Genomic DNA, 72,089 nt, shown 5'->3' on the forward strand with positions numbered 1-72,089 from the left:
GACTGTTAGTGCTTAAATATTTTACATCTCCAGTTAGGCTAGAATGACCAAAACCCAGCAAAACACTTCTCTTGTAACATCAACATGAATGATTTAACATGAATAAATCGACTGATTGTCTTTTTCAGAGTTGAAGCTGTAAAGATTATTGCCTACACATGGTTAAAAATGTGCCATAACTCTGCAGCATCTGTGGCACAGCCAACTATTGCTCTTTCATCCCATTTCTTTTTTACTGTCCTCTGAAACAGGCAAAATAAGATCACAGTATCTGAAACAGCCCCCTTATATCTCATGTCTCTCTTCCACACTCTTATAACGGTCCATGATCCTAAGAACATCCTCCAAAATGGATGGTCCCAGATCCAGGTCCAAACCCATTAGCGACTCCGAGCGTGACATGCTAGGTGAGATAGCCGGAGATTCACAGTGTTCGCTCCGCAGGTCCTCATTACTGAGCCCTGTGTCAGAGTCCAGACTCAAGCCCCGTTTTGGATCCAGCGGCCCGCAGCTTTCCAACATGGAGTCATCCGAGGAAGCCTCGGATAAGGAGCCCGTGGAAGGCACCATGTGCGGCAGGACAGGGATCGAGGCGGAGAGAGTGAGGTCATGGCTATGCTTCCCAATCCCTTCCTCACAAACAGACATTGAGCGCTGCTGCGTTGGACTGTGATGGTGATTCTGCCGCTGGTGAACAGGGGACGACTGCTCATCTAAATGCAGACGTGGGGGTTTGGGAGGAGGCTGCACAGGTGCAATGAACACTGGCATGGAGATGGTGGTTTTGAGAAGAGAACTGTGATTAGAATTATGACTGCGATGGTAAGTGTGGCTCTTGCTGTTCACACTGAAGATCTCATCCATTCTTCTGTCAATGCTGTGAGAACGAGCGCTTGGTGCTTGATTGAGAGCTGGAAGCATGTCGAGTTTGCCTTGCAAAAATCCCACATCACCAAACATGTCCCCTTCTCCCTCCGGCCCGACGTGGGCACTATGGCGCACATCACCCAGCGGCGGGCTTATCATGTCTCCTGAAAGAACGTCTCGTATTTTCTGCTTCTTGCCTCGCTTTGGCGTGGATGTCTTTAAGTACATGGGTGTCTTGGCTGGCATTCTGTTTCCCAGTATTTTGTGTCAAACGTTTGATGATGTTCGTCGCAGAAATGAAGAGGAACCTAGTCCTCAGTCTGATATTAACTCTTTCATACGTTTGGGTTGGTTTGTCTTCTTTATTTCACTAAGAAATGTCCCAACGGGGCTGAAGCTCTTCAGAAGCTCCTGGAATGTTTCATCACAACAGCAGATCTGAGGAAAAAACAAGGAGAAGAAAGATTTACAACCTGTGAAACTCAAGAGTGCACACAGAAAAGCACATCAATCTGAAAGACAAAGAAAACAACTTTGTTTTTCTTCTCCCCTGGGTGGAAATTTGGAGATTTACTCTCCAGTCTTTGCAGCTACTTACCTATAAATTACAAAGCCTCAAAAATCTCAGTCTTTCCACAACATTTGTTGGATTTTCATGAGATGTAATAGCAAGGATGTTATTTGCGTGCATGCTTTTATGAGTACATTATGAAACTGCCCTAGAACAATATTGGCAGTAGAGAACGAGATTACTAATCCCCACTTTTGTTCTCCTTTGATCTCCAGCCATTATATTACATCCATGTTATTGTATTCAACATTTTAATGTAGTGTGAAGATTGCACAACCTTTGGAAACTTTCACTAAACAAAACAGAATAACAACAAAGTTTTACTATTTACTTCAAGTGTCTCTGAGATATATAAACATTTATCACTTTTAATTAATGACATCTTTTCTCGGTATTGCAACCCAGCACAACTGTGAAATCTATTTACTTTTTACTTTATTTTGTACATTAGACAGACAGACAAGGAGAGGACAACATCGACAGCATCAAATGCGTTTACCCAGAAGACGTAAGTTAATTATGTTGTCATTGGCACAGTGTGCATTAAAACTAGCACATTTCCACTATTGTTTCTCTATGAGAGCCATTATGTTTTTAGCATTTTGACTGTTCACAGCTTGTTGCTGTGATTTATTGGCCTGTGACGCAACTGTGAAATTGTTTTTGTAAAAAGAAAGACAAATACATAATGAATGTTTAAAAGATGTGTGTTCTATCAATGTTGAGAAAAAGTGATGTACATGTCTTATATATATCTGTCCTTGTGACCTTCAGAAAATCACTTGGACGAGTTACACTAACACACTCCTGTTATGTAATGGTTAAACACTGCTAGTCCTTGAGATCAGCCAATTCCCGGATTTCCCTAGTAAACCACATGGTGTCATTGCTTTAACATAGCTCAGACTTTAGTCTACACCCACCATAGTGTTTAGAAAGTGAGAGGCTTGGTTATTTATCAGGTTATTATTATTTGTTTATATGTTTATATAAAATTCCATAGCTTTTTGTATTTATATTACCTAAAATGAGAGAATAACGACTAAAGCTTTGAACAAAAATAATAAAAAAGGGCTTTCACGGTCACCAAAACCCTGATTTGAGCAATGAAAAAGCCATATGACAATTCAATTTTAGATATACTGAACTTTTTCTTAAACTGTAAACAATCTTCTCATCATTATGAACTAATATTTTAGTTACATCCATTTAACTTACAATGTCTGTCACTTTAAAAAAAAAAAAAATTATAAGTTCTGAGTTTCCGTCAACAGAAATTAAATTAACAGCTGTCGAAAAGTGTAATGAATTCTTTACTTCAACATTTAAGCCAGCAAAGTTTTCAATGTTATTTTTTGTATTATTCAACAAGTAATCACTACATGACGATAAATCTCAGCACGGACGTAGAGTTTAATAAGTTGAGTTTTAAATTATAATAGGTGAAAGTATCTGTACTTGCCTTTGATATCTGCGTTGAAATCACTCGTTTGTCCTGCTAGGTTATTCCGGGGTGTTAGTGGATAAGCTGTTCTGTGTGCGCGTTCTCGGTAGGGTAGTTATAAACCTCTTAAGCGCGCTCAAGCTGAGGTGACGAACTGCAGAAGGGAGGGACGGGGGCGTGCGCGCATGATGCTCGTGAATGAGGAAATATTTGGCAGGAGGAGGGCAGGAGGACGCCTGAAGCGGTTCACACACATTTTACAGTGTTTATCTCCTTTAAGTGTTAAAGTGCGCACTTATAGGCGCAGACACCGTTTGTACTTACTTCCTCCCTCCTCGGTTATTCAACTAAAGGGACAGTTCATCCAAAAAAAGTTTTTTTTTCATGTACTTATCTCTGTTTCTTTGAAACTCATGACTTTTTGTCATCTGTTGAGCACAAAAGCGTACATTAGCGTATATGTGACCCTGGACCACAAAACCAGTCATAAGTGTACATTTCCTGAAATTGAGATTTTTACATAATCTGAAAGATGAACAAATATGCTTTCCGTCGATGTATGGTTTGTTAGGAAAGGACAATATTTGGCCGAGATGCATCTATGTGAGTCTGAGGGTGCAAAAAAATCAAAATATTGAGAAAATCACCTTTAAAGTTGTCCAAATGAAGTTCATAGCAATGCATATTACTAATCAAAAATTAGGTTTTAATATATTTAAGTTGGGAAATTGGTGTATATGTAGCAGACCATTTTATGACATTTTACAGTGTTTTGTTGTCCTATTTAAAGCTTGACAGCCCCAATCCACATCCACTTCCATTATATGGAAGAGAGCAGCTCAAACATTCTGATAAATTTCTTCTTTGTGTTCTATGGAAGAACCAAAGTTGGCTAGATTTGGAATGACTTGACAATGACTAAATGATGACCAAATTTTAATTTAGTGGTAAACTATTCCTCAAGCTTCAGATCACCCAGCATAGCAAGTGCTTAGCAATGTATTTTCCCATGCTGATGCTGCATTGACTCATGGGATAGACAAGCCTCACCCTGTTGTAGCTCTGTCTCATAAAGTCTGAAAAAAGTCTGCGTGACCACAGACACAATGTTGTAATATCCCTTTACTAGTAGCACTTGCTTGGTAGACATAAAAGATTTTATGGATTTTGAAGTTAAATGTGTTTATTTAATATGGCTGATAATAGTTTTAAAAGTGGCATAATTGTGTGTCATCTTTCCATAGAAGTAGACGAATGAATGTGACATGATGAGACAGCCAGAACATCAGTATACCCGAAGATAAAAATGCAGACGTGAGCACCTATAAAGATGTTGAAAACAGCCTACTTTTATTAAATTAATTTTCTCTAAATTAGAAACATTTGTTTGACAAAGTCACTAGGACTGAGCCAAGTTGATCTCAGACTGCAAATATGCATACAAGGCCCTCTCCAACCATCCTTTAAAACTGGTCTCTGTTTTATGGCTCTGTGGGTTTAAGCTCTAGTTAATGTTAAAAATCAACGACTACCTCTGGAATTATTATGAGACTTCCAACATTCACAGACCTGACATTTATAACTTTAACGCACATACCGCAGTCTAACCCATTTTTCACTTTCAGCATTCAGTGTTGGATTAAGCTTTCCAAGCCTTTCCTGTAAATTTCAACATGATTTCACTTTATGTATCATAGTGATGACCCACTTGACTGAATACTATTCCATAATGCCTCATTATCTGTGTGAAAATGTTTTTTAGACTATGATTCAGTGACCTAGAAATTCCCCTTAGACAAAACTTCAATGGCATAAATACTTCTGTGACATTTTGTGCAACTTGGGAGTCTTCAATAAGGTCACATGTATTCGTTACAACACCCAATTCACAGATTACTGCAAAAACCTTCTGAGGATTAAGACTGTCCTCCTCTACATATCAATTCTTGGAAGATCTAATGTCTCTTCTGGTTGATTTAATCAGTGGTTTAGCACTGGAGGGTTCAGCTGCTGGTCAGCTCTGACGCAAAGGGCCAGAATGAACCCTCGGGTCAAGCAGCACCCCCTTCTGAGAAGCCCTCTCAAGTCGTCAATCCATCAAAGATGTTACTGTGTGTATTGTATGAATGGGCAATAAATGGGGAATGCTGAACCAGAGACCAATTTTGCAGGACAATTGACTAGCTAAGTGACCTTACTAGTGGGAATTCTGGGAATTTTGGGATATGACGTGGTTTGCATTAGAGCTCGGAGTGTTTTCACAGTCTTCAGAGCACTGGCCTGTCAGAAGGCATTCTGGGAGGATGACACACTAAGCTGAGATGGAAAAAGAGCTGTGATTCCACCATGAAATCACAGAGGACTCAGACATTTGTGACTTTTACTGATGTGTGGCACATTTGAACATTCCAGTTGGACTTTTTTTTGTATATAACAGCCCTTATGTTAAGCAAGCTATAGAATAAATGACAATGCTTTATAGATTGAGCTATTTTTTTCTCAGAATTTTGATACAAAGTCTTAATTCAGAATTTTTTTCTCAGAAATGTAAGATATAAACTTGCAATTCTGACTTTTTTTCTCAGAATTGCGAAATATACTCACAGTTGTGACTTTTCTTGCAATTCCTTATGAGTTTATAACTCGCAATTGCGTTCATATCTCACAGTTCTTGAAGAAAAATTGTCATTTCAAGATATAAACTGAATTGCGAGAAAAAAGTCAGAATTGCAAGATACGAACTCGCATTTTCGAGAAAAAACGTCAGAATTGTGACTTTATATCTGGCATTTCTGACTTTATAACTCGTAATTGGAAGTTCATATCTCAATTCTGAGAAAAAAAGTCAGAATTGTGAGATAAAAGTTGCAATATGGACCAATTCGTAGTAGACGTCACAGTTGTCACTTGCAGCTTCGTGTGCATGCTGGTGGCAGGAATTGTGCCTTTCGATGCCAGAACCAGAATGCAAATTATTTTTATAGAATACTGTCATCAAAGATTGCATTTTAAGTTAAATGCAGACGTTTAAATGGACAGATTATGGATTAAAACTGCTATGATTACTTTTAAAGCATTCATTTGATTTAAACAATAGGTTTACATAATATTCAGATATGCTGTTGGTATGGGACGCAATGTATTAGGCCTACAGTTACAGCATGACGTAATATTTAAACCTATTACTATTAACATATTACGTAACATTTATTTATTTTATCTCACAGTTCGGACTTTATAACTAGATTTAACTCCTCAATAGTGTGTTTGTCAATTCTCAGGGGAAAAAAGCCAGAGCTGAGGGGAAAAGAGAGAATGACCAGTTGGTTTTTCTTATCAGATTTAATATCGAAATTGCGAGAATAAAGTCAGAATTCTGAAATATAAACTCAAATTTACCTTTTTTATTCTTTTATTCCATGGCTCCATAGACTGCTACTTGAAAACCATAATTTTCTGCAACCAGTTAAGCTCCGCCTACAAAAAATGTCATCAATGTTTGCAAACACTGAACTGGTCTGTAACATTTACAAAAAAAAAAATTCAGTGATGGAAACAGGTTTCCATTGAATGTTGTTAAAGGGAACATCGATGCAAAAATCACTTGTACATGGTGTTTGCATATAAATGTGTCTTACAAGTGTGTGGACACAACTACCCTACAATGATCCAAATCTATTCACTCCCTCAAAAAAACCAAAACAGTCTCAATTATTTCAAGATGTTTAGATTTTCTGAGCAGTCTTCATACTGCTCAGGCCCCGCCCACAACCGCTGACAGATTGTCCTGTATTAGCATATTTCCCTCAGCCAGTTGTCTGCTGTCTGCTATTTTCTCCACGCTTGAGCAGCTGTAGCGAAATCATCTAGTAAGCAATGTCTGTGTTTTGTAGTTGGATGTAATAATGAACATAAGAGTCTTCCTTTTGTCCCGACATTACAGCCACTGAGGACACAGTGGATTTATTTTGTTTTTAATTGTAACGCACCACCAAATACAAAAACAACGAAAGAGAGGGGTGGAGCCAGCAGTAGCTCATTATCATTTAAAGAGATATGCACCGAAACGGCTCGCTGTGAACAGAGCTGTTTTTGATAGGGTAAAAAGGTGCTGTTTTACATGACCATTGAGGAATTTTAACCAAAGCATGTTTTTAGACATTTCATGAACACCCTAAAGAATCATAGCGACTTGTGGAAAATGGGCATCCGATGTTCCCTTTAAAGCCTCTATGCCGTAAATATAAATGAACCGAATTTACACTAGTTTAGTTACACTATGTTTTCATTCATGGACTATTTAGTCTGTGCTTCCCACAAGGACACATTGCTGCCAGTGTGGGCAGTGATTACTATATAAGATAAGAAAACAATACAAAGGACTGAAATAGAACAAAAAGTGACAAATAAAATATTCATAAATTTATCTTTAGCACAGTCTGAAATAGCTTAGTTCAGTTTCATTGACGTGTCACAAAATCAGTGTGATTTACTACAGCATTTTAATGAGAGCAGACTTGGGAAAAGGCACAGCTCAGCAGGAAAAGAAATAAACAGACCGTATGACCCATTTAGTGCAGATAGTTCCCAGAGGGCCAAGGGGCTGCTGTGGGAACTCAGTAGACTATGTTTGAATTGACCACAGTAATTATCATTAAGCAGCACTTTCACACAAAGACACACGTAATGCACGTTGAGTTGAGATTGAAATTTGCTTACTTAGGTATACATAAATTTATGATTTTATGCTATTCAAAATGCATTACAAATACAGACAATGACAATAATTTCTGAATAAAAAACAACTTTAGTACATTTTACTTGCTTAAAAGACTATACATTAATCAACCACATTTTTTTTTCCTTTTACAGTTTAGAATAATACCACAATTTTGCTGTGAAGCATAAATGCACATCTACATGGCTTGGTTAAAAAAACCATGAAAATGACTGCAGATAAACAGTATTTCATAATTGTAGTATTTTGGTATTTAACCAAAGGACTTTGAAAATTCCAGACTATTTCTGTCACAACCTGATAAAATATTTTACATAACAATCTATTTTGATATGTTATTTCCACACCAGTGGAATAGGAAGAAAGTGTTTTGAGTGAAGAGGAAGGCTCCACTCTTTGACTCAATGAATTTCCCTGTCTGTTTTTTCCAAAGGAAGCAAGTTTTGTTTTTGAGGTCTCTTAAGCAGACATCTCGTTCCCGCTCCAGTGCCTGGCTCAGATCTGTCTTCCCAAGAAAAATGAGTGCTGGGTTGGAATTCCTCAAAGAGGGCAGGAAATAGGGTGGAGGGACCAAAGAGAAGGTTGTAGTTCTGTCCACATGGGAATCACAAACATCATGGCTGTAGAAACTTGGCATGACGTTTAGCACAACTTAATCTCCTAAACAGTTGTAGATTGAGAACAGGGCTTTCAGTTAAAGTAAAACTAAAAATAGGCTGACAGTAAAAGGCTTTTATTAGCAGTATTCTCTAACATTTTGTTTTCCACATAAATACACATAAAAAATAATTGTTTAAGGTATTCGCAACGAATTAAATGTCCTATAAAATGCATTTTAAAACAACTATGATATTTTTTAGGTTAATAACATGAACACTATATGTACTCAAGCCTTAAAATTTCATTCTTATGCAGTTTTAGCTAGTGCTGACGGTACATATCCGTGACAGGCAGCTGTAGTTTTGTTCTGAGAACAGCTTTGCATACAGTTTAAAACAAAGGGATCTGGGCTAAAATAAGCTACTTTATAAGAACATTACGCAAATTTAGCCTCCGTTTAATCAAGGCCAGTTTCCCCTGCCAAAGAAAATCAACACTCTTGCCACTCCAGTTATAAAAACAGCAGGGTGTGGCGGTACCCTGTATAGAAACTGTTTACAACAGACTAAATGTAAAACAAATATGATCTTTTTTGTGGTTTCTCATTTTAGGGAGGTTCAGCCTAACAACAAATGACACCGCTGAGCACTGTGATAAATGGACACAATTTTAACTTAAAGGAACACTCCACTTTTTTTGAAAATAGGCTCATTCTCCCCTAGACAGTTGGAGTTGAATGTTACCGTTTTCGAATCCATTCAGCCGATCTTCGGGTCTGGTGGTTGCACTTTTAGCATAGCTTAGCATAGATCATTGAATCCGAATAGACGTTACCATCTCGCTCAAAAATGACCAAAGACTTTACATATTTGTCCTATTTAAAACTTGACCCTTCTGTAGTTACATCATGTACAAAGACGGATGAAAGTGAAAAGTGGTGATTTTCTAGGTCGATATGGCTAGGAACTATACTCTAATTTCAGCGTAATAATGAAGGAACTTTACTGCCATACCAAGGGTGCAGCAGCAGGCGCAATGATATTAATATCATACGTAATATCATTGCGCATGCTGCACCCTTGGTATGGCAGTAGTTAAGGATAGTTTGTCCAAAAATGAAAATTCGCTCACGAATTACTCACCATCAAGTTGTTCCAAACCCGTAAGACCTTTGTTCACCTTCAGAACAAAAATGAAGATATTTTTGAGAGCTTTCTGACCCTGCATAGACAGCAATGCCACCGAAATGTTCCTAGGTTCAGAAACATGGGAAGAACATCAATAAAATAGTCAATGTGACATCAGTGGTTCAACTGGAATTTTATAAAACTACAATAATATTTTTTGTTCCCAAATCTTCTTTTCCAAGTCACATCCTTCGGCATTATCGAGGACGTAGAACATGCATTCACTGCACCTTGTTTACAAGCACATGTCGTGGTACTCAAAAACTGGCGGAGAACAGTAACGTTGAGGAGACAACCCAATCTCATGGCAATTCATGCATATTTCACGAGGTGGCTTTGCTAAATTGTATGCATTTTCTGAGTTTCCCATTTCGGATGAATTCTTATGAATAACCTAACCCTAAACCTACTCATCACTAGGGTCTAGACAAGTGTTTTACAAAATCATACAGGTGAGGTCATACAAATTAGCCACCTTGTAAAATGCGTACAAATAGGTTGTGAGATTAAAGCGTCGAGTAAAGTCATTATTATAAATATCTTTTCTATAATTTGTGTTCTGAAGATGAATGAAGGTCTTACGGGTTTGGACAACATAAGGGAGAGTAAGGATTACTCCACTTAGAGAAAAATGTCCTGATAATGTACTCACCCCCATGTCATCCAAGATACTCTTTTCTCTTTCTTCGGTAGCAAAGAAAAAGTTTTTTGAGGAGAACGTCCCAGGATTTTTCTCCATATAGTGGACTTCAATGGTGTTCAATGGATTGAAAGTTAAAAATGCAGTTTCATTGCAGCTTCAAAGGGCTCAAAATGATCCCAGTTGAGGAATAAGGTTCTTATCTAGTGAAACGATCGGTTATTTTCTAAAAAACCAAAGGAAAATGTATACCACAAATGCTTGTCTTGTCTAGCTCTGCGATGCATATGCGTACTCTGTGAACTCCGGTTCTAAACAGGGCACAGGTAAAAAAAAAAAAAAAAAAAGTTTTTTTTTTTTTTTTTTTTTTGAAATGGCATTTGAACTTCTTTGCACATTCACTTTGTAAAAAAAAAAAAAAAGTTTTTTGGAGTTGGGAGAAGAAAATGAGATGGGAGTTTTTAGACCTACCCTAACTGTCTTGAACCGGAGGTTCACAGACTACGCATACACATCGCAGAGCTAGACAAGACGAGCATTTGTGGTTAAAAAGTATCTAAATTGTAATTAAAAAAAAATTTAAAATAAACCTCATTACTCGGCTGGGATCGTGTAGAGTCCTTTGAAGACGCATGCTTTTTTAACCTTCAGCACCATTAAAAACCTCAAAAAAATTAATTTCTTCTCGACTGAAGAAAGAAAAACATCTTGGATGACATGGGAGTGAGTAAATTATCAGGAAATTTTTATTTTTGAAGTGGAGTAATCCTTTAATAACAGAATTTTCTTTTATGGGTGAATGATCCCTTTAACTGAGATTTCTCCTCGGATGACATTAAGGATGTATGATGTGCCAAAAAGGTAACCTACGTTGCACTTAAAGGGATAAATTGTCATGTCATTACAAACCAGATATGTGGAAATCCAAAGTCGACATTTCGACATACGTGTTTTTTTTCAATGGAGATCAAAGGTCACCAAAACTGGCTACCAATGTTGTTCTTTTGTGTTCTTCAAAAGAAACAAATTCAGGTTTGGAACGGTGTGAGGGTGAGTAAATGATGACAGAATCTTCATCGCCCTTGCCATACCTTAGTAAAAGCATACTAACAGTAAAGCTTAAGGAATGCTGTAGACCTGGAATCTAGAGGAAATTACTCACATCATGCTCTTACACAGATGGACAGAACACTCATGATACAAACCAGCACCACTGATTGTTTGAGGTCCTGCTCGTTTTCAATCTGGTATTGCCTTTATTAAATAATTCACAACTTCACCTACAATGAATGGTTACAAAATGTTACCTTTTGTCAAATATGGACACTTTTCAATTTACAAAGCCGTCATTTTTGCAGAGGCAACCCAAAAAAAAAAAAACAACAAGATGTTTTAGAGCAGTCATTGTGACATGCCACCTGTTTCGGGGAAAGCGTGACAGAGCTGTGAGAAAACAAAAGAATGACATGATATATTGTCCATCAACAATATAGCTGTAGCACAATTCAAGTTAATTTACAAACCAGATGGGAAGAATATGTACTATACACATGTATATATATATTTATATTTTTATATATATATATACACACATTCATAAAATGGTTCAATCTGACAGCCACATTACAAAGAGGACAAAAAAAAAAAAAAAGAGCAGACCGCTTAAGTATAAAAAAATAAATTAAAATGATCTCACATTTGACAAACACATACAATGGTAGGTCTCATCTGTGGAGTGGTATCAACAGACAAAACACAAATTTGAAGCAATAGGAATATAAGGGGCATCCATACAGACATGAAAAATGAGCTAACTAGTCTAAGCAGAGCTAAAACATCTTAAAAGGATCTAAGCAAATGAAAAGTGCCGGTGAACAACATGAACTAGTTCAGCTCCACCGCAGGAGGCAAAGGGAGTGGCAGTAAATAAAGTCTCCCTGAAGCCAGGTGGAAAGAAAAAGTCAGCCGGCAAACTCAAGCGGGATGATATGGTGGGGGAAATGGGTCGTAATCCAATGAACCTGTTTGGTATAGGCTGACGCCAAAATTAATTCAGTGTTTCTTGATGTACACACCCATAGAGGTCCTTAAAATGAACATTTTATTTAAACGTTTCTCATTTGGTTTTAAAATAGACATTTACTTTTTATCTTTCTCTCACTAGTACAGATTTACTCCCTCCAGATCCCAACCGTCCAATAGAAATCTATATGCGAATACTGTGGTGTGTAACCTGTCTGGGGTGAATATTTTATATATCAGCTATCTGTGAAGCTGCACACCTACAATTCCTAGAGTTCACTGGCAAAACGGTGATGCTGTAGGGTCAAAGCCTTTGAAAACGTCTTTTAGAGAGGCATTGTCCTGTTCAGCCACCTCAGGCTGTGCGGGGCTATTGCCGCCAAACGGGCTGCCAGTGCCGCTCGGTTTGTTGACCTGCTTTACCATGGTGAACAGAGTGGATACAGGAAGGTTGTGGACTCCTGCTGGCTGCTCCGCAGAACCAGCAGGGCCCTGACCAGCTACGGATGGACTGCCTGTGGCAGGGGCCCCTGCAGCAGTCCCTGCATTGGGTGAAGGTGAAGGTTTGGGTCGAGGGCGGTTGTAGCTGTTGTAGCGATCCGTAGTCTGCTCCGTTGAGCTCTTTTCTGGTTCCGGCTGGTCTAGCGCAGACTTGCGCACAAACAGCGGCTCTTTAGATTTGGGTTTAGATGAAGCTGCTGTACTTTCGCTTGGCTTGGGTTCAGGGGGCGGACTAGTGTTTCTAGTGGTCCCCGAACCCTCGGCTTTGTCTGAGCCCTGAGTCCGAGGGTCGTATAGACTGATGCCGCTCAGCACGCTACTACTGCTGCCGCTGCTTCCTACACCACCAGCTCCTACACCTCGAACTGACCCTCCTGCTGAAAGCAGCCGTGGGTCATAGGGTGCGATGGTGGAGCTGGAGGAAGGTGGCGATAAGGAGGCAGCTGGAGGAGATCCTTGAGGAGCCGATGGCTCCAAAGTAGACTTAAGGGCAGATTTTTGCGGCTGGAGTCGGGGGTCAGCAGGGGCTTTTCTTGACATGCGAGGGTCAACGGGCTTCTCGGCAGAGACGGACGGAGGTGAGGAGATTCCCGTTGAAGCGCCTTGAGAAGGACTTGATGAAGAGGCGTTGACAGTTTTCAGGATGCGAGAGAGCAGCTCAAAGTCTGGTAGGGAAGTAGAGGATTGATTCGGCTGCTCAGAAGCAGGAGCAGGAGGAGGGAGAGAAACAGAGTGGTGCTGGGGCTGTGCGCGGGACAGACGAGGATCCATGGCGGTAACTGGAGGGATGCCAGGGGGCAGTGGGAGCAAGTCTTGTTTAGGAATGGGAATAGGGATGAGGTCTTCAGGACTCCACAGCACTGCCTTGGAAAATGAAGGCTTGTTCAGTACTACATCCTTTTTGATGTGGCTGAACTGCTGCAGTTGGGAACGGGGATCGCGCAAAGCCATTCCCATTAAAGGATCAAGTGGGATGGGCACGGGCTTGTCCCTTAGCATCCTCTCACCCTCCTCTTCCTCATTACTAGCTGGGGCGGTCAACGGTGGGGGTTTGTACACAAGAGGGGGCTCGGGTTTAGGGGCATGGGCGGCTGCATGCCGGGCAAGACGGGGGTCTGAAGGGGTAGGAGATAGAGAGGACGAAGCAGTGGCTTCAGGTGCCTGAGAGGAGTCTGAGTTGCGGGATAGCCGTGGGTCTCGTGCCAGTCGGGGGTCTGCTGGTCGGCTGGGTGCCTGTGCAGGCTGAGACTTTTGTAGACGAGGATCACTGGGAGCTCCATCCGGCTTGGCGGGACCTTGGGTCTGGGTTTGTTGCCGCAAGGTTTTGAGGATGGAAGTGACACTGCCACCACCGTCCTCATCTTCACTGGAATACCAGTTAGCTGAATCTCCTGAAAGTATTAAAAGAGATTAATGTGATTTTCTTTTACTGGCAGTCTCATCTGCAGTGGTGTAGCAACCGGGGAAACAGGGGGAGAAGCCCCTCTCACTGAACATAAATTTGGGGCAGCCCCATAACAAATTCTGTGCAACATGCCCAGAATCCCTAGAAACTCCACTGCTGATCTAAGCCTCTGTAAGTTTCACTCTGTGCAAGAAAGCACCATCTAGTGGAGGGACAAGATTTTTTTCGTGGTAAGATTGCACAACCCTAGGCCAGAGGATGTTTACAGTATTATGAGGTCCTGGGCAGGGTCAAGCTTTGAGCAGAGCCCTTGAGATGTTTCCTTCCCAGAAATAGCCTTGGCAACATATACATTTGAAGTTAGCGCTTTGAAAACCTCAGCTATTTGTATGGCAAAAATGTTCTGTAAATCAAAAAGGCCAGCTTCCTTGTGAATTACTGTGCTAAAAAGTGAACATTCTTGTCTAAAAGCTATGCATGTTGTTTTTGCAGAAAATATGCAGTTACAAAGTTTACAAGTCACAAAGTTACATACAGTACTGTGCAAAAGTCTTAGGCCACTAGTATTTTCACCAGCTAAAAAATGGTTTAAAGTAAGTTTTCTTCCTTTTGCTGTAGTGTCAGTAGGAAACATCAGTTTACATTTCCAAACATTCTGTTTGCCATTAATTGTAATAATCTAGTGAGATTTTTGTTTGCATAAGGAGTCTGACAACAGCCAGTGCTCCACACAGACATCTGATCTCACCATCATCCAGTCTGTCTCTGGAATGACATGAAGAAACAGAATAACTGAAACAGACTAAATCCAGAAGAACTGTTTCAACATCTTCGAGATGTTTCAAGTAACCTACCTGCAAAGCTACCTGAAAAACTATGCACAAGTGCACCTAGAACAAAAGCTGCTTTAAATGCAAAGGATGGTCATATCAAATGCTGATTTATTTTAGTTAATAGAAGTTCATTGATAAAGAAAATCTATTTATGACATTATTTTTGACAGCATCCTCATTTTATGTGCCCAACTGCCTAAAAATTTTAACAGTACTGTAGCTTTGTAGGTATAGGTCTGCTAAAGCACCTTGGAGATGTTGCCACAGTTCTTCTGGATTTAGTCTGTCTCAGTTTTTGCTGTTTCTTAAGACAGACTGGATTGAATGATGGAGAGATCAGATCTCTGTTTGCACAAGGAGTCTGACAACAGCCTGTGGTCCATACAAAATCTCACTGGATTATTATAATTAATGGCAAAATGAATGTTTAGAAATGTAAACTGATATTTCTTACTGACACACTACAGCAACAGACTGACTTTAACTGACTTCAAACCATTTTTAGCTGATGAAAATACTAGTGGCCTAAGACTTTTGCACATTACTGTACATCCTGCAGAATCTGCAAAGTGTTAATTGTTTTACCAAAATAAGAGGGATCATTCGAAATGTATATAGTCCAAAAGAGAAAATAACAGTTTAATTTATAAAAATGACCTAATTCAAAAAATGACATACACTTGATTCTTAATATTGTGTTGTTACCTGAATGATCCACAGCTGTTTTTTTTTGTTTAGTGATAGTTGTTCATGAGTCCCTTGTTGTCCTGAACAGTTAAGTGTATTTGAACCCTTTCCAACAATAACTATGATTTTGAGATCCATCTTTTCACACTGAGGACAACTGAGGGACTCATATGCAACTATTACAGAAGTTCATATGTTCACTGATGCTCCAGAAGGCAAATCAATGCATTAAGAGCCAGGGGTGTAAACTTCTGAACAGAATAAAGATGTGTATATTTTTCTTATTTTGCCTAAATATCATTTCAGCCCTTCAGAAACTACTTACATGTTTCGCAGAAGACAAAATAAGTTAAATTTACCCTGATTTTCAAATTCAAAAAAGTTTTTACCCCCCGGTTCTTAATGCATTTTTTTTCCTTCTGGACCATCAGTGAGCGTTCAAACCTTATGTAATAGTTGCATATGAGTCCCTCAGTTGTCCTCAGTGTGAAAAGATGGATCTCAAAATCATAGTGTCATTTTTGGAAAGGGTTCAAATACACAAACATGCTGAAAAACCGAAGAATTTGCGGGACCTGAGGGGTTTTTCTGAAGAACAGCGAGCAGTTGAACTGTTCAGGACAAACAAGGGATTCATGAACAACTAACACACACAAAAAAAAAAACAGCTGTATATAATTTTCATAACAACACAGTATTAAGAATCAAGTGTACATAAACTTTTAAATAGGGTAATTTTTATGAATTTACTTTTTCTTGTGGACTACATGTAAATGTCTTTTAGATTCTGCAAGGTGTATGTAAACTTTTGACCTCAACTGTATGTTATATGACATTACATTAAATGCCGCAAGCACAGGTAACGTTCTGCATTAGTACCTTCATTCTCCCTCTCAGTTCCTCCTCCTTCAGCCAGCCTCCTGGCTCTCTCCTCGTCCTCCTGTTGTTTCTGTTGGAGTCTCATAAACAGCACACGCTGCGCTGGGGGCAAGAAATCTGGCACTGCTATCCCAGGCTGATTAGTTGGGCCTACATTAGCTGCACCCTCTATGCTTCCAGAGTTCTGGTTCCCAGGTGACTGATCACTGAAGTTTCCACCACCCACACCTTGAAAGTTATCACCTGTACCAGTAGACAAAGAATGGGACTGAATACTAATCTCATGTTTCAGATGTAGAACAGCATAGGATAAAGCAGCTCACATCAGCTCAAACTGTAGAGCATGGTGCGAGCAAAAACAAGGTAAATACATGTACTGATAAAATCAATTTGGGTATAGACTTCTAACAAATGCTTACATGCAACTGTGCTTTGCTCTGAATTTACAGAACTGAAGTTAAAATATAACATGAACTCACCATCTCTTCCAACTCCATCTGTAGACATGGCTTGCTGCTGCTGGTAGAAGTTATCATAGAAATTGCTACCAGATGTTCCACCTCCTGGAGGCATCATGCCTGGGTTTGGTGGTCCATCTCCTGCGCCAAAGTTCTGCATCATTGGTGGTCCTGTGCCCATTGACGGAGGGCCTTGATTCATGTTAGCTGGGCCCATCGGAGGCATATCATGAGGACCGCCTGGACCCATGTGTCCTGGAGGTGGGGCACCAGGAAAGCGAGGTGGAGGTGCACCTGGGGGACCCGCAGGAGGTCCCTGAGGTCCTGCAGCACCTGCAGCAGCATTGCCAGGTCCTGGTCCTCTGTAAAAAAAAAAAAAAAAAAAAAAATGCATCTATGTCAGCATATTGTGTATGCAGCTAGAAAGTAAACCAGGATGACTTCAGAGAAAGAAAAAGAGAGCTAACCTGACGCCCAATTTTTGTGCAAGTTGTCCTGTGGGCTTCACCACAATCTCAAACAAGGATGGTATCTTCTTTCCAGCATTTCCTCCACAAGCAGGTGGTGGACCCATAGGTGGTGGAGGACCTCCATTGGGGTTTGGTGGCCCTTGGAAGGTGCCTCCATCTGGGCAAGGAGGAGGAGGACCTGGGCATGGCCCAACTCCAGGACCAGGAACAGGGCCAGCACCAGGGCCTGGAGCTGGTGGACCACTTGGAGGGATATTACCATGTGGGGCACCAGGCATTCCGAAGTCCATGGGTGCAGATGAGTCCCCTGGAGTAGGTCTTGGTGGAGTTGGGAGAAGACCAACACCAGGGGGTGGTTTTGGAAGAGGGTTAATGCCTTGCTTTTTAAGTTCCTCAACCTCTTTTTCATCTTCTGCACCAGCTTCAGCATCCTCTGCCAGCATCTTCAATGAAAAAATAGGAGCAGTGTTACTCAAAGTGCACAGAAACAATGAAAGAACTACATCTTAATTTAAAATATCTGTGAAAGTCACCTTATCCAGAAGCTCTTGAGTATCTTCTGTTAGGGCCTCATGGGAGAACATACACTCCTCGCCATTCACACAGTTCCCTGTGGTATGGAACAGCTTGCAAGGGAAATCACGTGCAGTGGAGTCAAGGAGTTATTTCGACACTAGAGTGCAAGACTTTGATCTATGCCATTGCAATGTCTTTATATAGATAATAAGTGCTAATGATAATACAAGGCAGCAAAATGACCAAAGGATATCATGCATGTAGGGACAGTTTTCTGCTCGTGCACAGAAGCCAGTGATGTAGAACTTGCAGAGCTCTTTCTTCTTAGGCAGCTCAATGTCATGACTGAAGTTACAGTGGTCACCCTGATGACACATTTGAAAGCATTTAGTATGGAAATTACTCATGTTGTCCACAAACTCATATGTAATTATTAGTCAGATATGATTGATTTAAACATACAAAAGGTTCTTTCAATACTCTCAAAAAACAAAGACAACTGTGTTGTTTCTCAGTTTTTCCATTTGGTTTACTGTGCTTACCCATGTACAGCGGCCCTCAATATAGTATTTACAGATGGCTTTCCCCTTCTTGTCCGGACCATGTTTCTCCTGATCATTCCTCCTCGGGCCTCCAGATCCATCCTAAAACAAATAATTCAGATGCTAATTTATATTCTGCTGATTAGTTATGAACCAAGCGGACAATCTGAGGAACTGTCTTACCCCCATGTCCATATCTCCGCTGTTATCTTCATCAGGACCTTGATCGCCTCCACGGCCCCTTCCTCGATTTCTCCCTCTGCCCCGGTTCATTCCTCGACCTCCTTTGCCTCTCCCACGACCTCGGCCACCTTTTCCACCTAAAGATAAAAAAAGGTTATAGATTACAAACAATCAAACAAAAAATACTTTGTGGTGATCTAAGATTTAGGTGTTTTGTGTTGCCACATCTATTATTCAAGCAGAACTCACCCCGTCCTCTGTCCTTTGACTTCCTGTACTGATTTAGTTCTTTTGAGTAGTCATCATAGTCATCATCTCCCATGTTGTCATAGTCATCATCTCCATACTGTCAAAAAAACACATGCATGTCTCAAAATTTAGTAAGAGAGAAACTGACTAATTTAATCTGTATAATTTGCCAGCTAATACAGATAGACATGATAATCTCAGGCATGAGATAAACAGGATATCTGATGAATCATGTCTATTTTTACAAAACAATTCAACAATTTGCTTCAATTTCGTAGTAAAGCTATATTCCCTATAAAAAATTCTATGGTGCTTTCTCAAGATTTTCATAATTTCCTTTTGGTTTTGTTTTTGGAAATCAAAATATTCCCTGAAAATGACTTGATAAAGTTGTTCAATTGTGAATTATGACCCACCTCCATCTCATCGTACATGCCATCACCGTCATCATTCTCTCCTCCCATTTTGCCCCGTCCTCTCCCTCTGCCTCCTCCTCTCCCACTACGTCCCCTCATTCCTCCTCTGCCTCGACCTCTCTGGTTCTTCATGCGGTTTTTGCCACCTGTGTGACAGTAATAAAGGTCACCAAATGTAATCACACAAATGCTGACACACTGGTGTGAATTCACACACTTCTTTTAATCAGTCAAACGTTTCTGAACAGTAAGATCTCTTCTGCTCACAAAGCCTGCATTTTTTTGATCCAAATAAATGTATTTGATACAGCAAAAATCTGTAACATCATTTAGCATTTTTACTTTTTAAAATAACACTTTTTTTTATTTGAACATATTTTAAAATGTAAGTTATTCCTGTGATTTCAAAGCAGAATTTTTAGCATTATTACTCCAGTCACATGATCCTACAAAAATCATTCTAATATTTTAATTTGCTGCTCTAATGTTAAACAGTAATAACAGAAAGTTATTATACAGCATTTATCTGAAATAGAAATCTTTTGTAACATTATAAATGTATTTATCACCACTTTTGATCAATTTAAAGCATCCTTGCTAAATAAAAATATTCATTTCTATAAAGTTTCACAATTCACAAATATTCTAGATCAAATAAATGCAGGTTTGGTGAGCGGAAGCAGCTTCTATCCACATTATTTTTCAATGCAGAAGTAAGCTGTTTTCTGGTAATGTGTTAGACGTCAGGTTCACCACCATAGGGAAATAACGAGAAGAATATCGAAGTGCAGTAAATGGTAAAACAGTGTGCATTACAAACTGTTCATAATTAAGATAATACATTAAAATAATATGGTATGACACACCAGTTTGCAATATTAAACAGCAAAACAAGCTTTTTGTGCAGCTAAAAATAGCTGCAAGTGGATGAGACCGGAAGCCAGACACAAAAAAAAATTTACAAATGGCTGCACCCACACCCACCAATAAGGTGGATAAAAAACAAAAAAATCTTACTGTTCAAAAACTTTTGACTGGTAGCATACCTATTGATTATTAGAAATTAAGTATACCACTTTTGTTAATAAATTTGAAATTAACATTCACCTCTACCACGTGGACCACCTCCAACCTCTTTGGCCTTGCGGTACTGGTTCAGTTCCTTGGTGAAATCATCATAGTCATCATCACCCATGTCTTCATCCTCTTCACCTTCATACGTTTCCTCCTCATAGTCATCATAGCCACCATACCCCTGCTTGTCCATCTTCATATAGCCACCTTTCTTTGGCATGGGACCTCCATGACCAGAGGGAGCAGAAGGGTAACCTCCTTGAGACTTAAAAATACAGACTGGAATTAAAACCTAACCTGATTGGCTGACTAGGAAGATGTTGTGTTGTGAGTGTTACTTGAAATAAACCAGGAGCTGAACAAAAATAATGTGTTACTCACAGTGGGAGGATACTGAGGGCTGTATTCCCTATACTTCCTCTTTTCACTGGGACTGTAATCCGATTCGTCACTGTAGTCTGAGTGGTCATCGCTGGAGGATGCGTGACGCTGCATTACACAAAAATACATTTGAGAACATAATACACACTATCGTTCAAAGTTCTGTGGTCAGTAAGATTTTTTGTAAAGAAATGAATACTTTTATTTAGCAAGGACACATTAAATTGATCAAATGTGACAGTAAAGACATTTCAGGAACAGTTACTTAAATTCAGCTTTGCTATCACAGGAATATATTGCATTTTAAAATATAATAAAATATATAAATAAATTACAATATTAACTGCTTTTACTGTATTTCAATCAAATAAATGCAGCCCTGGTGAGCATGAGACTTGTTTCATAAACATATCAACCTTGTGCTTTGATTTACGCTTCTTCTTGGCCCTCCTTTTCTCTTTTTCACGCTCTCTCTCCCTCTTCCTCTTTCTCCTCCGTCGATGTGACTTTTCATCATCGGATTCACTGGCATGGTGCTCCTTGCTTCGGCGAGGTTTATCCTGGGGTTCAGCTCCCTCACCGCTGGGCATCTCTGCCTCTCCGCCATCATCCTCCAGCTCGCCTTCTTCCAGTTCCCCATCTTCCTGCCTGTTTGACAAAACACAAAAAGAATGTCACAACTCGGAACAGAACTACACAGGAAATTACAAATTAATTCTTCTGACTCACTGCCACTGCAGAACTCTTATTAGCTTCTAGCCTATGACAACTAGTTAGTTGCACAAGTGATATTCTGTTGTCATAAACTGTGCAGAACAGAACATTCACTCTATTAATTGCTTTTCAGGTGAGCCTTCATTCCTAACTCTGACACAATGATTTCCGCTGGGTTGGCTTTTAACAATTCACTTGTCATGACAGTGTAGAGAGCTAAACAAACTGAGATGTCTTAACTGATCCTCAAACATTCAGAGTACAGACAGAGCGGGTAGAGCTGAAGGGCAAGCGAGATCTCTTTATAAACAGGACTGCCAATCTACAGACGCAATACTGTAATTTAGTTGCTTCAGCCATCACACTATGGGTGTAAAATGTTCAATGCTCAATTGAGCAAAGCTGAGAACAACTCAGTTTGTAAAACTGTTTATAGAAGATCCAACATATAAGTATATACAGGATAAACATGCATTATATTTAGGCAGGGCAGCCCTTTAAAACTCCTATCCAGTGATAAAGAGTTGCCACGTAAGACAAGACGCAAAACATTGTGCATTGACAAAACATTATCACCTAACCCCTCAACTTTGGCCTATAAAAAAAACAGGTCATTGCAATGCAACTTCTGACAAGAGCACATGTGCTACTAGATGAACTGCAATGCAAAGCTGTGGGTGAGATATAATTCAAACGATACAAGATACATTATCACAGAAGGTAAATCAGCTGACATTTATGCTTAAAATGTATCTTAGTCTCTTTAACTAGTACAGAAAGTCTATCAGCAAATGATGAAAATTCAATACCCCCAGACACGTCAGTCCAAAGTCAGCATGAGGGTCTTAATCCACACATTTCTATAAACGTTACTAAGAGACAAAACTTATTTTACTTAACTTTAACTCACATGGATATTTTTCAAAGTTCTCCCAAAGCTGTTTACAGTTACAATAAAAATATAACATTCTGTTTCAACTGACTGTGAATCAGATCTTTCTTTTAATGAGGCTAAACTCATGTCATCTGCTTCTACAAACAGTGATGTCCTAAAAGTATTACAGAGGGAATGAATTTATTATCACTGCATTAATTACAAATCCCTTCATCTCCATTTATCACAAGAATTTATCACACTGTGAAAAAAAATCTACAAGCTTTAGCAATTATACAAGAGACCTGAAGGTTTTCAACAACCACAACTTCACTTGCATGCATAATCTTTCACTCCTGCCTGTTATAGAACATACTTAAGTATAAAAAAATAAAATAAAAAAAACATGGTCAGACACAGACCAGGCCAAATATTATAAGGGCCACACTTGTATTATTTACTTACATTATTAACATACTGCTAAAAACAATAGATTGCTTAGTTATATAAAGTGTTGGCAGATTGACAGCTACCTCCAGTAAAAAAAAAAGTTAAATTTTGTTTACGCCAAGTATCCAAGTAACAAAGCACATTTCATGCAAAGAGCAATCAAATGTGATTACAAAATGTTGGCCTTCAAATTTCTGATAATGAACTGAAAATACTTACTGTGAAATACTAAGTTATGCCTAAATGATTTTTAAGGGAGGTGAGAGGTTGCATTTTTGGGCATTTGCAGACAATGGTGGTATGGTTAAGCACCTTTGTGTTTTGCTTTTGTGAATGCTTTTGAGACATTGGAGAAAGCACTGGCTCATGAGGGATGTATGTGCACATAAAACTAACTAGAATATGAAAAAACAGGGGATCCTATTGCGAAACACGTAACAAATTCTGAACATACATTAAATTAACTTCTACTGTCAACAAATTAATTAAATGGACTTGAGAAACAGTATTTAGTAAGCCAAAACAGCTTTAAAATAAGGGAACAAATAAGTTCCATTATTAATTTCTTATTAAAACGTCGTACAGTTAATGAAATTTCGTAACATAAATTAATGAGACGTTAAAATGTGATTTACAGTGATTTTAAATATTTTTAAAGTTAACATAAAACTCCAATAACTTACGTTATTTGAAAACAAAACGGTATGTAGTGTATATTAACGTTAAAATTTAAACATGCAAACCCTAAAGGAATAAGCATATATATTTAAGCTATTTTAATGACGTCTCCAATAAATCTAAGTGCGTAGCTCCTGACACTTAGCACATGGGCTAAGTGCTAAACTGTTACAAATTAACATCGCCTACTGTAAATAATGATGCTACGCAAAGATAAACTAAACCGTACAATAGTCGATGACTGTTTAAATTAAATAAAAGAATGATTAATCAAGCGGAGACGTTATAAACCATGCTAGTCCGTCGCTATGCGTTAGCTTCCGTTAGCCGTGTTATTGTTGTATTTCAATTGTAAGTCGCCTGCTAACTGTTAGCACTGCTAGCTTTAGCGTTGTCCAGGCCTCGCGATGGTTAAAGATACAAATTCCTTAATGCGTTAACCAGGGATGTATTTTACCATTTATCCGCGACATTACATACAGTCTGCTTTTGGCATGAAGTCGAATTTGAGTTTTATATTCATAACCAAAAACGTGTTTTTCTTTTGTCCGTCTGTTCTGTATCTGTGATGAAAACATTGAGTTACTGGAGCAATGTTTTGGCGTAGTGGTGGCCCCTTGGTCTTCGATCGCTTAAAAAGCTTCGAAAAGTGACTGAAAATATCAATTTGATCCTATTCTGAATGTTTTCCTGATTCGCTTATGACCTTCCAGATTGCGCTGTGTAACGTTTCAAGATGGCGTTTCGTTACCTCTGTACGTTTCCCAGAAAAGGCGACTTTAATCCCTTTGAAAGAAAAAAAAGCAAATGCCCGTGCTTTTTGTTTTTGGAAAAAAAAGCAAAGGACAAATCAATAGTTGGATAGAAATATGATGATATTACTCGACCTTTCGTCAGTGAGAAGACTGTTGTGTTCGTGGTTGGCTGTTGGGGAGTTTGGATGGACAGTCATGCTTTCCACAGCCATTTCCTCTAACGTACTACATTCAGTGCAAAAAATCAACTGTCTTATGCGTTACTTGACTTTGATCTACTTGTTGATTGGCTTTAGGAAGAGATTCAGCTCATAGTAGTCAATTCCCCACTAACAGTTTAAAAGAGAAACAGGCTGAAAACGTTCCTGAGGTTCTCCGTCCTACAGTTGCGATGTGAAATGAAACTCATGCACTTAAAATGGCGACGCTTCTTCTCCGAAGAGAAGGGGCGGGCTTCTGCGACGTGACGTCGTCTGTCACGGAAATGACCGATCGGGTTACGAAGAGCAAATACGTAATTTATTTTTCTTTCAAATATAACTTCAGTTTCCTAATTGCGCTTTTTAGCATTTCAAGTTAGATCGTTTTAAAATATTAACAATATTATTCATGTAAGTGGCATTAATAACGTTATTATGTAAATTATATTAATAATAATTTAAATAATTTTAAGTCATTCTAGGGCACCCTTGGAAGTTTTCTCAGCCCCCCTGGTTGAGAAAATGGCCAGTAAACTGCAACACTGCAATTCTAATTTAGTAATTATTTAGTCACATTCAATTCCTCATGAAATAGTTCTGTATGGACTATTTAATATTGTATTTTGTAAGCATATACCAAGTAAACAGGAACTTCATGATATTAACTGTGATGTACTTTCCAATAAATACATTACCAGTCAAACTTTTTTTAAAGAAATCTCTTCTGCTCAGCAAGCTTGCATTAATTTGATCCAAAGCCCAGCAAAAACAGTACAATTTTGAAATATTTTTACTATTACAAATAACTGTTTAATATTTGAATATATTTTAAAATGTAATTTCTGCGATCAAAGCAATATAGCTAAGCTATATTTTCAGCATCAATTCATCAATATTTTATTTTATTTTATTTTATTTTATTTTATTTTATTTTATTTTTTTGAGCAGCAAATCAGAATATTAGAATGATTTCTGAAGGATCATGTGACTGGAGTAATGATGCTAAAAATTCAGCTTTGAAATCACAGAAATAAAATACATTTTAAAATATCTTCAAATAGAAAACAGTCACTTTAAATAATACAAATATTTCAAAATTGTACTGTTTTTTTCCTGTACTTTGGATCAAATAAATGCAGGCTTGGTGAGCAGAACAGACTTCTTTTAAAATACATTAAAATATTACTGTTCAAAAACTTTTTGACTGGTAGTGTATATTTGTGTCTCATTTTACCTCCCTATATGGTAAAGACTATTTCTAGGCTATTTTGTAGATTACACTGCTAAATTATGTTTTAAATGAAAATCAAGTTAGTATTATTTATCATGCCGAATTTGAATAATTGTTTTACAGTGTTTTTAAAAATTGTTCCATTTATATGTATGTAAAATATAATAAAGGAAACCATACTCTTTTCTATTTCTATGTGGAAAATGTCCATTTTTAGTTAGTTGTTTATAATGCTGTTCGTTATTAGAAACAAAGGTGAGCAATATACAGTACACAGTCATTAAATTACACAAATACACATTATAAGATTTTTAAAATATTATATACATTGCACAGCTGATGGATTTTCAAGGTTTAGAGTTGCTGTATCCAGATCGGAATATTTCTATTGTTGCGCTCTGAATCTGGCGCTTTCTCACCGCTCTTACGTCATCATTGCGCGTCTCAACGAGTGTCACTAAGCGGCATTTCTCTCCCATTGAATGGGCAGAAGAAAAAACACAGCGTAGTATAATCCAACTAACCTCTTATCCAGGTCTTATCCAGGTATTATTAAAAACAAAAACATTTTGAAATGATTGATACCATCGAAAAAGAAGACAATATTATCAGCGAGGAGGAGGCTGCACAATATGATCGTCAGATTCGCCTCTGGGGTCTCGATGCTCAAAAGAGGTTTGTTGATTATAGTTTCGTTCATAAAAAGAACTGTATTCATTATTGTAAGTTATTTGTGGGCTAATTGTTTAAGAACAATGCATAAACCTGATAAATATGGTTTAAAAATTCATTATTTGAGTAGCTTTAACAATCATGCTTTTTGTCTGAAATAAAAATGGTGTGTAAGGGCCACTCCACGAATACATTTTTGGACTAGTTGTGCAAAAATGAAAAGTAGTATATGTAACATAATAAAGGACATGCCTATACATTTTACGTTTTCAGACTTAGGGGATCACGGGTACTTCTTGTTGGTCTCCGGGGTCTTGGTGCAGAAGTAGCAAAGAACCTTATTTTGGCTGGGGTCAAAGGACTGACTCTCCTGGACCATGAGCAGGTATTATTTAGACTGACTTAAAAGGCTGGTTCTCATTGATCTTACATCATTTGTTAACGTCTTTCATGTTCTTCCAAATCTTGCTTTTTTCTGTGGAACAGAAAAGGAGGTACATGACAGTAGAGTCAGCATGCACTTTTATTGTATGGAAAAGAGATGCAATGAAAGTGAATGGTGACTGTTGCTATCAGTCCCTAGACTTTTAACATATGCTTTGTGTTCCACTGAACACACAGAACAGGTTTTTGGATTTATCAGGTTGTGTATATATAGTTTTTTGGGTGAACTGTTCCATTTACCACTCAAAAAAAGCACCATTACAGGTACACAGCTAAGTGTTATTTGGCTTTCATCAATCAGGTGACAGAGGAGTCCAGACGGGCTCAGTTCCTGATCCCTGTGGATGCAAATGGTCAGAACCAGGCCCAGGCCTCTTTGGAGAGAGCTCAGTTACTCAACCCAATGGTGGAAGTGAAGGCAGACACAGATACAGTGGAGAGCAAGCCAGACGACTTTTTCTTCCAGTTTGATGCGGTGAGTGCCAGAACAGGCAGTGTTTGAATCCTTATGTTGTGAGCTACTATCTTATGGTTCATCAAGTAAAAAAGGACACAAAAATATTTTAGAGACACACCTTCTTTTCAAAACGGCATTGACCAGTCTGCTGTGCCACTTAGCACATATTACAAAACCAATGCATCTTATTGTACAAAAATCCCATAAGAAATTAATATTTCTATGGAAAGTTTGATGGATAGCTTTCATTTTGGCATCAGGTGTGGTAGTGGTTCACCTGTGTATCAGTGATAGATAGAAACCTTTGTGCCTTTTACGTCCACTAGATGTCTCTATACACAGTTGATCACTTTCATTTAATGTGGTTATAACTTCTTTTTTGCCTTGTTTTTCTGTCAACCTCAGTATGAACCCATCTATGAATAGTCAGCGTCAGATCTAGGCACAGTCTTTTATCTGCGACTTAGTTTGGTCTTTTCCAAGCATATGATGTATTCCAGGCCATATTTTCTTTAAATCAGGACACCATTGTTGGCTGTGGAACATGCAGTCAGCATACATACCCTGTTCAAAGTGTAGACTGGCAGTCTTTCATCTTCTCTCTGTCTGAGAGCTGTCTGAACCCTCCCTCTGGGAGTGCTAGTGAAAGTTCAGGAGGAGGGGGAAGAGATGGTGGGACACAGAAAGAAGAGGGGGGTTTTAACATCATCTATTCTCTTTTATCTATTTCTCTTGATATTTCTTTTGAGAAGTGCAGAGGAAACATTGTGAGTGAACGTCTTTGTCTTTTCTTGTGTATGTGTGGTGTTATTGTCAGGCGATTTCTTAATAAACAATGCGAGTTTAGTCAAGAGGCAGCCAACAGTACACTGAATTAATCATTGTCTGGATGAACTGTACGTGCATGAAAGAATCATTTGAGACAACAAGTACTAGGATGTTTTGTGCAACAAGTACAGGGAATTGCTCGTGCAGGTGTGCAGATGTTTTTTGCAATCACAAAAAAACAGTTTATGTTTATGGAAGCCTATTTATACCACAAAAGAAAATTACATTTATGACATTTAGGGCATAAGTTGAAATCATGATATACATCATAATAATAATTAGGGCTGCAAAATTAATCGAATTTCTAATTATGATTACAATTACAGATGCCACTATTATGTAATCGTTCAAAGACAAAATTATCAAAAACATAATAATAATAATAAAAAGAATTCACTTACATTATTCTGCTTTCTTAAGATGTGTGTGTGTGTGTGTGTGTGTGTGTGAGAGAGAGAGAGAGAGAGAGTGTGTATTTTTCCTACAGGTTATCTTTTAAATGTTTACTTTTTTTATATTTAAAGAAGAAACTATATATAAAAATGTGGCATGCAGTTCCTTCAAACAATGGTATAAAGCTATTCAAAACATCATTCAATGTAAATTGTGATAATCGTTATTAATAATCGCAATTACAAAATCATAGGAATAACTGACAGTTATGATTTTTGTCATAATCGTGCAGCCCTAATAATAATACATGCTAAATAATGAAATAACAAGTTGAAATTATAACATACTAAATCGTAATTATGAGATGATAAATTAAATTTTGAGAAAAAGTTGAAGTTGAGATTAAAAGTCATAATTATGGCAAATAATTTTTTTAATCATGTATTTTTCATTTTACTTATGATTTTGTATGACATACTTTCAACTGTTTCAATAATTATGACTTATGTCATACTTGTGACTTTTTAGCTCATTATTATGACTTAGTGTTTGAATTAACATTTATTAATTATGACTTATCTCATAATTATCATTTACTAATTTACTTATTTTGCAGAAATGGGTTTCGATACACTACCTGTCAACTTTTTGAACAGGTTTTTTTAAAGAGGTCTCTTCTGCTCACAAAACCTGCATTTATTTGATCCAAAATACAGCAAAATCAGTAATATTAGGAAATATTTTTACTGTTTAAAGTAATTGCTTCCTATTTTAATATATTTTAAAATGTAATTTATTTCTATGATTAAAGCTAAATTTTCAGCATCATTACTCATTACATGATCCCTCAGAAATCATTCTAATATGCTGATTTGCTGTTCAAGAAACATTTATTATTATTATCAATATTTAAAACAGTTGAGTACCTTTTTTGCAGGATTCTTTGATGAACACAAAGATCAGCATTAGATGATAAAGACATTTATAATGTTACAAAAGATTTTTTTATTTCAGATAAATGGTGTTCTTCTGAACTTTCTATTCATCAAAGAAACCTGAAAAAAAATCTGCTCAGCTGTTTTCAACATAATAATGGTGATAAATGTTTTTTGAGCAGCAAATCAGAATATTAGAATGATTTCTGAAGGATTGTGTGACTGGACTAAAAATTCATGTTTGAAATCACAGGAATAAATTAAATTTTTTAAATATATTTAAATAGAAAGAGGTTATTTTAAATAGTAAAAATATTTCAGAATTGTATTGTTTTTGCTGTACGTTGAATCAAATAAATGCAGGTTTGGTGAGCAGAAGAGACTTCTTTAAAAAATCATTAAAAATCTTACTGTTCAAAAACTTTTGACTGGTAGTGTACATACGTCTGTGTGAGATGATTAGTTAAAAATAAGAATATACCATCATTTAGTCACTTATCTCTTTCCAAACTTGTATGACTTTCTTCTATAGAGCACACAAAAAGAAAATATTTAGGAAAATAATCCAATTATCATTCTTTTCCATAATCACAAGTCATAAGTGCCCTCAAGCTTTAAAAATCAATCAGAAATTGCTTAAACGTTCTCCATAAAACTTACATTTCAGCCTGTTCCTCTCACAAAGTTATCGTATTTTTTCAGAAGACCTGGAATATAGTCATATTGACCACTTTTATGATACTTTTATAGTGCTTTTTGTAATTTTTGTTTTGGCAGTCCATTCTGTCAATAGAAAACAAACATGGAGCTTCTGAACAAGGTCAAGCCGGAGGTGGAGGGCTAGGTTTTCATAAGGAGCTGTTCATAGTGGCCTGACTAGGGTGTATGTTTTGAAGGACTGAAGATAGCTGAGGACTAAAGCCAAGAGTTTAAATTGAATTAAAGACCTGCCAGCACAGACATCATGTAATGCCAAGTGGCAGCTATTTAGTGGAGGCATATGGTAGCTGCTGGTAGCTCTGATTAATATTCCATTGTGGCATGATTTGTTTCTTCTTTGCATCCTCTAGGGGTCACTGCTTGATAAAGATGTGTTCTTTAGAGTCGCCTGGCTGCCTGGAGGCACGTAATGCTCACAGGAAGAATGTGTCAAAAGACAAAGTCTCGCCACATGTTTCATAATGTTTCCCCATGTACGTTGGTCCCAGATGATCTAGTGAAGGTGTTGCTCCTCAGGGCACTAATTCATTGCAACAGTATTTCCGAGAAGTGTTGTTGATATTCAGGTGTGGATTGCATAACCTTCGAACATACTTTAAAAAAAAAAAGCCTACTTGGATAATCAGGTCACTTCAGGTGTACTTTAAGTTTTGAGATTATCTGTTTTGTTCTGATGAGGAAAGTAAACAACCTAAACCAATGGTAAACAAACCCAAGTCAGCAGATAAAGTTGCGAACCACCCAGTTAACGCATCATGGCACATGCCATTGGTATCTCAAATGGGTATTAATACACCACCCTATTCTTATCTCAAACCCAAAATTGCGGGTGTGAGAGGGTTGGAACATTGGATAAGAGTGCCAATGTTCTGGTCAGTTGTCTGTCATCGCCAAATCTTTGTTCTTCCAAGTTTCTGGTTGTACTCATAAGATGTTTTTTTTAAGGACCCTTTAAGGTCACCGGTTTGAAAACCACCACATATGAATGTGCATTGTTTTGTTCAGGTTTGTCTGACCAGGTGCTCCAAAGACCTCATGGTGCGAGTGGACCAGCTCTGTGCCTCCAGGAACATTAAGGTCTTCTGTGGAGATGTGTACGGTTATCATGGCTACATGTTCTCCGACCTTGGCCAGGAACATCACTATGTAGAGTAAGTCAGGAAATGTGGATGAAAAGGACTGTGTTTGATTTTCATGTCGAGGAAACTAATCATCCCATTCAAACTTGCCAGAGAAAAGCCAAAAGTGGTGAAAGGGTCCAGTGAGGCCAATGATGGTCCTGAGGCGAAGAAACCGAAGGTTGACCCCAATGAGACTACAATGGTGAAAAAGGTGGGTGTGTTGGTGGATTTGGTGTCTGTTAACTATATCTTTCAATTTCAGTCAAATGATCTTTTAAATTTAAGTTAATATAACCTCCATCTCTCTCTGGTTAGACAATCGGTTTCTGCTCTCTCAAAGAAGCCCTGGAGGTTGACTGGACTAACGAGAAGGCCAAAAGCAATCTGAAGCGCATTCCTGTAGACTACTTCCTTTTGCAAGGTACACCTTCAGATTATTTTTTACATTTAATTACTCCAATAACTCAGTAAATAGGAATGTCCTTCCTAAATCATGCAATCTACTAAATGATCTTCAGGTATTACATTCCAGAAGCTTCTCATGCTTACCAAGGCTGCATTTATACGATCATAAAATTAAGTAAAATTGCAAAATATTATTGTGATGTAACATTATTTGTTAAATATAATTTTATTCCTGTGATGGAAAAAATGCATTTTCAGCGTCATTACTCCAGTGTCCTTTAGAAATCATTCTAATATTCTGATTTGCTGCTCAAAAAACATTTCTTATTATTATCAATGTTTTTGTGGAAACTGTTTTAATAAAAAGTTCAAAATAACAGTATTTATTTAAAATCAAAATCTTTTGTAAATTAGATGTGTCCTTACTGCTATTCATGATCATTTTATTGTAATTTCTGAAAAAATATTAATGTTAAACCTAACTGACAGATCATGTGAATGTTAAAAATAAATTTTTTTCCTGTGATGGCAAAACTGAATTTTCAGTATCGTTACTCCAGTCTACATTGTCACATGATCCTTTAGAAATCATTCTAATATGTTGATCTGCTGCTCAAGAAATATTTCTTATTATTATCAATGTTTTTGTGGAAACCGTTTTAAGAAAAAGTACAGTATTTATTTGAAATCAAAATCTTTTGTTAATTAGAAGTCATTACTGTCATTCATGATAATTTTGTAATTTATGAAAAAATATTAATGTTAAACCTAAATGACAGATCATGTGACACAGAAACATCCATTTAATCAACAAAAATAGCAACAGTATCATATTTAGTGGATCAAAACTAGAGAACAACCTACAATTTCCTAAATTTCAAGGTCACTCAGTGTGGAATCGGTTCAACACTGCAGCTGGAATTGCTTGCCAGTTCGGTCCTATTTGAAATGATCCTAACAGGAGTAGAAGGGTAGTTTATTTAAGCATATTTCATAAATGTATTGTATTCTGAATCACAGTATAAAAAAATTAAATGAGATATTTGAAAAAGAACTGATCAAAATTAGAGAACACTTACAGATACCTCCAAGTCCATTGGTGTTAATCTGGCACCTGCTGCTAATTTCCTTAATTATATGACAAACCCTATTTAACTGGCAGCATTTTTCCAATTTTCATTGAGATTGCAAGATGATGGGATGCTCTAAGGTGACTGAAACTCTGCGACAGGAGGTTGTCCAGATGAAGGCCAAAAGGATGACACTTTCAGCCATTGCAAGAAAAGCTGGTCATTCCAAATCTGTGATTTCTCAAATATTCCAGGTTTACAGTGACACTAATTCATTCGAGTCCCCCAAAAAGGCTGGTCATCCATGCATGAGAAGACAGGATAATGCAGGCTCTCAATGGGGAATCGGTTCAGCACTGCAGCTGGAATTGCTTACCTGTTCACTGCTGAGCAGTTTAAGGATCTGTATTGGCATGCTTGGCTTGAAAAGTCAGACTGAAAGTGCACTCTGACCAAGCCTCTCATCAGCAGAAAGAATCAGAAGGCTAAGCTCACCTTTGCTGAGGAGCGTGTTGTGTGGAGCGAGGAGAACTGCTCCAAGGTTTACTTTAGTAATGAGAGCAAGTTTAATTTATTGAAGTATTTATAGATTGTTCTCTAATTTTGATCTCCACTATATATTATACAAGGTGTAAACACGGGTTGATTTGTTAGGTTTGTTACAGTTTGTTTAGGCAACTGAAGACATGGCAGTTTCCTCCTGCCGTCTGTCGTACACCATCATCAAGGGGCGGGACTGTTGATCTGTGTAATTATAGTCAACATTTCTCTTTTTATACTAGTGCTCACCTGGTGTCCTCACTGAGACTGGCTCATTTTTCCATCACAGGCTGTCCATGGCCAGTCATGTGCAGTGGCTCTCAAAAACAAAACATGCCACCTCCGCACCTCTCTATCATTATAACAGACTCTGACTGCACCTCCACCCCTCCCTCAACATCTAGTATTACATTTATGGAAAAAATAACACTTCCTATTTGTGCACTGAAGCAAGACTTTAAATACATCGCTGTGCTCAAAAATACCACGCATCAGTTCAAACAGCTTTTGAGGAAGAGCCGTTTCCTCCGTCTTAACTCACTGATTTATTTGAGGTTTTATCACCCCAGTGGTGCGACTATTACATCAATGATTTTTTTTCCAAACCCTCAGATGTTGTTTTCACAATCTGGAGAAAATTCTATCAAGAAATTGAGCTATGAAACTTAAAATTTCATCTATGTGCCAGATAGGCTGAGATAACATGAATGAGTGGGTGTGTGTTTCTTTGATGTAAGTGTATGTGCTAAGCTGCCAGGTGGAAATGCAGTGGGCTGAGGTTCATTGTGTTGTAGTTGGTGGGCAGTCAAAAAGGGGAAGTGATACTTTGGAAAATCGCCTAAAGGGCTTGATGCCTTTTCACGTGCTATACAAATCTTCAAACGCATCTCTCCTCCACTTACGTCCTGTTTAAATGTGGAAAACCCACTCTTTCCCCACTGAATCTTTCTTACTTCCTCCAACAGTGCTTCTGAAGTTTCGTACAGATAAAGGTCGCGATCCTCAGCCAGACAGCTTTGCTGAAGACTCTCAGCTGCTCTTGCAAATCCGCGATGATGTTCTTGAGACCATGGGCCTGAGCTCTGAGCTGCTTCCCAACACCTTTGTCAGGTACTTACAGACGCAGAAACATGGTGTTCACATTCATTCTCTTCATCGTGTTTGTTTCTTAACAACCAAGGATGTGAAAAACTAGTGGGTGGGTTTCACAAACGACTAGTTGAATATAATAATATGTCTGGTTTCAGGTTCACCAGACCCCGACTGGGTGTTTCTCAATTAGATAAAGTGCAACAGAATGGAACAGAATGGAACAGAATGGAGTGCAGGCTTTTTTAAAAGATGGATTATTTTTAACCACTTATGCCAAACTGTCAAAATACACTCTCAGTCAGTGTAATCAGTCAAAATTTTTCATCTTTTTGTGTTTTTTTTTTTTTAAAGAAGTTTCTCCTGCTCACCAAGCCTGCATTTATTTGATGCAAAGAACAGCCAAAAAAAGTACAATTTAGAAATATTTTTATTATTTAAAATAATAAAATATAATTTGAATATAGAAAACTAGATTTTTTCAGGGTTTTTTGAAATAGAAATCTTATTAAACATTATAAATGTCTTTGTCATCACTATTGATCAATTTAAAGCATCCTTGTGAAATAAAAGTATTAATTTCTTTTCCAAAAAAAAAAAAAAAAGCTTTTGAATTTTGTTTTGAAAATTTAGCTTTGATCACAGAAATAAACGACATTTTAAAATATATTCTAATAGAACACTATTATTATAAATAGTACAAATATTTCACAATATTACTGCTTTTGCTGTGTTTTGGATCAAATAAATGCAGGCTTGGTGCTTGTACTTTAAAAAAAAAAAAAAAAAAAACGTTAAATATCTTACTTTTGACTGGTAGTGGAACTGCAGATTCTGGTGTGAAGTTAAAAACAATTTTTTTTAAAAAATTGTGAGATGCAACAGCGTCTAAACACACTCGCCTGAAAGTGATGGCTGTAGTGCATTTCTGAGAGAGAGAGTTCATGTACGCAGTAGCTAAAATCCAAATGAACAGCATGCTAATTAAAATATGTAAGCAAAATAATCTGGATTATTATCTAGTTCAGATTTTTGAATGACTAGTGAACCCATCCTTAATACCATTATTTTCTAACTTTAGCTCAAAATACATTTGATTGTTATGCATATGCTAGGGTATACATACAGTATGAAACATACATATTTTGCCATTATCTTAATAGGCTCATGTCACACACAGACGTTTTTTTTTTTTTTTTTTTTTTTTTTTTTTTTTTTTTATTTAGGGTTGTTTTTTTGTTGTTGTGAAAATTAAATGTGGCAACACTGACCTAGCCAGTTGTTTCACAATCGAAAAAAAGAAAAGGGTTTGATGGAACAAGAACAAACTAATAAAAACACAATTTAGGTAGTTTTTATTGTAAATGAAAATAATATTACTCCTTTTTACAAATTTGCAGTTAACATAGACGTTGCCATCTATTATGTTCGGGATGTCTGACATCCTCAGCTCAGAAACTCTGGGTTTAAAGGAAGTTTTGAGTTTTAACTATGACTTTGTGGTGATGTTCATGTGCATTTTCATTAATACAGTCTTTCCAACCTGACCAGAACACACCATAAGCATAAAAACTGAAGTGTACTTTGGGGCTTCTCTCTCCAACTTAACTACAACTCCTGGTTTGTGTTTGGTCCTCACAGTTACTGTTTCTCTGAGATGGCCCCAGTGTGCGCTGTCGTCGGAGGAGTTCTTGGACAAGAGATAGTCAAGGTGAGATCTTTGATTTGATCCATTTGTCTGAAAAATGAAAGTTCTGTCATTAATTACTCACCCTCATGTCGTTCCAAACCCGTAAGACCTTCGTTCACCTTCGTAACACAAATTAAGGTATTTCTAATAAAAACCGAGAGCTTTCTGACCCTCCATAGACAGCAAGGGTCCTACCAGAAAGGTACCAAGAACATGGACCTTTTCACAAGGCTGTCATCATCATAAAACCCTGAAAGCTTTTCATATTTTGATTTTCAAAAAAAATGTATGTACATTTATAACACTATACTTATATCACATTTTCATCAAGTTACAAAAAAACTTGTTAACGCTTACGCAAGGATGTTTCTGTGACTTCCGCTGTGAGAAACCCAGAAATGTGAGAAAGTTCCATTGACAAAGTAGACATCAGTTGTCACATCAATGTGACATTAGTTGTTCAACGTTAATTTTATGAATCTGCGAGAATTTTTGTTGCACATAGAAAACAAAAACAGCTTTATTCAGCTATTTCTTCTCTTCTGTGTTAGTCTTCGACACACGTTCACGAGAGTACCACGATGCATGCATGTGGTGCTGCTGACGCAGGAGCCGAATGCGCCTTGTTTACAAGCAGAAGATGCACCCTGTACGTAAAACCCTGTACATCAATAGTCGTGGATGACTTGCAATTTTTTTGCCCAGCCTTACTCATTCAAAACAGAATATATAGAAAATGAACTAAGAAAGATGGGCATTCTACGTCAAAACGCAGAGCTGACGACTGACACGGAAGAGAAGAAATTGTTGAATAAAGTCATTGTTATTGTTTTCGTTGCGCATATAAAGTATTCTTGTAGCTTCATAACATTACAGTTGAACCACTGATGTCACATGGACTATTTTAACAATGTCCTTACTACCTTTCTGGGCCTTGAATATGTCAGCTGTGTTGTTGTCTATGCAGGGTCAAAAAGCTCTTGGATTTTATCAAAAATGTCTTAATTTGTGTTCTGAAGATGAACGAAGGTCTTACAGGTTTGGCATGAAATGAAGTGAACTATCCCTTTAAGTCTTTATTGTAGTTTTGGTTTCTTTTACTCTCTCACCATACTTGAAGTGTGAAAAGTATTTCCTAGCTTTGCTTTTCCCCTTCCATACAACCTGTCAGTCTGGCTCTCCACACAACCATGAAGCCCTCCATTTTCACTAGCTGCGAAAGTGACTTTTCTGATGAGGCGCAGTGAGAAGTGTATGGCAGCTGCCCTCTCCATCAGAATCTGGGCTAAGTCCAAAAGTTTTATCTGTTGACGGTGTGTAAATGCCAGAAATGACGAGGTAATATTCCGGTCACTGATGAAATCCAGCGGAGAGCGCCTGAAATCTTCTCATATGATTTCATAAACCGTACGAGATTAAATAACCTAAAGCGCAGTGATGTAATCAGTCAGTCTTGAGTGGATAATTACACCTGGATTATGGACAGAAAGAGGATCCGCTGTAATGTAGGCCATGTAAAAACACCAATTCGCTCTAGTTACAACACAATACGGTAAACGGTAAACGTCAATATCTCTCTTAGAGGGTGATGTCATAGCCCGGGCCGAGATGCGGTGGGGATCGGGGCTGTGTGGGGTGATGGAGTGAACGCCGTGGTCTCAGAGATGGTGGCTGGGCAGGCCTTGAACCCACATGGCGGTGGAGTGAAGCCAGCCTGTCTCGCCATCTCCCTGCATGATGAAACAGGCTGCAATTCGCATATGGCTCTCTGTTCCTCGCTGCCCCTCGCTCATCAGTCTCCATCGCCACAACAGAGAACGCGTTCGACGCGTTCGATCAAAGCCGTTAATTACAGAATTCAAGGTCTGTGGTGCCTGACATGTCTGAAGATTTGTTTGCATGTGTTCGACAGGCGCTGTCTCAGAGAGATGCTCCGCACAGAAACTTTTTCTTCTTCGACGGCCTGAAGGGTAGCGGGGTGGTCGACTACTTCGGATCCAAATAAGTGGCCCCTGGAGAACACGGAGAGATGTGTGGCGATGCATGTGTGCTCTCGAAACACCATGGAGTTCATCTTCTGCCAGTGGCCGCAGGCATCAAAATCTGTCTTTTGGACGGTACCTTTGCGTAGCAGTATGCCACACATCAACTCATGCCAAGAGCGACGAGAACATTTTGTCCACACATGCTTAAATATTCATGTACACAGGTTTTTCACCAAGGTTATGTGATTTCTACGTTTTGTATTAAAAAAATAAAAGCCCAATAGAAGATACATTTGTTTTGGATTGATTAGCGTCATCGTTTTTCTCTAATTTGTCGCCAAAGGTCTCTTTGCTATCAGTGATGGAAAATAACAAAACATGAGGGTTTAAGGGGAATTTGAAATTAATGCAAAAATGTCTGAGGCTCCCTTGAGCCATTTTTTTCTGAAAATTAAACCACACAAATCATCCCATCCCTGCGCCGAAGTGAGGCCCGGGTGGATTTTCTGATGCTTGTTATCATTCTGACATCGTAGTGAAAGCCTGAGGCGCATCTTGACGTATTTGTCAGGTCTAGCGTTTTTTTTTTTTTTTTTTTTTCCTGGTGACGTTTGTAACAGGAAGTGCTTTTATTAGCTCAGCCCAGGTATGTCATTTACTGGACTGGTACTGCAGGGTTTATGACCCTCGAGGCAAGGAACTCATGTTTTGATTTTTATGTTTTCGTAGAAGGAAATTATCCTGCCCCTCCAGTTAGAGATGAAGAGGAATGCTAAAGAACGTAATGCTGAAGAACATCAATGCGACTGGTAGTCCAAACACGTGCTGAACACATGACCTCATGTACTATAAGTACTAAATGTATCACATTTGTTTGCCTTTCAGTTGAAGCGTAATATGTTTGAATATGTCGTGATGTGCTGCAGACATGCAAAGTCAGAACTTCGTGCCTTAAATGGATCATAAACATGTGCCTTAAATGACAACACAGCATCAGTGAGTCAGATGAGAAGACTGGTCAAACCGGTTGAGCAGGTGCTCAAGTGGGAGGGGCGGCAGCAAGTCTTGTAACCGTTTTTAATTTTTTAGATTCGTTGACAGTGGAAACATGGGTTACTAGGTAGCACTAATAGGCCAAACTTTTTAAAGATTCTTATCATTATAGGTTTAAGCATCAGCATGGAAAAGATTTTTAACTGTTCTGTGCTAATTATAACAGAACAGTTATGGTAAAGGTCACTGAAAGGCAAAACTCCCACAATAGACAGGATGTCTCTGCCAACATCTACATGGCATGGCATGTGCATGTTTTCAAAGTAAAGTCTGAGTATTATGGTAAAATCTTGATTAAAATTCAGCAGCTAAAAATAGTACATTTTATTGTACATTTTATTTATTCCATTGGCATGGAATGGAAATTCAGAAAATCACCCTATCTATTTTCTAATGTAATCTTATTGTGAAGAATTCGTTCAGGCATATTTCTTTCTTTCTTTCTTTCTTTCTTTCTTTCTTTCTTTCTTTCTTTTTGTTTTGACCTTTTTTTAATAAATTTTTTTTTTACCCAGTGTCACTGTGAAAATGACAGACTTTTCTCTGGTAACAAAAAAAAGAAAAAAATGTTGAATATAATTTTAGCTTCATAATATTGCGATTGAACCACTGATGTCACATGGACTTTAAGTCCTTACTTCCTTTCTGGGCCTTGAATGTGTCAGTTGCGCTGCTGTCTATGCAAGGTCAGAAAGCTCTTGGATTTCATCAAAAATTCTTAATTAAATCTTAATTTGTGTTCTGAAGATGAATGAAGGTCTTACGGGTTTGGAACGACATGAGGGTGAGTAATTAATGACAGAATTTTCATTTTTGGGTGAACTATCCCTTTAAACTGGTTTCCTGAAATTTTCAGCAGCTGATTTTTAAGGGTTCAAGCGAGTAGCGCTGATACCCTGTTGTAATTGTTAGAATGGTCACGGATCAGCGATCTCCACATAAAACTCATCCAAACCGTAAGTCGTAGATACTTGAAACTTGGAGGGATGGTAGTACTCACACCACCTACAGCGTGACCAAGGCTCACCCCAATCGGCCTGATGGGGGCGCTACAGCGTTCAAAAGTACTCACCGTTGCAAAGGGGCGCCAAAACATTTGTAAAGGCCAGGGCCTAACTCCTGAAAGAATGGGATATCTTTGCCAAACTTAGAACGGAGTTTGACCACTTGGTGCCTCTATTAGAGGGGAAAAATAAAAATGGCTATAACTGTGTAACCATTTGTCTTTCCAAAATGAAAATCAGTGTGCACGGTCTTGGTCAAAAGTGCCACACGTGTCTATAAGGACATTTGCGTATCTCAAAAAACATGGCAGCCATTGGCAGATAAATTTTGAGCATCTGTTAGACAAGGTTAACGAAGGTCGATGAACAACGAAAATCGATGGGCCTGTTCGACCTGTTCGAGAAATTTGAAAGATATCAGCCACTGAATTTATCAAGGGTGTAAACGATTCTACGTCACACGTTTTTTTCACACATACATGCGCTATTCATATCATGCAATAGAAGTTCTCATTCCGGACAACTTTGCCTCTAGAACCACTGCTGTCAATCAAACTGTTTGTTGAATGATGTCAAAAACCTACACTGTAAAAAAACAATTTGTTGAGTCAACTTAACAAAATAATTTGTAACCTGCTGCCTTAAAATTTTAAGTTCAGTCAACTCAAAAACAGTTTATTCAACTTGAAATGTTAAATTATACTAAGTAGCAAGTAATTGCTGCTTGCAGCTATATTCTATTTATATTTGGTGTATTGCTGTTTATAGAATGATAATTGTCCTTGTTGACACTTGAATCCATCTCGTCTATCTTTAGCAATAGGTGTAATTAAATTGCATCGCTTTAGGTCAAAGGCAGTGTGATGACTCAATGTTTTTTCACAAGACAAGTGTCTATAATTATGAACACTTACAATGTATATTAAAATGGATTTCCTTCATTGTTTTAAGCAACTAAACTGTATTTTTCCTTGGAAATGTCATTGAGTACAAGTATTCATTTCCAAAGCACTCAAGCAGAAACTCACCAAGATAATAAAATAACGTAATGAAGTCCAATTACTTAAGTACTTCACATCACTGCCACTGTCAGTATAGTGAGAAATGAAACAACAGCCTCAGCTGTAAAGAGGCTCTGACTGATTAAGATCCACTGCTCTTTCTCTAGCGGAGGAGAGAGCAGGATTAATTACGGACGCTCCTCATTTTAATTAAGCAACCTTCCTCTTATCCTGACGGAACCCCCAAGGCAAGATGTTCTTACTCCAGAACAGATGTGTTGCCCCCAGCTATAAAATACATAAACATGTGACGGGAGAATGAACGGCTTTTTTAGGAACACTCTGGTGAAGCCTGAATGGGCCTGCATGGAAAATGTTGCAGGCGCACACAAATCAGTGCATCACAATCTGTCACATCTTGTTCTGATAAGTCTCATGGTGTTCTCTACATGAGTACAATCAAATAGTCCCAACACTATATCAGATGAAATATACATAAGAGAAGGTTTGTTCTGTTTGTTTAATGCAACCGTCTTCAAGTCAAAGATCCCTTAACTGATAAAGTTTTGAAGACAAGAACACTTGAATATTAGGTGATATAAAACAGAATGATGCCTAAAACATGTATATATCATATAATAATGTACAGTTGCGGTCAAAGGTTTGCATCCCCCTTTGAGAATTATTAAAAATGTTAATTATTTGACCAAAGTAAAAGGGATCATACAAAATGCATGTTATTGTTTGTTTAGTACTGATCTGAATAAGATATTTCACATAAAAGATGTTTACATATAGTCCACATGAGAAAATAATAGTTGAATTTATAAAAAATGACCCGGTTCAAAAGTTTACGTTCATTTGATTCTTAACACTGTGTTCTTATCTGAATGACTCAAAGCTGTTTTTTGTTTAGTGATAGTTGTTCATGCGTCCCTTATTTGTCCTGAACAGTTAAACTGGCTGCTGTTCTTCAAAAAAAATCCTTCAGGTTTCACAAATTCTTTGGTTTTCCAGCATTTTTGTGTATTTTAATTCTTTCCAACAATGGCTGTATGATTTTGAGATCCATCTTTTCACACTGAGGACAACTGAGTCTGACTCATGCAACTATTACAGAAGGTTCAAACGCTCACTGATGCTTCAGAAGGAAACACAATGCATTAAGGGGGGTGAAAACTTTTGCAAGCGCAAGGAAACATTTGGATATGTATTTGTTTGTTTGTTTGTTTGAAGTTAAATTAATATTTTATGGAAGCTTGTTTCCACCAGGACAAAAAAAAAAATGGGTAAAAAGGTCATTTTTGTCTCATAATTCATACTTTTTTCTCACACTTCTGAGGAAATTCGGAGGAAAAAAAAATTAAATGTTGCATTTTAATTTATTATATTCTATTCTGTGGAGGAAGCAAGCTTCCAACATAATGTTTTTGGTCGAAACTATGTTGAAGACCCCTGATCTAATATATTTATTAGTGATGGGATCACATGGTCTTTACAGGATTTTTGACCAGTCATTATGGCTAGTTATTTTTGTTTTTGTGATAATTGTTCACTAGTCCCTTGTTTGTCCTGAACAGTTAAATTGCCTATGTTCTTCAGAAATCATTCAGGTCTCACAAATTCTTTGGTTTTCCAGCATTTTTGTCTATTTGAACCATTTTCAACAATGACTGTATGATTTTGAGATCCATCTTTTCACACTGAGGACAACTGAGGGACTCATATGCAACTATCACAAAAGGTTTAAACGCTCACTGATGCCTTGAAATGAAAAACGATGCATTAAGAGCTGGGGGTGAAAACTTTTGAACAGAATGGAGATGTGTACATTTTTCTTCTTTGCCTAAATATCATATCTGACAAGAGTTGTGACCAGTCATCATGGCTATTTTTTTTAATTGTCTAGTTAACAAATTCTTTTTGAATAACAAGTTTGAGCTTGACCATACAGAAAAAAAACATCAAAACACTGTTGTAATTCTCATATTTATTGAAAATGGTAAGGAAAAAACAATACAAAATTCATGTAGAAATTTTACATAGAAAATTCCAAATGGCAAAAGTACAAAGCTAGAAAATGAGTGACATGAGTTTAGTGTAAATCTGACAGTACGGATAAGGCCTTTCTGCATCGGAGAACAAGTGTTTCGCTGACAAATCACAAGGTGGCCACAGGAAACAGACCACGCAACTGTTTTACAGGAAGTCATGAGACAGGCAGCCACAGGAAAGACATCTCTGCTCCACAATATGCCATTAAAACTCTGTACTGACAAAGCCAACGCAGGCAGAAATGTGAGTGGTTAAAGGAGTTTTCCCACCGACTTGCCACAGTTTTTCAAATGTGGTTTTTGAGGGAAGTGCTTAAAACCCATAACAGTGTTATGTATATGCAAAAATCCCAGACAGACCTGGATGTGACATGCTGATTCGTAGAGAACTTGTCTGTTCAAGTATGATGGCTCAGTTTGGCTCAGTTTAGTCCTTAATGTAATAAATTACAGCAGAAAAAAAATATGAATGGATTCATTTGACAACCTTCAGGGGAATGTCGACAAATATAATAACAGAGATATTTGGTCCATAAAACACAACACTAATGAATATCTCCATGCTTATTTAATCCATTTGATCACTGCGAAACTTTTTTTTGTCAATAACAAATCATCAAAATAACCAAAAGTACAAATTCTGGACAAACAAAATAAATTAGCTTGTGCTTCTCAAATCCTTGAGAATTCAATGCGCAAAGTACGTTTTTAAAGGGGATTTTTTTTTTACAAGACTCCACTTTATAAATTGCAAATAGGTAGAAATTCACTGGATTTTATAACAAATGCTTTCCAGTGTTGGTCCAAAAAAACACATGAAGAACGAAACAAAACTGAAATTGAAAAAAGGAACTTAATGTTAAGTACTTTAAGGTCATTTCAACAAAATATACAAACCACATTAAGAAACAAACAAAAAAAACTCCCTGTTTATTCTATCCCGTCCTTTTTTTCTCAAAATATGTACATCCATACAAATATTAACACTGCTCTCCAGCCAATTCATTAACTAGTGGTCTGGCTTTCCCACAAGGCTTCCAGCCTCACTCCTGTACCTCCATTGGAGGTGACCAATCTTTGAATTAAGTGGCAAATTTGTGTCCCGAAGTGTAGATTCAGGTAGGGGGCGACGGAGTCGCTTAACCCACACACCATGCACTGATTGTCCCTAATGGCTTTAGTACACAAAGGGCTGAAAAACGGCGTTAGCAAGGCACGGTGCTCCATTAGTATAGTACGTGAGCATTCCATTATCTCGATTATCACCCGTTTTACATTAATGGTGTGCGGGTGCGTGGTCGCCACTGGTGACTGATAGTGCAGCACAGTTATTGCTCCTATAAGGCAGCTGAGAGGAGAACCCACGACATGTAAAGCACTTCTGGGCCCGAGGCGCTACGCATATCTAATCAATCTGTTTGCTTCAGAGCGACCCGGCGTAATGTAACTTCCTAGCATTGCGGTTGAAGTGTACGCAAATGCGCCGAGGGCTACGCACCCCTACTGACGTCTATGCCGGGACACACGCTTCAGTCACTAATGCTACATGAGAAAGATGATGTACAAAACAAACCACATACAAAGAAACAAACATCTGATCCTGCAGAAAAGTCCCAGAGTCTTTAAATGGTCGGCAGGAGAGCGCCTGCACTCTTCCTGTGACGTAACCCGTCTGTTTATCTGAAGCCGTGCTGATAGAGGGCATTGATGGTGTCGGCGACAAATGCCACGAGCCCGTGGTACAGGCCTCTCCAGTTCTGCCAGCGTGGGACGGCATTCTGAAACAGAAAATGAGAGGAGAATGAGCTCATCGTGTGTTTTATGTAACGCAAAAAGTGAAAGGGAACATAAGAGGCACAATAAAACTTGTTTTTGTACACAGCATCTGAGCGCTCTGGGACTGTAAAACTAAAAGCTGCCCTACTTAGATTTCTTGTCATCTGTCTACCATTGTAAAAAAGATGCAACTTTTGGGTACTTATAACTGAAAAAAGATTTCATTTTAATAAGTAATATACAGTTGAAGTCAAAAGTTTATCTGCAAAATGTTAATTATTTTACTAAAATAAGAGAGATTATACAAAATGCATGTTATTTTTTATTTAGTACTGACCTGAATAAGATATTTCACATAAAAAAAATGTTTACATATAGTCCACAAGAGAAAATAATAGTTGAATTTATATCTTGTTTTTTTTTTCAGCATTTTTGTGTATTTTTGTGTAGGTTCAAACGCTCAGAAGGAAAAATTATGTATTAAGAGCCGGGGGGTGAAAACTTTTGAAATTTGAAGATCAGGGTAAATGTAACTTATTTGATCTTTCGGGGAACATGTAAGTATCTTCTGTAGCTTCTGAAGGGCAGTGCTAAATGAAAAAAATGTAATATTTAGGCAAAATAAGAAAAATGTACACATCGTTTTGTTCAAAAGTTTTCACCCCCGGCTCTTAATGCATCGTTTTCCCTTCTGGAGCATCAGTGCACATTTGAACCTTCTGTAATAGTTGCATATCAGTCCCTCAGTGTGAAAAGATGGATCTCATCATACAGTCATTGTTGGAAAGGGTTCAAATACACAAAAATGCTGAAAAACCAAATAATTTGTGGGACCTGAAGGATTTTTCTGAAGAACAGGAGGCGGATTGACTGTTCAGGACAAACAAGGGATTCATGAACAACTATCACTAAACAGAAAAAAAAAAAAATAGCTGTGGATCATTCAGGTAAAAACACAGTATTAAGAATCAAGTGTATGTAAACTTTAGAACAGGGTCATTTTTATAAATTCATCTTTTGTTATCTCTTGTGGACTATATGTAAACATCTTTTATGTGAAATATCTTATTCAGGTAAGTACTAAATAAAAATAACATGCATTTTGTATGATCCCTCTTATTTTGGTAAAATAATTAACATTTTGCAATGTATTTGAATGTATTTCAACACTAAATTGCATGTTAAAGGAATAGTTCACCCAAAAATGAAAATTCTCTCTCTCTTTTCATTTTTAACATCATGAAGGCAAGTAATGAATGACTTAATTTTAATGTTTGGGTGAACTATCTCTTTAAGTGTTAAAAAACATTGTCATGCACTCTCTAAGTACTACAGGTGTGCATTAAATACTATTAAGCGTATGTCTTTTACACAAAAGTATGAAGTTGATTTAGGTCTGTGCCTTAGTTTCTTCCCTGTGTGGATTGAATTTTGAAACTTTGACTTTGTGTAATTAGCTTTTTCCACCTGTTCTATCTATGATCGGCTATGAGGTAATTGTTTAAACTTTTTTGACCATTAGCGAGGCTCGTATGAAGATACAAAGCCGTGACAATGTGTGTTTGAGCGGGAGTGTGTCTCAAGGTTTATGTTAGCATAGATGTGTACGTGTGTGTGCATAGACACTGGGTGGGGTGAGACAGTCCCAGACAGACAATGTCTGCAAAGTGGAGTCGAGAGAGGCAGCACATTACTCGTCAACAGCTGCTATGAGTCATCCGCTAAAAATAACTCCTCAGAGGGGGGGAATAAAGTGAAAGAGAGGGAAAATAAGAGAGTGACAGTGAAAGAATGAGCTAGAAGCAGAGAAAGGTGTAAGATGGATAATAGAGACACAGTGTTAAAAAGGTCAGGGTTGCCACACCTTTAACTTTTATTTAATATGTTTATTTTAAAATTAAGTATTTAAATATTATAGAATTAAATTAAAACCAATTCAAATCATTTGTCAATTAATCAAATATTACTACTCAGTAATCTCTCATTTTTCCAAGTAATCTCACAAGTAAACAGACCTAAAGGACAAAGAATACATTAAGTACAGTGTGGGTTTCATGTCAATATTTTTGTTTAAATAATTTTAATAACATAACAAATAAAGGCAGGCCTATTACGACTCATTGCACAGATCCAAAATTCTGAAACATATCCAAGTTTTTTTGTGCCGTCTGTTTACATCTACCTCAGACAAATCAAAAGCTTAAGATAAATAATATTATTCTTTTAAAATAAAATATTTTATTAAAAAATTATATTTATTATAGAAAGTAAAATCCATGACTTCTTAAGATATAATAAATGTCCATGATTATTATACTATAAGTAAAATTTTATAATATTAAGCAATATTTTATTATAAAATATATTATATAAAATACAGTTTTAAATTTTAAAGTTAGTTAATGTTAGTAATAAATTATATTTACCATAGAAACTTCAATGACTTTTCAAAGTTTATATATATATTAAAATTTTGTAATAAATATCAAGCATATATTATTATAAAATACATAAAATATTTGAAAATTGTATATTATTAAATAAATTATTTCAGTAACAATTTACATTTACCATAGGAACTACCATGACTTTTTAAAGTTTATATATATATATATATACATATATATATAGAATAAAATATTAAAATATAAACATAACATTTAATAATAAATATCAAGCACTATTTTATTACAAAATATATTATAATAAAACATAAAATATTAGATAAAAATTGCATATTATTATTTTACTAACAAATTATATTTGCCACAGAAACTACCATGACTTTTACCACGATTTTACCATACACGCACACACTAATATACTATATATAATATATGTAAGACTATATATATACACTATATATAATATATATTTTAAAAAAAAATTAAAAATGTATAAATATCAAACATAATTTTCTTATAAAATGTATTACACAAAATACATAAAATATTATATAAAAATTGTATATTATTAAATAAACTATTTTACTAACAAATTATATTTACCACAGAAACTACCATGACTTTTCACAGTTATATATATATATATATATATATATATATATATAAACATTGTTAAATAAATATCAAGCACTACTTACTTATTTTGTTTATTTTAGTAACAAATTATATTTGTATATATATCATTTATATAGAAACGTCCATGACTTCTTAAGATTTTACAGATTTTCATGAGTAATCTAACATTTTATAATAAATATCAAGTAATTCTTTGTTATAAAAAATTATTTTTTTATTATAGAAAAAAATATTCAATTAATGATAAATTTACTATAAAAATGATTCATTAACTAATTCTATTTATGCAAAAAACTTCCATGATTTTAAAGATTTTATTAATGTCCATGATCTTACAATTTTAATGCAGATCCCTGGAAGGTGCAAGAGACGGAAGATGGAATACAAGACCAAGAGAAAGTGTCTGTGTGACTAAGGGCTCAAACTACAGGGGGGACCAAAAAGGACAAGAAACATAGAGAAGTGATTGAGTTCAAGATGGTGGGAGGAGGATCTGTGGTCCACCAGTCTCACATGTTGATAAGAGAACAGTATACAGCATGTGAGCATACATGCTGCATACCTACACTGAGCTTTTGTTGCCCTGCTAGGGAAGTCCCTATCATGTCATTCTTCTTCAGTAAACAAAGTCGTCATCCAGTAAAAACACACTGGTATCAAAGTTCAGAGAGGCCACACGACAGGTCACAGATTTTCTGCACGTGACCGCGTCGGCAGATGCCTCGAACGAGACATACTGGGTTTTATTACATCGCGTGTGTCGCTGCAGGTGTGTCAGCATGTGCGGGAAACTGGGACGAATGTGTAAAAGCAATTGACTCAACATAAAAAGTGGCGCGCGCCCTTAAAAATAGGTAAATAAAAGAGCGGAGAGCTGCACGCTGAGGCAAAGCGTTGACGTCATGTGTGTTTGTCTGAGAAGACAAGGGGGAGGTGGGTTTGGTTGAGGGGGGAGGGGAGATTAGGCTCTGTTTACTCCTGTTCGCTTCACCGACTAGCTCCTCACGCGATACAACAGGGATCCAGAGCGCGAGAGAGGGAGGGAGGGAAGGTTATTAAGTTCAGCCACAACTGGAAACTCGACTCTAGTCACAACACTCACTACAGCCTCGTGAATATCATATTGATCCACTTACTAGAAGACCCACTGGAGGCTAGATTTGTGCACGCCCTGCCACACTCCCTCGTATTCGCAAACAGACTCTGCCTGTTTACTTTAATGACGCTTTGGCACAAACTGTGGCATATTTAAACTGACGCAACTAGACAAACATGATCCTTACCCTCTGAAGAAAAACAGCGTTCATCTCGTCTCCGATGGTCTTCAGCTGTATGGCCACCCTCTCTACCGCCTGCTCCTCCAGCCTGGGATCGTCCACTGCGGTGGAGCTGCTGGACGTCGAGTCTTCGGAGGAGCTCTGGCTGTCTGTTAGCAGATCAGGCAGGGGAAGCCGCCTTTCTCTGGGGCTGGAGAGTTCCTGTTCTGTACCTAAATCAAAACAAGAACAGTAAAATAAATACTGACTGTACAAAACTCCCTCTTAAAAATCTTGAATAGATCAGTGTACACATATTAATCATTACTCGGTCAAAAATACTTATTTTTAACTTCTAAATTAAAAAATTCATAAATACGTACATATAGTTTCAGTCTTTAAATAAATTTAGATATTTTTGTTTCTTTGAACCCTTTCCAACAATGACTGTATGATTTTGAGAGCCATCTTTTCACACTGAAGACAACTGAGGGACTCATATGCAACTATTACAGAAGGTTCAAACGCTCACTGATGCTTCAGCAGGAAAAACAATGTATTAAGAGCCGGGGGGTGAAAACTTTTGAACAGAATGAAGATGTGTACATTTTTCTTATTTTGTATTTAGTACAGCCCTTCAGAAGCTATAGAAGATACATACATGGGTCCCAGAAGACAAAATAAGTTAAATGTACCCTGATCTTCAAATTCCAAAAGTTTTCACCCCCTCGGCTCTTAATGCATTGTGTTTCCTTCTGAAGCATCAGTGAATGTTTGAACCTTCTGTAATAGTTGCATATGAGTCCCTCAGTTGTCCTCAGTGTGAAAAGATGAATCTCAAAGGGGACCTGAAGGATTTTTCTGAAGAACAGCAGGCAGTTTAACTGTTCAGGACAAACAAGGGACTCATGAACAACTATCACTAAACAAAAAAATGTGGATCATTCAGGTAACAACACAGTATTAAGAATCAACTTTTGAACGGGGTATTTTTTATAAATTTAACTATTATTTTTCCTTGTGGACTATATGTAAATGTCTTTTATGTGAAATATCTTATTCAGGTCAGTACTAAACAAAAAATAACATGCAGTTTATATGATCCCTATTATTTTTGGTAAAATAATTAACATTTTGCAGATTCTGCAAGGTATATGTAAACTTTTGACCTCAACTGTATATACATAAATTTTACACATTTGAACTAGTTTACAACCTGAACTAAACCTTTATTTAATAAAACATACATTTATATAAAATCTAGAGAGATTTGTTGACCTTGACACGATTTTGAGGGTCTGAAGGGGTACTTTTTATATTTTACCACTTCCTGTTTTATGTTTTTGTGTTTTTTTGTGCATGTTTCCGTGTGTTGGCGGCACCACGTGAATTTGACTTAGTAGACAAAGGTGTATTTGTAACACTTTACAATGAGGTTCATTAGTTAACATTAGTTAACTACTTTAGTTAACATGAACTAAGAATGAACAATACTTCTACAGCATTTATTAATCTTAGTTAATGTTAATTTCAACATTTACTAATGCATTATTAACAGTTAATGCACTGTGAACTAACATGAACAATGAATGACTATTTTATCAAAGAAATAATAAAACATTTTACCAAAATACTTATTATGCCAAAATACTAAATTATTTTTTCAATTAGATGTTTTTCTTCACATAACCCTAACATTTTTAACTTAAATTTTAAAAAACATTAAAATTGTTCTTAATTAGGAAATAAAAAACAAGAGGTCAATTCATGTCATTTGATGTACACATCTTAATGTATTTTTGAATAAATTAATAATTAAGATTAAAAATATATAATTGACTCATTCATGTTCCTCAGCACTCATGGCTGTTTTAAGCATACTGTTTGTACTTAAAAGACTAGTTGTGCAACTGATCCATTGAGAGTCGTTATGTGTTGTCATACTATCTGTTAATTCTGTCAAACTATTACCAAGGTTCATTTAGCATAACTACTTTGAGTAAAAACGCCACTGGGGCAATGTTAACAGTTCTCATATCATTTCATGACAAAACCGTGATATATGCGACTGTCGCACAAGTTCAGTTAAGGCCGCTATTATTTAACAACCATTAAACAGGCAGACATGCAAAGAAGTGGGTAATCTAACCAAATACAGATTCAGCAGAGATTACAATAGCAGTGAGATTTCAAACACAATGGCGAGCCAAATTCTCTATTGTACTTTAGTATGCATGTGATGTCATATGTTGAGCCACAATGTTTGTTTTGTTAGGTCGGTTCTATAAGCACGATATAACATTCACATGCTATTCACTACAGTAACGGTAGCACCAATACCATCTGATTAACTGTATGACCGATCAGTAACTTTCATTGATTGAATGCAAACGTCAAGTCCTTATTGTTTATGTAAATATATATCATCCCTGAATAAGTACTACTATTGTAATATGTGACCCTGGACTACAAAACCAGTCTGAAGTCACATATTAGTAGCAATAACCAGCAATACGTTGTATGGGTCAAACTTATCGATTTTTCTTTTATGCCAAAAATCATTAGGATATTAAGTAAAAATTATGTTCCATAAAGATATTTTGTAAAAGTTCTACCGTAAATATATCAAAACTTAATTTTGGATTAGTAATACGCATTGCTAAGGACTTAATTTGGACAACTTTAAAGGTGATGTACTCAAATGTTTTGATTTTTTTGCACCCTCAGATTCCAGATTTTCAAATAGTTGTATCTCGACCAAATATCGTCCTATTATAACAAACAATACATCAATGGAAAGCTTAGCTTTCAGATTATGTATACATCTCAGTTTCAAAAAATTGACCCTTATGGCTTGTTTTGTGGTCCAGGGTCACATATGGGATAACACACTACCTTTTTTCTTTACTTGTAGCTCCTTACTTGCTAACCTTATGTGACTACTTAAAGGGGACATCAGATGACCATTTTCCACAAGTTGGTATAATTCTTTAGGGTCTTCATGACATACTTTGGTTAAAATTTGTCAGTGGTCATGTAAATCACCCTTTTTACCCTATCAAAAACAGCTCTGTTCACAGCGAGCTGTTTCGGTGCATATCTCTTTAAATAATAATGAGCTACTGCTGACTCCACCCCTCTCTTTAGTTTTTTGTGTATTTGGCGGCGTGTTACCAACAAAAACAAAACTACACAACACTGTGTCCTCAGTGGCGGGACAGCATACAACTGGCCAAGGACAGAAATATGCTAATACATGACAGTCCATCAGCGGTCGTGGGCGGGGCCTGAGCAATATGACATCATACTGCTCATTAAATCAAAACGGATTGGTAATTGAGACTGTTTAGGTTTTTTGGGGGTTTAAAAAAAAGGAAGTGAATGGATTTTTATTATTGTAAAGTGGTTGTATCCACACACTGCTAAGACACATTTATACGCAAACACTACATAAAAGTGTGAGTGTTTTAAAAGATTAACCATAAATAAGAATATGTTTTTCTTGCTTTCCACGCAAGTATGCACAGAGAAAATGCCTCCGTGTAGAGGATTAGAGGCGCAGCCGTAAGAATCTGCTGATCCTCGGCGCAGGTGACTTGAGAGAGCGGGAGCGCTGGGTTCTGGCTTGTTGCCAGGGTAACTGCAAGCCGGTGCAGCCTGAGCTGAAATCCAGCCATTGGTGGACAGGAATGAGGGGTTGGCTGGGATAGGGTGGACAGTTGGAGGACAGGGAGGGACCAGGGCAAGGCTATCAGCTAGTGAGGAAAGCCTTCAAGGAGGAGTGTCAGCAAAAGTGTCAGATAAGGTTAACTGATAGCTAAAGTGAGGTTAAAAACATGAGGAAAAGAGGAGCGAGAGACACTGAGGCGATACGCGATTCTCTGTGACAGGCCGGCATTGTGGACTGTGCAGCATTTGACAGGAAGCCAACAGCTAAGAACATGTCTAAACATGTCTCATCAAGAGCTCTCTGACTAGGGAGGGGAGGGCACTTCCTGGTGCATTTTAACCCTTGGAGTCAAAGCCAGTGATTTTCTGAATCTCATTTAAATATATTATGTTAATGATTTTCCAACAGTGCAAATCACATAAAGCTAGAATCTAACCTGTATTATCCCTGAGTGGATTGTCCTGCTGCTGGACGCTGTCCGAGCTGAAGGCATCTTGTGTGGAGACGTGGGTTAGTGGTGGTAAGACAGTGCTGGTTTGTGTAGCAATGGTTCGGTGCCGGTGGCAGGGCGGGATGATGCTGCCGCTTGGCCAGGCGTCCTGACGCAGTACCTCCATCCGGCAGCTGTTCGGTGCTCCGGGGTTGCGATCAGCTGTCCTTCTTTCCATCTCTGGCCGGGCCATACCAGATACAACCTTGAAAGTAGAAAAGCAGAAACATGTTACAGAAAACAACAGACGTGTTTGCATGCCATCTGTCTGGTTTAAAAGTGCAGCTGGATGCAAATGACATCATATGTTTTTGCATGCAAATTAAAGAGCAGAGGAGTCGAAATTATTTTTATTCTATAGCCCAAAATAAAGATGAAAATAACTGTGCACTCATCTAGATTTAACAAAATAAACAGTTATAATAAAATAAACAAATAAAATAATAATTCAAAACTTCAAACCCAAAAAGATAATAAATAAATACATTTGCAAACAGTTTATCTTAATGGAACAAATAATAGTAATAAATAATGATAATAATAATAATAATAACAAACATTATAAAATGAAAATAAATTTGCAATCATTTAGACAATGTAATAATAATAATCATAAATCAAAACTTAAAAACAAAAAAGATGATGAAAATAAATTTGTAAACTTTTAGACTTAATGGAACAAATAAATAATAATAACAATAAATATATAAAACCCAAATGATGATTAAAATAAATTTTCACTTATTTAGACTTGATGGAATAAATAATAATAATTATAAAAACAAAAAATATAAAATAAAATACATTTAAATGTCAGACCCAAATGATGATGAAAATAAATTTGCAATTATTTTGACTTAAAGTAATAATAATAATAATAATAAATAAATAAAAACTTCAAACTCAAAAAAATTATGATACTTAATAATAAAAAATAATAAAATATATATATATAAAATAAAATACATTTAAATATCATACTCAAATGAGGATTAAAATTTGCAGTCGTTTAGACTTAATGGAATAAATAATAATAACGACAAACAAACAAACAAAAAATAATACGTTTGCAATCATTTAGATTTGATATAATAATAATAACAATAATAATAAAATAATAATAATAATAATATCAAAACCTTAAACCCAAACAATTATAAAATAAATTTGCAAACATTTCAGACATAATGGAACAAATAATAATAAAAAATGAATAAATAAATAAATAAATACAAAATATATAAATAAAATACATTTAAATTTCAGAACCAAATGATAATGAAAATAAATCTGCAATCATTTAGACTTAATGGAACAAATAATAATAATAATAATAGTAATACTACTACTAATAATAATAACAATAATACACTTACGTAATATAAAATAAAACATCATCCCCAAGTAATGATGAAAATAAATTTACAATCATAACCTAATGAAATACATAATAATAATAATAATAATAATAATAATAATAATAATAATAATAAAATCAAAACTTCAAACCCAAAGGATGATGAAAATAAATTTGCAAACATTTAAACTTAATGCAACAAATAACAATAATAAAACAATAATAACAAAAATATATATAAAATAAAATACACTTAAATAACAGACCCAAAAATAAATTTGCAATCGTTTAGATTTAATGGACGCACATTTAAGAAAGTCAAAAAATAAACAAAAATCAAAACATCCTAGCAATGCATTTTTCTTATCTGACCCAGCAACCTATATTTTGAGCGTCCACAAGATGGCAGAAACTACAGCCTCGTGTTCACGGATGTGTTTGTAAACAAATCCGTGCACGCGAGGTCACACACCGCTTCTCCCGCGCTTCAACTCGATCTTACACGCGACAGTGAGTCTCTTTAACACTCGGTGCATTTAAAAAAGCTTCATTCCACTGGAATGCATATTACATTTTCCTAATTACGACACTGACTATGATTTTATCGATTTGTCTCAATTGGCAGCAAGAGCTGGTGTGGAAATTTTGAAGCGTCGGAAAAACTGGCAACTACAAACGCAAAGCCGGTGACTTGTTCAGTGATGCAAGGTTTTGAAGAGGTGGAAGATTTTGGAAACTGACAGTTCATTGACACACAGCACAGTTCATATGCTTGTTTTATTATCATCTTTAAATAGCCGGTTGTCATACTACAAACGTTACACGTTGTACAAAAATCAAGTAATGTAAGTGCGTTTTGAAGCACAGTAGCTGGTTTTTAGCTGGTCTGAGCTGTTTATTTGTGGTTGACCAGTTAACAGGTTCCAAAACCAGCTTGACTGACCACCTGGTAGCTGGTCGAGCAGCTTGCACCTGAACAAATGAGCAGCCCAGACCAGCTAGAAACCAACTGTATTCCAAAACACAGCTATAATCTTAAACTGGATTTTTCAGCAGGGGAGAAAAACATCAAACCCCTCTTTTTTGCACGAACAGTAACATGTTAACTAAACGACACATTTCTCTGATCGAACCCTTAAAATGACTTTTAATCGTGCAACACAATGCTGATCCTGTCATTTTTAATAATACTTTTGATAAATAATAAGCAGTAATGTGCCACATATCGATGCCTGCAAACAACAAAGAGATGCTGGTTCAACAAGAATAAAAACACACTTGTGCTTACCTTCAAAATGTGTTGTAAGTCAGTGGGTGTTATTCCAGGGTTGTAATGCTCTGACACCAGTTATGTGTCGTGCTTTAAAAACACTGCATTAGATGTCCGTTCATGTTATTCCACAGCCGGAGGAAGGAAAACGGTGTCAGTGTGTTTAGATCGGGAGTTAAGTCGTGTGCTTGTGAAGATGAAGCTGTTGGGTTATGATGACAGCAACTTGCTTTCACTCCCGCGAAGTGCTCGCTTAAAGCCACACCCCTCCTGTCTCACAACAAGTCCTGACATGCTCGTCATAGAGAGCGGACCCACACACACACACACACAACAGTACAGGAACTAACAGCCCTTCACGCTGTTGTTTGTTGATTCGCAATCCGAGTGGCTCGATGTAGTATGTACTGACTGTGCTGTACTGAGTACTGAGATCCTGCCGATGCTTATCGGTTTCCCAGTGTATTTTATTGGTGTCGCTGTTTTGCATACAGTACTGCTGTATATATAAGAAAATGAAAAAGTTAAAAAAAATTATATATATATTTTATTTTTTTGCACCCTCAGAACATATATATATATACACACCACCGTTCAAAAGTTTGGGGTCAGTAAGACTTGTAATAGTCTTTAAAGTAGTCTCTTATGCTCATCAAGGCTGCATTTACTTGATTAAAAATATAGAAAAAAAACAGTAATATTGCAAAATGTTTTTACAATATAAAATAATGTTTTTTATTTTAACATACTTTAAAATAGAATTTATTCCTGTGATGACAAGCTGAATTTTTATCAGCTGTTACTCCAGTCTTAAGTGTCACATGATCCTTCAGAAATCATTCTAATATGCCGATTTATTATAAGAATGATCAATGTATTGATCAATGACCAAATATTTTTTGGAACCTGTGATTTTTTTTTTTTTCAGGATTCTTTCATGAATAACAAGTTTAAAAAGTACAGTGTTTATTCAAAATATAAATATTTTATAACAATGTAAATTATTTGTTATTAACTTTTAATAAACTTTTAATTATTAACTTAATACGTCCTTGGTGAATAAAAGTATTAATTTCTTTAAAAAAAAAAAAAAAAAAAAAAAAAAAAAACAATAAAAATGTACTGACCCCAAACTTTTGAACGGTAGTGTATGTTCTGAGGGTAAAAAAAAAAAAAAAAAAAAAAATATATATATATATATATATATATATATATATATGTTCTGTGGGTGTAAATAAATAAAAATAAAAATACTGAGAAAATGACCTTTAAAGTTGTCCAAATGAAGTTCTTAACAATGCATATTACTAATCAGAAATTACGTTTTGATATATTTACAGTAGGAAATTTACAAAATATCTTCATGGAACATGATCTTAGTATCTGATTTTTAGCGTAGAAGAAAAATTTATCATTTTGACCCATACAATGTAATTTTGTCTATTGCTACAAATAATACCCGTGCTACTTAAGGTCCAGGGTCACATATGATCTTTTATTCATCTGAAGCTTGATGGATTACAATGTAATGTAATGTAATTACATATGAACTGTACTAGTAATTCTATGTGATTGTCATTCTTATGCCATTGTGTTATTATTTATGACAGCACACATTCAGCACGACTGACTTGCCACTGTAATGTAAAAAACAAACAAGGAAACAAACAGAGTATTATATTAAATGTGTTGTTAACTGATATTTTGTTTGCAACCGTGCAAATTTCATATAAATTTGTTGTGCCGTTTTTTAAATCTTGCAACAGTGGTAAACAAAACCAAAACCAAAACTATACAAAAAAAAACAAACAAACAAACAAAAAAAAAAAGCATTTTGCTATTTAATATATAGTATGAAGCCCGTTTCCACCACTGAATAAAAAAATGTAAAAAGGTAATTCCGACTTTCTGTTTCACAATTCTGACATTTTTCTCACAATTCCGTGATATAAACTCACAATTGTGAGAAATAAAGTCTTAGAATTACGAGATAAAAACATGCAATTCTGACTTTTGTTTCTCATAATTCTATATAAACTTGCAATTGTGAGTTATAAAGTCCAATTTCGAGGAGGAAAAGACGTGTTTTCAGAATCGCGATTTTACATCTCACAATTCTGACTTAAAAACTCGCAATTAAAGTCAGAAAAGTCAGAAACTCACAATTGTGAGAAAGTCAAAATTGCCAATTATAAACTCGCGATTCAGAGGAAAAAAGTAAATTGTAGATATAAACTTGTAATTGTGAAGGGGAAAAAAATCACAATTGCGAGATAAATTCACAATTCTGAGAAAGAAAGTCATAATTGTAAGATAAACTCGAAGTTCTCAGGACAAAAAAGTCACAATTGTGAGATACAAACTCGAAATTCAAAAACACAATTGTGAAACCTAAATTCGCGATTTTAAGAAAGTCACAAGTGAGAGATATAAACTTAAGATTCTGAGGGGGAAAGTCGGAATTGTGAGATATAAATCGCAATTTTGAGGGAAAAAAATCACAATTGTGAGATATAAATTCGCAATTCTCAGAAAGAAAGTCACAATTGTGAGATTCGCAATTCTGACTTCATAACTTGCAGCTGAGAGTTTGTCACGCAATTCTATCTAAAACACAGATTTGCTCGTTTATATTACACAATTCCGACTTTATAACTCGCAATTGCGAGTTTATATCTCAGAATTCTGAGAAAAAAATTACCGTCGCAATTACCTTTTTTATTATTATTTATTTTTTATTCAGTGGCGGAAACGGGCTTCCACAAATGTAGCATTTTTTCCAGATTCAAACGTTTCCCATCAAAACATTTTTTCTCCAAAAATACCTCTGTGATTTAATAAGCCATGCTAAGGCTAATATGCCAATTTAAAAGGCATATTGACATTCGCTAAACTGTAACTGTAAAAAACTAATGCTCTTTGATGTTAACACAATGCTTTTTAATATCAAACAGTCGCTGATCATTGTTGTGCAGCGCTCGTAACAAACTTGAGCTGGGCTAATAGTCCATTTAATTATGCTAATCGAATATGGGATTCCCCGTTTTGATCCCCTTTGACCTTTGTGCAGCAGCTTCCGACTGCATCCTTTGTTTAAATGCAGATGTCTTGGGCATGATGGAGGACGCTTTAGCTGCAGAGATACGGAGACCTGTTACCCCCAGCAGATGAGGCGCTGCGACAGCATACAGGGGAATCCCCACGCAGGTACATGTCTGGGCATACTACAGCCCCACGCAGACTGCTCTGGGATGGCATATGTCCTGTCGGGGTGTTGCCATAAAATTCGTTAATTTATAGTTGATAGTTTTGAGTAGCAAGTTGATACTGTTCATAAGCTGTTTATTGTGAGCTCCCATAGTGATAAAATAATTAATATATATTTATTAAGATAAATAAATATAAAATAATTTATTTTAAAAAATCTTTAAAAAATATATTTATGTTTTTATATTTATTATTTTTTTAAAATTGCAATAGTAATAATAATAATAATAATATTCTAATAAGTATAATAATTATTATTATTGCATATTATATATATATATAATTTTTATGTAAAATACAGACTATTGCAATAATAATAATAATAATAATAGTAATAATAAATAATTATAATACAACATTATAATGTAATAATATTTTATTAGCATATATATACACACACTCTAGGAAATAAATCTTATTTATTTATATAAATATATGTTTATATATTTTTTAAGATAAAATACAGGCTAGTGCAATAACAATAATAATATAGATAGATATATAAACAGATAAATAGATAAATAAAATTCAATTAAATTTATTTAAATTAAATCTTAAAGTGTATTTTTTATTATATATATATATTAATTCTTTTTATTTTTATATTTTTATATAAATATATAAATATAAATATTATAAAAAATAAAAAATACACTTTAAGATTTAATTAATAGTTTTATATTTTATAAAAATTTTTTATATAAAATATGGACTGCTGCAAAATAATGTTATATTAATATTCTAATGAATATTGTTCCATTAATATTATAATTACAGTATTATTATATAATAATAATATTGTATTAGCAATTGTATATATTTCTATAAATATAACTAAAATAAAATGAAAATAAATATAATTTAGTAGTCTTAAAAATGTTTTTATATACATTATTATTTATAAAAACAGCCTACTGCAAAAAAAAATAATAATATGCTATTAACATTATAATTAATAATATAGATTATTTACAATACAGTTATTATTATATAATAGTATTATTCTACATTTGTACCATCTTTATATTATTATAAATAATAATAATGATAATAATAATAATTATTATTGTGGTAACACTTTACAATAAGGTTCATTAGTTAACATTAGTTAACATGAAATAAGAATGAACAATACTTCAGCATTTATTAATCTTAGTTAATGTTAATTTCAGCATTTACTAATGCATTATTAAAATCACACGTTTTGTTTAACTTTATGCACTGTGAACTAAAATGAACAAACAATGGACAAAGTATTTTCATTAACTAACATTAATAAACAGTGTAATAAATGTATTGTATATTGTCTGTTCATGTTATTTAATACATCAACTGATGTTAACAAATGACAACTTATTGTAAAGTGTTACCATTATTATTATTACTAGTATAGTGGAATATGCACGGCATAGCGTTTTTACTTCTGTTTTTTTACCCTGAGGTCAGGCCGCTGAGTACATACAGTACTCACAAACATAAACACAACGACTGATACAAAGCTCAATGGTCAAACAAGTAACATGTTTGTTCCCATCTCATCTGTGGTAACGTTTTAACACAATAACACAGAAGGCAGTATCTTTACTGTAAATATGTTTTCCCTTTGCTCCAGTGTTCACATGACAGCCGCAAACAATACATTCATCTACCAAAGTTCACTACCTACAGATATAGATTGCCTTTTGTTTGCATAGGGATCCATGCGCATGTTTCTGTGTGATTGCAACGGCTTCAACCGTTACCAAAACACAACCTCCACGTGTGTGAGTGTGATGACATGAGAGCGAGGCTCAAGTATACTGTGTCCCGGTGACATCATCCTTCACTTTACCCCCTCCTCTTTCCTTCACTGTATTCATGATATCTGATAAACCTGTCCCGGTCACTGCTCGTCACTCCCATCACATATTTTTTACATATTAGTTTTCATTGTTGCCACCTTAATTGGCTGATAAACAGTCCCTGTTGGTGGCGCAGGGCCGCAGCTGCCAGCCTTCAAGGTAATGGAAGGGTGGTGAGTGACAGATCCCAGAAAACGATCTGCGGGTCCAGAAGGCTGACAAACAACAAGAATGGGGTTACACTTGAAATGTGCTCATCGATTGTAGTCATAGTGTTATTTAGTGCATCAAGTTCCACAACCGTCCAATTTCACGTCAGGGGAAAATATGTATATTATCATTTTAGTTGTGATTGAAAATTATTCATTTGTGACCAAAAGGATCCAAATCACCTTTATTGTTTATGTTTTTGCATAAATATTCTCCATAAAGAAACAGAAGTGAGAGAACATTCAATTGAAACCCAGTTTCAGTCACATTTATGAGTGTTTACATAAAGGATAGTTTAAAAGGAAAGGAACTAACAGAGAACACCATGTTTTGTGTACCACAGTGAGAATGTTTCACTTGTAACCGCATTAAGCTGTTGTTATTTGTGCTTCAGGATGCCTGTGATTATAGTCTGTCTATAGCAGACTAACCAGCAAAATCTACTAGACGATGCTTAATTGTGTATTAGAATTATTCATATCACCCATTAGATTATGTTTAATTTAATTAAGCCTTTTTTTTTATAAAATGTTTAAAATATTTTTAAAAATACATACGTTTAAATACATTTTTTAAAATACATTGCATATAATTTTGTAAAATATTATTTAAAACCTTACATATATATATGTGTGTGTGCGTGTGTGTTTGTGTGTGAGCAATATATGTATGTACACTGTCGTTGTATGGGATCAGATTTTGTATGTTTTTAAAAAAACCTTTTTTTCTGCACATCAAGGCTGCATTTATTTGATCAAAAATACAGAAAAAAACTGTTATTACATATTTAAAATATTATTACAATTTAAACTTACAGTTTTCTATTTCAATATAGACCATTTCGCTAGATGTAAACAACACTGGTCCAGAAGCGCTTCCTGTTTTTTTTTTTTTTTGTTTGTTTTTTCTTAAAGATCTTAAAGGTGCTAATGTAACATTTCCATCCAGTCAAATGTTATGTTGGTTGTACTTTTTTGTGATGTTTGTGTAAAGAAAAAAAAAAAAGAAACAGGAAGAGTATCGGGACCAGCATGTTTACATCTAGCGAAATGGTCTATACTGTATAATATAATTTATTCATGTGATGCAAAGCTGAATTTTTATCATTCATTACTACAGTCTTCAGTGTCACATGATTATTTAGAAATAATTTAGATTTTTTAACAATATGCTGATTTATTAGCAGTGTTGGAGTCATATTTTTTTTCAGGATTCTTAGATGAATAAAAAGTTAAAAAGAATAGCATTTATTTAAAATATAAATATTTTCTAACAATATAAGTCTTTACCATGACTTTTTATTAATTTAAAATTTAAAATAAAAAAAATACATTCCAAAAAGTGGTAAGTTGACTTAACATAAAAAACATATTAAAATTAAAAAAAATACATAATTTTTAATTATTATTTTAATTATTATTTTGGATCAAATAAATGCAACTTTGATGAGCATAAGAAACTTCTTAAAACTTTAAAAAAAAAATTTAAAAAACTTTCTTACCTCTCTCTCTCTCTAAAATACATGTGAAAATATAATGTATATATATATATATATATGTAAATATTTTATATATGTGAGTGTGTGTGTGTTAATGAAACAATTATTTTAGACTTCTTTGGATGAATATTACTCTAATTATCATCCATTAGTGGATAAAATGGCAATTTCAACATCTAATACACAGGTGTGACATTCATTGCTTTCTCCTCAAAGAAAGGTAGTGTAAGACAAAAAGCTCATTGTCGAAGTGATGGTCAATTGCTCTGGATGGGATGGGAAAGGCTATAGTGATGTCAGAGCTGCTAAAGGCATTACCTCATCTCCATCATCAAGGATCATTTCACACATGGTTGCAAGCTGAGGCAGAGGGAGAGCAGTATTAATGGGTTTGGGGGTAGATTGTCAAGGGCTGTTCAGGCCAGCTGTTGCTATCATGACCCCATGTGACATCCACAGTCCCCAAACAATGGCTTGTTGACGTAGGGTATTTTTAACACAAAGTGAAGGAATGTTAGACTCAAATCATGTTTATGCACTGTGGAGTTTCCCATTGCAGGGCTCCTTTCAGCTGAGTAGGCAGGAATTGGTAGGGCGCGCTTGTTGGCATATCAATTTCACGCTCATTTGTTTCGTGGAAAGTCACATCATATGTTAGATGTTGATAAAATCAGGTTTTATGCACTAGGAGAGTAGAATTACTTTCAAGTTGACTTGCACTACTGGTTAAAAGTTATGATTTTTAAAATGTTTTTGAAAGAAGCTTCTTATGTTCACCAATGCTGCATTTATTTAATCAAAAATACAGTAAAAACAGAACTATTATGAACTTAAAATAAGACTTCAATTTAAAAAAAATGTCATTTTGACTGTTATTTAAAATCATTAAGCTTCATTAACAGTATTAAAGGTTACGTAGTGCACACAGCTGCCCGCATTTCTTCATGTAATTTATGTAACTTCCGTCACTTAATGTAACGGACAATATGATGACTCACTGTCCCTCGTGAGGCGGCATTGAAAGCCCCGCACCTTCTCTTCATCTCCCATGGGCTCTCTTGTTGCTAATTGTTGGAGTGTCACAACAATTAGGTCATTGCTGAGTTTGTGTTTACTAAACCAAGAACCTGACACCACTTGATTCACTGCTAGGTCAAGACACCAGACAGCGGGCCAGCGCTAGGTTGTTTATCTGAGGAACGGGCAGAGGATCACCCACTTCATCATCAAGCAAGCTTGTGTTTAAAGTGCAGAAGGTGATGCCATCCCTCTGACATCACCTGCTGTGAGTGAAGTAGCTCTAGGTAGATCAAGTTGCTCACCCTTATCAAATGATCCACTGGTCCTTGGACAGTGTTTACTTGGTTACGCTGAATGTTGTTGGATGCTGTCAGTTCGGTCAGGTTGTGTGTAGAAACTGAGTGATTTTGTTGGAGATATTTCTAGTTTTAGAAATATAAGCTCCTTTTACAGTAAATTGCTGTAAAATTACCAGAACGACTTTACCGGTAAATACAAAAATGCGCTGTTTACACAGGCAGCAACATTCAGTCTTTTTACCGGTAAAGCACCATTCACACATTCGTTTTAAAATACTGGTCAATTCTGTGACATCACTGACCAAAAATAAACTCTTAACAGCTGCACTTCCCCCGTGTTGTGTTTGTAAACATGAAGTGTTATATGCAGTCAGTGTTCTTGATGTTTTATTTTTTTGTGTCAAACATTCACTTGACAAAAATTAGAGCACTTTTGGCCTGGAGACATTGCATTGGATGACTTTAAACCGAACTACATAGTAGAGTAAATACATCATCTGCGTCCGAATGTTCTAATTGGGCCAGAGTACGGTATTTTCTGATAACCTAACCAACCTAACACCGTGTCTACACTGGACGCGACAGTTGTCGCGCCGCGCCGTAAAAGCTAAAGTCTGTTTACACTAGACACGACAAAGTGACCGTTGCAAATCATTTGAACTTTGTGTGAGCACGTCATAATTAGAATGCGGTAGCAGTTTACTGTCGGGGATTTGTCGCGCCACATCCAGTGTAGACAGCAGCATTGATTATAATGGGTTCTACTGTATTTTGTCGCCCCCGCGCCGCTCGCATCCGGCGCCACTTTTTGAATTTCTCAGTTTGTGTAAATCCACGTGGGGTTCAGAGTATAATTTTTATCCACGTTAATTTCACAGCTGTCTAGTACAAATATGTCGCTTTGTTTCATAATTACAGTGTACATTTTTCGTTATTTACCTCAAAAGAAAAGAAGTGAAATTTGACAACATACCCCGTAGGTGGAGTATATTGTAACGTGAGCGGCACGTTGTAACATGACCATATGACAGCTTAAAATGATATCTGATCAAATGAAAAAAAAAAAAAAAAAAAAATATATATATATATATATATATATATTTATATACACACAGGACAAACTTTGTCAATAAAAGAAAATGATTAATTTTTTCTAACAAAATAATGAACACATCGCAACCATGCGTGGGATGGCCCTGATCGCAAAATACAGCTATACAGTATAGTTCATAACAATGTGCGCAAATAAATAGAAAACATTCAGACATTCAGAAGAACGCTCCCCTCCCTCCAAACACAGTTCTCATAGAACACCAGACACATAAACGAGCCAAATTGCTTTACATTTTTAAAAATAATAATTTCTGAATATTAAACATCGATTGTCAGTCTTCATTCACCTGTTTCTTGTGGTTTCTTTTTAAAATCCATAAAAGTAAATAGTGAAAATTACATGGCTATTGTCATAGAATAGCATAGTTTAGTAATAGCGGGGAAGATTGTAGCGCGGTGTTACTGTGTTCCCCATCTGCGCAAATGGAATTTAAATCTGGTTTGTGTCTTCTGCTGGTTTGCGTAGCATTACTAAACTATCTAAACTGATAAATAACAGATTGGAAATTAAAATAAAAGCGGATTTGCCTAATTTTAAATGAATACTAAAAACGGAGATGAAAAATTAACTTCAGCCAGAAATGTACTTTTTCTATGGTAAAATAAATATTTAGCGATATCTTCAAAAGGCTTTTGAATTTTGGCGCGCTTTTCTATCTGTATAGTGTTGCTATGGCAACTAGTAATTTTGGTTATATGCTAGAATGTGTGGAAATATTTAAACCACGTGTGTTACAACTAATCCCGGGATAGTTTGTGCCCCGCACACCGCTACGTGTTCATATCGGTAATCTTAATTCTGCATTCACACATAGGATAATACCGGTAAATTACTGGTAATATTACAGCTTCTCTAACAGGTAAATTGCCAGAATGAATTTAACGGTATTTTTAGGTCCTGTTCAGACGTGATCTCTTAACAGTAATTTACTAGCAATTTACCAGTAAAGTCTTATAGTTTATATCTAATGAATGAAAATCTCTGAAACCATCAAAAATAGTTTGACAATTAAGACCTAACATTTGTAGCTTTATTCAATAGAATTAAGAGATTTTTCAATAACTGCCATCATGTTGGAGATAACAGCCTTGAAAACGCTTATTATGGGCAAAAAATTCACCAAAACAGTGTTAGGTTGACAGATGGATAATTACAGAATGGCTAACCTGCAATAAAATGCTTTCTGTAAACAGGAATGAATGGGTTAGTTGGATAGGATGCGAAAAAATTAACCTACATTGGCTGCTCCAATATATAACAATAACGGTACACTCTTAAAAATAAAGGTGCTTCATGATGCCATAGAAGAACCTTTTTTTTCCCTAAATGGTTCCATAAAGAACCTTTCTGTTTCACAAAAGGTTCTTTAGATTATAAAAAGGTAAGAAAGAACCTTTGACTGAATGGGTCTTTGTGGAACCAAAAATGGTTCTTCTATGGCATTGCTGTGAATAACCTTTTACAGAACCTTTATTTTTAAGAGTGTAATAGTGCTGGGCAATATACCGGTTCAAACGGTAATCCGGTTTGAATTAGAAAAACGTATTAAGAAAAAAAAAAAAAAAAAAAAAAAAGGCATTTTTCTTTAAGCGCCTGGCAATATACATAGCGTCCTGCTTGATATTGCAAATTGCTGTGTCTTACCATGGTATTTTAATGTATTATCTTAATTATGAACACACTGGTTTATAGTGCAAACAGTTTTACCGTTTACTGCACGTTGTTACTCTTCTCGTTATTTCCTTATAGCGGATAATGAACCGGAAGTCTCGCCCTTAGGCTTAGTTTTGCGTTAAAGAAAAAAGATGGATATGTAACATGTTTGTTTGGATCGTAATTAAAATGCAGTGGTTCTGCAAATCTTTCATGCATTCTGATTCATAATAAGGAATAGCCAGGCGAGAGATTTTTGCTCAAATTGCCCAACACTAACCTGTAACAATGTACACTACCTTTCAAATTTTCTCAAAACTGAACCCATGATATTGTGGAATTTATAAAATTATCCGTGTTTCAGTTTAGAAATATTCAGTCTCTATTTTAATATATTTTAAAACATTTAAAAGCTGATTTTTTTAGCAATTATTTGAAACAGAGGTATTTTGTAACAGTATAAATGTCTTCACTATCGCTTGATTGATTTAATTCATTACTGAATTAAAGTATTAATTTCTTTAAAAAATCATACTAACCTTTTCCATGATAATGCAGCTCCAAAGATGTACAGTGTTCACTGACTACAATCAGATTAATATACATACTAAGATACTGTAGAGACCCGCTGCCTTTATATTTTATTTTTAACCATTTTCACACTAGCTGTATTAATATGTAATAAAACTAACAAGTTATTTATCTGAGCCTTTTAGCCCCATTGTTCAGTACTAACATTGTAAAGTTTCAAACAATCTTATTTATTTGAAGTTATAAGGAAATACTACTTAAATACCAAATCTTTTTTCAAAATATATTTAACACTTTAATACCAACTTTGGTTGTTTTTGCGGGCTTTGCTGCAGCCTCTATAAGCAGCTTGCATGTGGCGCAGACATACATCATGAGGGCAGTAACCCGCTGAGATGAGAGAGCGACAGAAGTGCGCTTGTTTTGCTCCTGTAATGTTCCTCTGCCCGGAAACAGTGTTGCCTCGACAGCTGCGAGTGGAGAAGCGATTGGTCGCGAGGCGGCAGTTCAAGCATCGCGCGCTGTTCTGGGACTTTCTCTTAGGACTGAGTGCGTCAGCCACCATCAACATCAAGCTGCTCTGCTCAACTACATGTTTGCCTCGCAACGCATTTCGTGTAGTGAAATGAACACACATTAAACATTTACACGTTTCAGACAATAGCGACAACTAGCTGTGTCAATTAATTCAGAACACTGCAAATGTGTATTGTTGTAAACCGACCATTACAGGCATATTTCATATTACAAAAATAGTTTTTGAATCATTAGTTATTTAAATATACACATATATATGTTGAACTAGGACGTGTATCTTTAACATAAACTAATATCTATAATTAATATTTGTAATAGCCTAATTAGCGTTTCTCTGACGCCCCCTGCCGATCAAACAGAGTACTGTCTCAAATTCAGTACAAATTCCAGACGTTTTTTCCCATTTCTAACTATAATAAACTTCTAATTAAGTATAGAAATATCTGTGTTTATGAAATATTCGTATAAATTAAAATCAGGTCAGCGCACACTAAATGTCCAACAAACCAAAAACTGTTGCTCTTTCCAATCTATTCTTCTTCCACTTCTTCATCCGGGCAGCAATAATATTCCACAAAACAAATCTGACCGTCATCATTCCTCACAAGATACTGTAGAGAGAGGAATCCTCGACTGTCGGTTCTCACCGAGACCTTACAGGACAGAGCCAACGCCTTTGTAGAGGGTTTCAACAGAGACATCTTATACCTTTGAGAATAAACAAAAGAAAATCTCAGAGACTCTTTAATGTTAGCACTTACATGCAAATGCCTCAGAAGTACAACTATAAGCAATTTAGATATACAGTGCTTTGATTGATGGGTCATGCAGTTTAAAACGGATGCTCGTCCTACCTGTTGGTCTGTATTTTAGTACACTGGAACAGCTCCATCATGTCTGAGTCTTTGGGATAATCATAATGAGCATTTCCAGAATTCCCAAATGTGGATAATCTAGGGTGAAACAGAAAATAATGAATATCTACGGACATGGGGTCATGAACTTTGTATGCTTATTAAGCACTTAAAAGCATTAATGTAATAACCCTCAGAAAACATCTCGTTTGGATCCGAGGTGCAAGGTGACGTCACCCAGGCGCAGATGTTTGCATAAACACTGCCATCTGAGCAAGACATCAACAAAGAGTCTTTTTCTCACCATAGGCACTGGTCACTGGCATTCAGTCGTTTAATGACTGACACTTGATTACACTGAATGCGAGTGTTGTTTCAAAAGCAAATAGAAGTTATAATCACTGCCGCTATATTGTCTACAATGGATACAGTATACAGATGCGCGTCCGCTTTCTGACACAGTCCATGCGCTTGAGTCTGCCGTCAATTCAGCATTCATACAGATACTGTAAAATGAAATTCCAGGACTTTCAAGAACTAATTTTTGGATTTTCAAGAAATTGAATCAAAGATCTCACTTATAAAACAATGTCTTCTCTTTCAACTTTTTAAAACTACGGTTAATTTTTAAAGAGATTTATATTTGTGTATACTTTTTTGTCTGTTTTGTTTTTATAACCGCACTCCCTTAATGGTTTTATGTTTTCTACTGTGTAATAAATTTTTAAAAATCAGAAAAAAAAGATTAGCAAAACCACTTCGAAATCCTGATCTGAAACAAATGATTCGGAATACGCATTCTGAAGTCCCAAACTGAATCAGATGATTCACGAACCTAGACCGAAATTGCAATCTGAATCAAATGATTCGGGAACTCACTCCGAAGTTCTGATCTAAATCAAATGATTCACTATTCCGTGCTCCAAAATTCCGATGTGAAGCAAAAGATTTGCGAACCTGCTCCAAAGTTCCAGTCTATATCAAAGATTTACGCACATCGAAGTCCCGATCTGAATCAAATGATTTGCAATATGCAAAGTTCTGATCTAAATCAAATAATTTGTGATATGCGATCTGAAGTCTCAATTTGAATCAAATGATTAGTGATACACGACCCAATCGGTGAGCTTTGAAACAGTGAATCGCTTTGCAATGCAATGGTTTACGTGCTTTTTAAAATTGTTTCAAGCAATGACAAAGTTCAAAAATGATTGGCTCTATTAATTTGATCTGGCTGTTTTTTTGCGCTAATGAATCACTTGAAATGAATGATCGAAGTTACAAGTTTGAATCAGTCGGAGCAGTTCCAGTGTAAATGACTCACTCAAATTAATTCGGTTCATCTGTTCCTCTTTGTCTTCAACCAAGAAGACAAATCTGTTCCTCTTTGTGTTCAACCAAGTTTACACAACATTGTCAGTACTATCACTGGCTTAGCTCAATAGTTTTATGTTTTATTCTATTTTTTCTGGTTTTATTAACTGAAATAAGTGAAAAAAGTATTTTGCTTTTTGAATTGCATGAAAAGATATTAAAGAAAAATCAAACACGTATTTCATAGATACATTGTCTTTCAATAATTCACTTTTCAAGTACCTCTTGAGGAATATTGCTATTTTCAAGGGTTTTCCAGGCCTTAAATTTCAAGTCAAATTCAAGTACTTCAAGCATTTTAAGCACCTTGTACAAACCCTGTCAATTAGACAAACAGAGTGAAATAACTTCATTTTGATGCTTTTGATTTAAACAGCTCGTTTGCATCTTTGTACATATATCAGCAGGATCTCAGAGAAAGGAACAACTGGATAGTTTATTTTTAATGGCATGTTGTTTTGTAAATGAGGTATAGCGTCATGGAGAGTTGAGGCGGTAATAGATCTGACCGCAGCCGCATCACAAACGGTAAGTAAATGATTCATTTCATAATTGTTTGTCTGGAAATGACTGTTTTATTTTGATTATGTTGTCAAAACACTCACATGCAATAGCGAGGGGGTGTTGACACTGTTTCTTATGCAATGACGTTAGCCAATCATAACAGTGGCTGATTACTGACAAGCCTTATAGGCTTAAAGGCCCCTTAAAAAAATAGTTAATTTTAGACAGAGGGTCAGAACGAGGGTAGCATTTTTATTATTATTTCACATATTTATTTATAACCTATAAGTAAGCCTCAAACAACATATTAAAATAATTTAAAAAATCCATGTCATGCCCCCTTTAAATTTGAGTTGACAATGCATGATGATCTGCTGTGTGCACTGTTACTGTACCTGAAGTAAGGATGACTTGGTGACATAGTAATCTGCAGAACCTCACTGGTCATGTCAAGCTCAGAGAACGCTTCTTTAAGACTCTCTGACTGCAGAATCACCTTGTTGGTTACATTTGTGCTGCAAAAGTCAAAGTCTATGGGCTCCTCCGGCTCCAGGGTTTTAATCTTGCATACGGTGACCACACCGCCTTCCTCAAGGAACAACGTCAGTGGATATCCATAGCCACTGTAGCACATTCTCAAGGCGGTGCACACACCTTAAGAATAAAATAAATGTCAGAAGGTAGTTTTAATTAATTTTCAAAAAAAAATAAAAAGACCGGATCGTCATTATGATACACACCTGGGACTGTGCTTCCCCCAAAGATAGTAAGGCAATCCAGAAGAACGGTTAAGTTAACCTGAAACCCAACTGCGTCTTCTTTGATTATGTATTCTTGAAAAATCTCAGCCTGAGGAATCAGACACAAAAATAGACTTATTAACCCCAAATGCTGTCAAAAGAACTTCTAAGAAACTGTCCTACAACACTAACCTGAATAAATGCATTGGCTTGAAGGCATTTGGAGTCCTCAACAGTGACTTTTAATCCATTCTGTGTTGCATTGAAGATGGCATGCTCCCTGAAAGAGATGGCTTTCAGGATGTTGGACAGATTCTTTGCGTTATCCAAGCTGGCTATTAAAATGTACTGGTCAATGTCTGCTTGGGACTGAGTTGACAGAGGCATGGTTTTGCGTTGTCAGCATCTGAAATATAAATCAAACAGTCTCATATTAAATACATGAATTTCAATAGTGTGTTCATGATGCGTCATCAATCGGCCGTATTGGCTGCATGAACTGAACCACTAAACTGAGCAAAACTTACATATTTTGCTGATTATTGCTGCTGAAAATGGTCAGTTATTGTCATGTTTTGACCTGTACTAATTGGTCGGACCAGGAAAAACATTTGAAGTATTATAGACTGATAAAAGTTGTAACGAATCAAGGAAAAAAAGTGCAAAAAACTGTCTCAGAGGAACAAAAGGCATTTGTGGTTGGCCAAAATGAACCAGGATTTCCAGGGCAAGAATCTTGACAACATTCACATTTGTTTCCA

The 72,089-nt window shown here is 36.1% G+C and overlaps 5 protein-coding genes across 6 annotated transcripts in view; 1 reads left to right on the forward strand and 4 right to left on the reverse strand.

Moving 5' to 3' along the window:
- The window catches only part of zgc:154093 (uncharacterized protein LOC777623 homolog), a 1,652-nt gene extending 348 nt beyond the window's left edge, over positions 1–1,304 (reverse strand). The window contains exon 1 of the mRNA XM_051129545.1: positions 1–1,304. This exon is cut by the window's left edge and continues 348 nt beyond it. Coding sequence (XP_050985502.1) covers positions 286–1,113 — 828 coding nt within the window. The 5' untranslated portion in view covers positions 1,114–1,304 and the 3' untranslated portion in view covers positions 1–285.
- Positions 1,305–11,264: 9,960 nt separating this feature from the next.
- Positions 11,265–24,557, reverse strand: zc3h4 (zinc finger CCCH-type containing 4). 2 transcript variants are annotated; one of them, XM_051129536.1, is made up of 14 exons: positions 24,267–24,557; positions 21,080–21,311; positions 20,664–20,771; positions 20,316–20,547; positions 19,209–19,354; positions 18,793–18,889; positions 18,544–18,680; positions 18,361–18,462; positions 18,072–18,183; positions 17,836–17,945; positions 17,300–17,745; positions 16,854–17,194; positions 16,375–16,617; positions 11,265–13,961 (listed from the first exon to the last, which is right to left on the reverse strand). In XM_051129536.1, the coding sequence occupies exons 1-14, from the start codon at positions 24,344–24,346 to the stop codon at positions 12,346–12,348; spliced, it is 4,002 nt and encodes a 1,333-aa protein (XP_050985493.1). In that variant the 5' UTR covers positions 24,347–24,557; the 3' UTR covers positions 11,265–12,345. The 2 variants fall into 2 exon arrangements, with proteins under 2 accessions (XP_050985493.1, XP_050985494.1); XM_051129537.1 differs by lacking the exon at positions 24,267–24,557 and adding an exon at positions 22,921–23,271.
- A 1,436-nt stretch (positions 24,558–25,993) lies between these two features.
- Positions 25,994–38,204, forward strand: sae1 (SUMO1 activating enzyme subunit 1). The gene is made up of 9 exons (XM_051130299.1): positions 25,994–26,240; positions 26,511–26,622; positions 26,983–27,156; positions 31,020–31,165; positions 31,247–31,346; positions 31,451–31,556; positions 34,116–34,260; positions 35,881–35,950; positions 37,842–38,204. Exons 1-9 carry the CDS (start codon positions 26,140–26,142, stop codon positions 37,932–37,934), a joined length of 1,047 nt encoding a protein of 348 aa, XP_050986256.1. The 5' UTR covers positions 25,994–26,139; the 3' UTR covers positions 37,935–38,204.
- Positions 38,205–42,945: 4,741 nt separating this feature from the next.
- bbc3 (BCL2 binding component 3) lies at positions 42,946–56,147 on the reverse strand. The gene is made up of 4 exons (XM_051129912.1): positions 55,905–56,147; positions 53,206–53,464; positions 49,127–49,332; positions 42,946–44,804 (listed from the first exon to the last, which is right to left on the reverse strand). The coding sequence occupies exons 2-4, from the start codon at positions 53,450–53,452 to the stop codon at positions 44,703–44,705; spliced, it is 555 nt and encodes a 184-aa protein (XP_050985869.1). The 5' UTR covers positions 53,453–53,464; positions 55,905–56,147; the 3' UTR covers positions 42,946–44,702.
- Positions 56,148–67,998: 11,851 nt separating this feature from the next.
- Positions 67,999–72,089, reverse strand: part of rad1 (RAD1 homolog (S. pombe)) — a 5,161-nt gene continuing 1,070 nt past the window's right edge. Inside the window, exons 2-6 of the mRNA XM_051128502.1 lie at positions 71,521–71,734; positions 71,329–71,437; positions 70,984–71,242; positions 68,711–68,809; positions 67,999–68,564 (exon numbers count right to left, since the gene is read on the reverse strand). Of these exons, the coding sequence (XP_050984459.1) occupies positions 68,387–68,564; positions 68,711–68,809; positions 70,984–71,242; positions 71,329–71,437; positions 71,521–71,715 (840 nt within the window). The 5' untranslated portion in view covers positions 71,716–71,734 and the 3' untranslated portion in view covers positions 67,999–68,386. The remainder of the gene's footprint in view (positions 68,565–68,710; positions 68,810–70,983; positions 71,243–71,328; positions 71,438–71,520; positions 71,735–72,089) is intronic.

Source organism: Labeo rohita, chromosome 15 (genome assembly GCF_022985175.1).
Source record: "Labeo rohita strain BAU-BD-2019 chromosome 15, IGBB_LRoh.1.0, whole genome shotgun sequence".
In the NCBI taxonomy this organism is placed as follows: domain Eukaryota; kingdom Metazoa; phylum Chordata; class Actinopteri; order Cypriniformes; family Cyprinidae; genus Labeo; species Labeo rohita.

Coding starts and splice junctions, on each gene's coding strand:
- sae1 (XM_051130299.1), top strand. CDS start 26,140: ATGATTGATACCATCGAAAAAGAAGACAATATTATCAGCGAGGAGGAG. Junction 31,166..31,246: donor CAGGAACATCACTATGTAGA/GTAAGTCAGGAA, acceptor CAAACTTGCCAG/AGAAAAGCCAAAAGTGGTGA. Junction 31,347..31,450: donor AGACTACAATGGTGAAAAAG/GTGGGTGTGTTG, acceptor CTCTCTGGTTAG/ACAATCGGTTTCTGCTCTCT.
- bbc3 (XM_051129912.1), bottom strand. CDS start 53,452: ATGGCCCGGCCAGAGATGGAAAGAAGGACAGCTGATCGCAACCCCGGA. Junction 49,333..53,205: donor TCCACTCAGGGATAATACAG/GTTAGATTCTAG, acceptor GTTTTGATTTAG/GTACAGAACAGGAACTCTCC. Junction 44,805..49,126: donor ACGCTGTTTTTCTTCAGAGG/GTAAGGATCATG, acceptor TTTCTGTTTCAG/AATGCCGTCCCACGCTGGCA.
- zc3h4 (XM_051129536.1), bottom strand. CDS start 24,346: ATGGCTGTGGAAAGCATGACTGTCCATCCAAACTCCCCAACAGCCAAC. Junction 18,681..18,792: donor GTCAAAGGACAGAGGACGGG/GTGAGTTCTGCT, acceptor TTTTATCTTTAG/GTGGAAAAGGTGGCCGAGGT. Junction 18,463..18,543: donor GCGGAGATATGGACATGGGG/GTAAGACAGTTC, acceptor TATTTGTTTTAG/GATGGATCTGGAGGCCCGAG.